This window comes from Trachurus japonicus, chromosome 8 (genome assembly GCF_045865225.1).
Source record: "Trachurus japonicus isolate A0001 chromosome 8, Traja_1.0".
Classification (NCBI taxonomy): Eukaryota; Metazoa; Chordata; class Actinopteri; order Carangiformes; family Carangidae; genus Trachurus; species Trachurus japonicus.
Genome location: NC_140914.1, coordinates 7,442,909 through 7,512,250, shown reverse-complemented (window position 1 = coordinate 7,512,250; position 69,342 = coordinate 7,442,909). Strand labels below are relative to the sequence as shown.

The following is a 69,342-nucleotide window of genomic DNA, read 5'->3' as shown; positions in this document are numbered from 1 at the left end:
AAGTTGAAACGCTGTGACGCTCAGAGTCAGCTCACTTCTTTAATATCACCAGCTTCCCTAAAGCGATAAAGTGTCATTATGAAATCCCAGCAAACAGTTCATTACAGTAAATGACTTCCCCTTTTTTCCCTAAAGGGATACTTCACCCAAAATCAATAATTCACCAATCATCTACTCACCGTCATGCCAAGGAAGGGTTTGGAGAATCAAAATTAACTTTTTCCAAACAACTTTTTCATGTGGCGGCTTCAGGACACTTGGGTCAGTACAGACGAGCAGTATGGAGGTATCTGGATGTTTCATAGTGTGTGTTTTGGACGATTCAAAAGTGAACTCTATCCACCACCATTATATGAAAATCTGTTGCCAGCCGGACCCCCCCTGGAACCCCTAAAGCGTTTTGATGACTCTGAAAGTTCTCCAAACCCTTCCTTGGCATGACGGTGAGTAGATGATTGGTGTATTATTGATTTTGGGTGAAGTATCCCTTTAACTAAAGAAACATTTCTCTGCAACACTCTTAAGTTTAGTTTCTCCTCAGCTGAGTGAGCGAAGTAGAAAACATGAGGAGTTTGTTTGTGCAGCCTCAAGGTCACGAGTCTGACCGGACCGGTTCTGTGGCATGAGGGTCATGTGTGTTGTAGGAATACTACTGTATACAGAGTGTGTTTGTGTGTGTGCGTGTGTGTGTGTTTGTGTAGTACACGCCGTCCCTCTGCTGTGGCGTCACAGAGTCTTGAGACGTGTTATTGTTCATAACGTACATACAGATCCGACCTGGACACCAGCGCTCCCCGGGGAGCCGAGCAGGAACAGGCCAGAGAGACACATGTTTACGTTTTATCCTCAGTACAATGAGTCAAATGTTAATGTGTGTGTGTGTGTGTGTGTGTGTGTGAGTGTGTAGGGTAAAGTGCAGCGAGAGCATGACAAACAGTCTGACGATGCAAACACAGGCGTTCACAAGTCGAACAGCTGAGATGTGAGGTTGAATTATAGTTGTTTTGGTCTCTGTGTGTGTGTGTGTGTATGCACATGCCAAAGTGTGTGTGTGAGCCTGAGAGCAACATTTCTTTTCTAAAAACATCGACCCCCCCTCCTCCCTCCAGCCTCCTGCTGCACAGCTGAGACGACCCCTCCTCTATTTCTGGCTGCTACCTGATCTGTGTGTGTGTGTGTGTGTGTGCGATCTGTGTGTGTATGTGTGTGTTTTCCCTTTGCTTTGGCTACCAGCACCACACCAGGTTTCAAATAAAGTTCTCACTGAGGATTCTTGGCCTTTAGCAGCAGGTCACATGACCACGGTGCAGCTGAACTGGGACTGCACTGTTTCCTATTAAACACACGCAGACACACACACACACACTAGTGTTGCTCACTGTGTTGGGGCGTCTCCGTCCTGCTCGGTGTGTGGACCTGTGGGTCGTCTGCTCCCTGAGTTTGTCCTTCAGGCGTGTAACAGAGTAGTGAGGCTCAGCCTGAGAGACTAAACTGAGGGCGTGAGCGTCTCCGTGTTACTGTATCACAGGGTATCCGCAGGGTCTTGAAAAGTATTAAAAGGTGATAAATCAATTTTGCGAAAATTAAGACCCTTAAAAAGTATTTTCACAACTTTATAAAGTCTTACATTTTGAAGGTATTTTTTCTGAAATAGCTGTCCAAGAGTTTGAGTCCTAAAAAACATTGTGAAAGTGTGTGAATTTATTCGTTTTATTAAAAAACAAAGATGAACCGTTCGTAAATTATCTCTGAGAGCAACCAGAGCGCACTCGGCGGAAATTCAGAGGCAAAAGTTCAACGCTCTGGCACTCCCAGTGCATATTATCCGAGTAGTGTAATGGCACTCGGATGCCGCCCAAGTCGAGCGAGTACTCGAGTACTCGGACAACCTTCCTGGAAACTAAATCTAACGAGCTGAGGCACATGTCATGAGAGTGAGAGTGGAGCAATGTTTTTTTGTTTTTTTGTTTTTTTTTTGATAAACTTTGCCTTTTGATTTTTTTTTTATCCCAGCCTATTTTGAATTCTGGTGTATCGTAGTGGTCAGTCTTAAACACAAACTAAAACTGTCACGTTAAAAGCGTCACTGATGTAAATTGTTACAGCTTTAAGTGGCGGTGAGGTATTAAAAAATATTGAGAAGGTCTTGAAAAAGTCTTAAAAAGGTATTAAAATTAACGTAAAGATTCCTGTATTTACCCTGCAACGCATTGATCCGTGTCTGTAGCTGTTGTTACAGTAGGGCACAGTTACAGTTACAGTAAATCCCTCCCCAGACGTGAGTAACACTGATCTGCAGCTGCTGCACTCAACAAACAAACAGTAAATACATAAAGAGCTTCAGTTCAGTCTGTGATGAATGAACAAGGTGTCAAACGTGTTCAGACTGCTCCTCCGTGCTGCTCCTTCACGGCTCGTCGTCTTTCTCCGATGCTCCTGGAAACCAAACCAGAGTAAAAGTGTGATTCATGTCTCCACCCACTCTGTTGGTGTCGGTGAGTCACAGGTGGAGCAGCAGCTTCAGCATGAAAAACCCTCGGCCGCAGCAGAACATGTGTTAGAAAACATCTGGTTCTGAGGAAGTCCACGACACAGGAAGTCTGTGTTCGTCTCGGCAGCAGCAGCAGCAGCAGCTGAGGCTCATGGGTGTTGTAGTTTATAGAGTCCAGGAGACTGATTCATTTATATAATCTAAACCAGTGATGTCAAACATACGGCCCGCGGGCTAAAACCGGCCCGCCAGAGGGTCCGATCCGGCCCACGGGATGAATTTGTTAGAAGAGGCAAAATATTGTTGATATTGCATGTTTTGCGGAGTCCTTTAGCTCAGTTGGTAGAGCAGGCGCCCCATATACATAGGCTACAGTCCTCGCTGCAGCCGGCCCAGTATCGAATCCCGACTCGGCCCTTCTGTCTGTCTCAACTGTACTATCAAATAAAGGCAAAAAGGCCAAAAATATACTTAAAAAATAAAAATAAATTGTATTTTTCAAGAAATCTGAAATTAATGAATGAATTTGTTTCGAACGAACGTGTCTAAAATGAAGAAAAATATTTAAAAAACAAAAAAATAAACACATAAGCATCATCACATCATAATATGCACATGGTTGAAAAAGGAGTAGGAAGAAGTATGCACAAAAATTCCCACCCCTTTCTACTCATGATGGTTTAAATTTCTTAATATATAAAATATATAAAATATCTACTACATAAATATCCATATCATCTTACAATATTGCATATTCATTTACATTTCATTTATACCTATTTATACCTTATGTTTGTGCTATTTCAGGCTGTTCATGACATGTTTTGTAAAAGGAGGATGTATTTGTGTATTTGCACAATACACAAAGGGAATATTATTCAGAGTTCTTGTTATTTAAAGGTTATTACGTCATTATTTCACTGGTCCGATCCACTTGGGATCAGATTGTTTCTGTTTGTGGCCCCTGGACTAAAATGAGTTCGACACCGCTAGATCTTAACTTGACCTTGTGACTCCTCCCACGTCTCCGCGGCGATGAACTGATGGTTTCTCTCTCCTCTTGTTTCCCCCTCCCACAGATGTGTACGCCCAGAAACACTCCGGCCACGCCCCCCAACTTCCCCGACGCCATCACCATGTTCTCCAAACTGCGGGCGACCGAGTGCAGCTCCGGCGCCGGCGGCGGCTCGTCGTCCCAGGTGTCCATGGCGTGCTCGCCGCCCGTCCCCTCCTCCACGTCGGGCTTCGGCTCCTTCTGGGCGTCCTCGCCGCCCAGCCACCAGCCGGCCTGGCTGCCGCCGTCGTCGCCCACCGGCCACCACCACATGCACCACCACCACTACCACATGCAACAGACGCCCATGATGTGGCCGCCCGTGTCCCAGCCCAGCGGCGCCCAGCAGCCGCCCGTCGTGTCGGCGCTGCACGGCCAGAGATGAGACTGTGTGAGGGGCGAGGGGGGGAGGGAGGGGGGAGGGGCTGGGCCGCAGGTTCACGTGTAGCCAAATGAATCTGTTTCTGGGGGCGAGGGCGGATTGGGAGGGGGGAGGGGGAAGGGGGTATGAGGAAAGAGAGGAGGAGCCCCGATGGAGAAAGACACTGCTGTTTTCCTTCTCTTGTTTTTCTACACTGAAGACGAGCAGCTTTTCCTCTGCGTCTTCGTCACGTCATCATCCAAGCCGAGGAAGAACCCGCAGGTCGCCGCCACCGACGACGACAACGCCGACGACAAAACTCGACGCCGGACTCTCTGAACCCTTAAAATTTTCCTTTCATCATCGATGCAACGAGGCCCCAGGAGCCGTGGGAGCACTTACCTACCGAGGACAGGAGCCATGAGATCTGCTGAAGCGCTGCGTGATTCTTCTCATTTTGTAGAAACTCTTTTCTTTTTTGTTTTACGTTTGTTTGTCCGTAGGGTTCAGAAATCACCAGACAGGACGTCGGCAATAACCAGCAGACATGTACAGTGTGTGTGTGTGTGTGTGTGTGTGTGTAGGTCGCGGGTGTGTATTCAGTTCACAGTGCGGAGGCGGACGGCTCCGGTCGACTTCACGTCTGAATCACAGAGTCAAGAAAACAGATGTTTTCTAACCATCAGGAACCAAAATATTCTGCACAACAAAAAACAAATGTGTCACTAATTTAAACAAAGATGCAGGAAATGAAACGCCACGCTCAGTTTGTACAACGTTTAACAAATGTTGTTAGTTATTTAGTTCCTAGAGTTAAAGGGATAGTTTTGGCAAATTGGCCCCAAGACTATAGGGATTATGGCAATGGGCCAGTCTGCCAAAATGTTGAACTATCCCTTTGATAAGGCGTTTCCATGACACTGCTAGTATATGTTTTTTAAATAATCCACATTATGAGATAAATATCTTCAAAACGCTGCAAGTGTTAAAAGTCCCACAGACCCTGAACGCCTCTTCTGATTGACCAACTGTTCTTCAGGTTAAAAAAAACAACAACAGAAAAACCTCAAGTGTTGGATGGTTCGGTCCAGGTGGGCGGGGCTTAGCGCCTGCTTTGTTGTGACATCACAAAGTCACAGGAAGTCCGCACGGCTGGTTTCTATTCTGGTCATTTCTCTTTTGATTTGAAGCTGCTCTCTGTGATTCAGATGCGACGCTGACATTTCTTTTTTTACTGTGGTTAGTTTGAGTTAAAGGAAAAAAAACAACACATACACACACACAAAAAAAAAAAAACGGGATGAATGAGAAGAGAAGAGACGGGTTGTAAAAAATAGTGATTGATGAGTTTGGTAGAAGGGCACAGTTTGCAATAATCCGATCATCAGGGGACGGAGAGCTGCCACGTTTCTAACGTTCTCCTCTCTGATCGTTTCAGAGAGACTGTTTTAGTTTTGTTGGGTTTTTTTTTTTGTCTTTTTGTAGCTGCAGATTCAGCAGGACGCTCGTTTTTTAATTCTCCTGAGTGCTGCTGGTGTGGAGGCCGCAGCCAGAAACCTCGTCAATCGATTTCCTCTTCAGTTTGATAATGAGAGGCAGTTGTAAATAATAATAATAATAATAATAATAATAATAAAAAAAAAAAACTCGTACACATACACACACACGCACGTAAAGAGTAAATGAGAATATTTTGACGTAGATGGCTGACGAGCTGCTGGAGCCTCCGCCATGTTGTGTGCGTGTCTCTCTCTGTGTGTGTGTGTGTGTGTGTGTGTGTGTGTGTGGAGGGTTCAGAGGCCGACTCAGTGATTTTCCACACAACCTTTCAGACGCTCAACCACTCCTACCTCTGTCTGTCTGAACGGGAGAGGCCCCACATGTTGCTCTGAATGTATTCACAGACGGGAGCAGAGGGTTTAGACAAGTAGAGACCGAACCGACGACTGTTCGCTCACACCACAGCTGGATCTGCATCTGTGTCTCCTCAGACCCACAAGAGTCCACAACAATCCCTGAATGATTGTTCGGATCCACAAAATAACCTCAACGACGAGACTCTTAATTTCCTTTTTTTTTTTTTTTTTGGTTCCCGTTTATGACACATAATTTAAAAAAGAAAAAGAAAAAAAATCGCCTGTAGATTATTAGTCTTAAGTTTTAATTGTGAAAAATGAAAACATCAACTTCACCTCACGATCACGAGAGATAAGAGGAGGAGGAGTCGACATCAGGGAGGGACGGGACGGGACGCAGACACAAAGACAGAAATCTTTTCTTTTTTTTTTGATATATTTTTTATTTTATTTTTAAAACAGGTTTTGTTGTTCGGCTTCACACAGACAATCAAACGTTTCCTGTGTTTCTCTCTGGTTTTCTGTGGCTGTCGTCCTGCAGTTTGTGCCTGCTCACTTTTTAGTTCGCCACCAAGTGACCACTGTCTTGTGTCGAGGGCTGTGGCGTCATCAGAGCTGTTTTTTGTTTTGTTTTTTTTGTTTCCCTTCATGACGTTGCTCCATGATGAGATTATATTTTATATTTCATTGTCTGAAAAGAATCAAATTATCTGTGGCGTTTAACAAAAAAAAAAAAAAAAAAAGGAAAACTCTGCCCTGAAACAGTCGGAGAACCAGACCTCTGATGTCGCTTTGTTTACTTCTTCATGTTCACGTCAGAGCGTCTCTCTCTGACGGAGGCGACTTCACCTCTGTTTTTAAACTTAATAATACAGTATGTCAACTTTTTACATTTTTATTGACCATTCTGAACACAAACAAGACCCGTTTTGTATTTTCAGATAATTTTTCTGGAAGCAGCAGCAGCAGACACGCAAGCATTAGGCTGCAGCTGCTGATTAACTTTATTATTGATAAATCTATGAAGTGGAAAAAGGACGCGTTTAATTAAAAGTTTGGTTTGATTATGACTCGGATGCTTGATTTAAAATCTGATAAATGATGATGATGATGATGATGAGGTTCACTGTGAACTGAAAAAGAAATCAGAGTGGTTATAAAAATGTTGAGCCGATTTGTGTTAAAAGGCTGAAGTTTTGGTGCTCTGTGACTTTAGGGCGGATTTTTCCTTTGAATCAAACTTCAGTGGTTTGTGGACAAGTCGAGGCAACAACAACAAAAGAAAAAAAAGAAGTGTGGAGCCTGTGAAATCCTCCCGACTGGTTTGTTGTTGGTGACGGGATGTGTTGTCGCTGTGACTCAGGCCTCGCTGCAGGTCTGGGGGGGGTTGGGGGGTTGGGGGGTTGGGGAGGGGGTTTCTCTTTGTCTGAGCTTCCTGCTGCGTGTGTGGATTACTGGTTCAGCTCTGTGCATGTGGAGGCTGATCACTGTTTCTCATGGACTTTCTCACAGAACAACACAACTGATGTGTCCCAGCCGCCCCTGAAGGCTTCACAAAGCGGGCAATGATTTTCTTTTTTTAAGACAGTTTACCTCCCGTTTGAGATTTTTTCTTTTTTTCACTTGGATGATGGTGTTATTATTGTTTTTTTGTTTGTTTGTTTTTCTCATGGACCCTCAGAAACTCACTCTGTTCTAATCCATGGCTCTTTTCTAGAGATTTCTCTCAACTACTTTGTTCATTTTCCTCTGTTGAAATTTGTATTTATATGTTTAATAAAACAAGGTATGATCTGCTACTTCTCTGGCGTCACGCGTCTCTACACATTTGTTTGGGTTTTTTTTTTTTTACGGTAAGAGCCAACGGACGGACGAGAAAAGGGAAATCTGTGGTTTCTTGAACTGAACTCCCTTTTCTCTGCATCAGAGAGTTTGAGGACAGAGGAAGGAAGTGGTCGAGGTGTCAAACTGATCTGATGTCAGTTTCTCACCTCCCGGCGTTGGCGCCACCACGGCTCTTAGGAGACGTTCAAGGACGGGAGAAGTAAAGAGCAGATGAAGGAGCATCATGTACTGCAGGTCTGTCAGTGGTGGAGAGTAACTGAGTACATTTACTCCAGTACTGTACTTGGAGAAACTTCACTTCCTATTTTTGCTCCTGTTACTGAGCTCATCATCTCAGTGACAATAATTGCACTAAAATGTGGTTTTCAGCAGAGATTGTCTTTATTTATAACTCTGCTGTATAAACAGATATTTAATGATAACATCAAATATCTTTATGTCAACAAATTTGAATTCTACAATGAACTATAATCCTTATTTTCAATATAATAAAAACAAAAAAACCTTTATAAATGTATTTATTAACCACCATCAGCCCTCAAGTATTAAAAAACTAAAAGTTCAATGAGAAAAAACAACCTGTACATTAATAAATTACATGTATGTATGTATGTATATACGTATATATATAGCAACAGAAAAACTTACATTAAAATGTTTTCACACTACTATTTATTGATTAAGATCTATCTACAGTATTTTACCTATTAAATACAACACATTAATGAATGGACGTCTTGATTTTTACATCTCACTGAAACAGAAACTCTCTCTTGTGTTTCCTCATCAGATTTCACAGATGAGATCAGTGACTGAGGATCAATAATCTGATCGTGTGTCAGCTCAGGCTCATTTTGTTCCGTATTTCTATGAAGTGAGTTTTCAACGACACCGGTGCCTTTAAACATGAACAGATCAATGTGGTAAAGAATATTATTTTATTATTCAAACAGTCTGTTTACATGAAAACTGTTTTTATCCAAACTCATTTTGAACCTTTTTCATTAAGAATATTTAATACACAAATAAAGTTAAGTTCATTTAAATAAAGACTGATTTTACAGCTGATATCTTGCGACGCTGTTTTGAATATTGGACTTTTTCACACTTTGTTCTGCCACTTTCACTGAAAACTGACAGGTTTCTTTTTTTGGATGAGGTCACAAGCCAGTGGTTTATTCAGAAAGGAAACTTAAAGTTGCTCTGGCTGTCGGATGAATGTAGTCGAGTAAATTCCCCCTGAGATGAAGTAGAAAGTGATGTTGTACAACAGCAGAGATCCAGTAAAGAGCTCTTCAGTAAAAAACTTCCCACCAGTGAAAACTTTCCTGCCTCAGTCTGTCAGATATTAGAGGAGAGGCGTCTCAGACACACCGACCACAGACTGAAAAAGTCGCTCCACAATAAAAACCAAATTCTTCAAAGACAGGAAATGACTCGCAGCGAGTTCTGACCGCACTTCAAACTCTGCTCGCCCCTCCCTCCCCCTCCTCCCTCCTCTGTGACAACATCTGCTCTCATCTTTACTCACTAACCCGTCCTTCCTGCTCGGCCTCTGTGTTTCTCTGAACAGGATGTTCACTTCCGCCCGTAGTAGTGATGCGTTTCCTGTCGTGATGTAACACTGAGGGGTACAGAGGAGCAGTGTGATGGCTGTGTGTCTGTGTGTGTGCACTGTAAACACTCAACACAGTGTTTGTTACTTTACTACTACTACTTAATGTGTCATTTTCTGTCATCAACAACATGTTGTGTGTCACTGATTGGAAAAATCCTCTGGTGCTGCAGATGGAGATCGCTTTTATACTGATATTATTATTATTATCAATAATAACAACTAACTAATATTCAAAGTGGCCGATCACAGACTGCAACAATATATCTAAGTTTCACAGTGAAGTGTTTTGTGGGAGGTGCAGTGCAAAAGAAACATTTCATGAACGAGCAGTGACTCAGTCAGAAATCAGAAACAGATTTAATGACTTATCATCAGACTGAGTGTGGAGCTCGGTGTCGCCCCCTACAGGCCGGCGCCGGCCGCATGGCTCTCCTGAGGCTCCGCGGCGCTCTGAGTGATGGAGCTCTGAGACGTGCAGCCCAGAGCCGACACCGGCCAGTCCCGACCCGAGCTGCTGGAGGCTGGACACACGGAGGAGGAGGAGGAGGAGGAGGAGGAGGAGGAGGAAGAGATCGTTAAATGACCAGAACCAAACCAACACACTGTTGTTTAGCTTGCAACACACAGAGGAGAGGAGAGAAATCAGTGATGTTTGTACTGTTTCGTCAGACTCTTTTTACCACGAGCACAGTGGCCTCTAACTTAAAGGAGACATATTATGGAAATATCACTTTTTGAAGGCTCTTTAACATATATCTGGGTGTTTGTTTTGCCTTCCAGCCCCCAAAATGTGAGAATTGACAAAAAAAAATCAGTAATTTTCAGGCTCCTGAGGTTGAAATCCATGTGGTTTTATGAGCTGTTTCCTCAGTTGTCTGACAATGATGTAATTAGTTTTCGAATTTGCATAATCCCACCCCTACCTGGTAGCAGTAGAAGGGGCGGGGCAAGCAGTGGTTCATTTGCATTTAAAGGGACAGGCACTGAAACCAGCCGTTCTGAACAGGGCTGTTTAGAGAGGATGAAAAGAGCTGTGATGTTTGATCCTTGGGGTATTTTGACCGAAGCATGTCACAGACATGTCTTTAAGACACCTGGGAACTATTTTAATTTGTGGAAAAGGGGCAGAATATGTCTCCTTTAAAATTTTAGGAGTGCAAGCAGAACATTTCGGGGTGCACACTGTAAATCCTCTTGCAAAGCAAATATTCACATTTCCTTTTCCTACATAATCTTCACACACACATTGACCTGACGTCTGTGATGACATATTCCAGATCCTTTGAGTCGCCCCTTCCATATTTCCCCAGTGTTAAAAAGAAACAGAAAATTTACTTTCACTGTCTCATATTTTAGGGGCAAAATGCTCTTATTTATGAGCAGTCTGGAGCCCTACATGGACTTGAGAACGGATAAAAAAACAAAAGTTGAAATAAGTATAAAAGCATCTCCTCCAAGTTGTTTGATGTGTTTATATATATATATATATATATATAAAAATAAAAAGTAAGTAAAAAAATGCTCAATTTCTTGTACATTCAGATTTATATTTGAATAAAAAAACGGTTACTGGCTGCACATGTGCAAATAGATGAAAAATTAACTTGCACTGTCTCAAATTTTAGGGGCAAAAGTCTGGAGCCTTGAAATGTGACATCTTTTACTGTATTTTTGTAAATGCACCAATCTGTGTGGACATCATCACTCGACCTGAACATAAACACAATGCCCTCCGACTTTGAGAGGAGACTCAGGTCTGGGTCCACCTGTGTGTGTGTGTGTGTGTGTGTGTGATAGTAACTCACCTGAGCGGCTGCACTGGCCGCTCTTGGCGCTGAGGGGGGGGTGGAGCGGCGCGCTGAGCCCCAGCTCTGGGGAGGCGGCAGGTTTGTGTGATGGGGAACATTTGGATTTGTCTTTAAGTTTGCTGGACGTCACTGCAGCACAGACACAGTTCAACATGTGAGCAGAGGTTTCACACAAACAACGACTGAACTTTACCTTGACATTTCTAACTGTCGGCCAAAATACACCGCAGGACATTTGTCGTCATGAATCATGTTTAACAGCAACTCAGAGCCTCGACAGGTGTGACTTCTTCATGTTTCACATAGACATTCAGACGTCCACGCCCACATGAGGAAAACATTTATAGAGAAGAATTGAAACTGTGGAAGCTGCTGCTGTGTTCACAAAGCTGTTCTTCTAAATCATTTATTATGGTTATTTGCAGTTTGATTTTTTTTTTATCAGTTTTTATCTTCTGCTCATGTTTTATATGGCATGTCATGCTCCATCTGTCTTATTTCATCCTTTTTATTCTGTGTTTTGTGAACCTTGATTGTTCTCTTCATATTTTTTCTAATTGTCAGTGTGTGTGTGTGTGTGTGTGTGTGTGTGTGTGTGTGTGTGTGTGTGTGAGTTTTAATGTCACTAAACTGAACACTTCCAGGTTTAATAAAGATGAACATTTATTTTCTGTAACAATAAAGTCTGATGAGCTCAGGTTTACTGAAGCTGCATCGGCTCATTCAGGAGGCACCACAGCAGACGTTCAGGCGGTAACTTCACCGTCTTTGGTGCAGATTGTAGGTAGTTTGGTTTCTGTGGTTCTGATGGCCGGTGGGTTCAGGCGACCTCGGTAAATGTGCCCGTCCAGTCCGACAATATCGACCTCCTCCGACTGACCAGACGACACACACACACAAAGACACAAACACACACACACACACACAAAGACACAAACACACACACACACACAGTGATACGTAAGTGATGCAGTAGAAGAAGCTACAATTTGAGATGGAGTTAATTTTAACAAGTCATTGATGTTTCATCTATAACCATCGTACTGGTAAATGTTCCCTGTCAAGGTCAAGGTCAGGTTTATTTATATAGCACCTTGAACCAAAGTGCTTTACAAGTAAAACAATTTCAATTACAGTTTTAACATCAGATAAAAACACAATAATAAAAGCACAATAAAATAAAATAAACATCGGATAAAACATTGGATAAAAGCGCAACATACAATAAAACTGTAATGATAAAACAATCGGTCAAGGGTTAAAAGCCAGGGAGAAGAGGTGGGTTTTCAATAGAGATTTAAAATGTACTAAATTTGGAGCTGTTCTGATTGGGAATGGCAGGCTATTCCAAAGTTTAGGATCGGCGACCGCAAAAGCTCGATCGCCTCTTGTTTTTAGTCTTGACTTCGGTATGCTGAGGAGGAAGTGGTCAGCTGACCGTGATGTTCTACATAGAGTGTGGGGAACAAGCAGGTCACTTAAATAAAGGGGAGCCAAGCCATTCATGGCTTTAAAGGTCAACAATAACATTTTAAAACTTCACTACACACCTGTGTGTATATATATATTTATATGTATATAAACTCTATGTAAACGTGTCCGTCCCACCTGGATGACGCCGTCCGCCTCCGGCTGGTTGTGGTGCTTCATGTGCTGCAGGCCGGTGCGACGCTGGCTGGACGACGTGACCGTGTGACTCCCGCCGCAGCTCCGCGACACGGCCAGGTGGCTGTAGTCCGCCAGCTCGGCGATGCGTTCACTGCACAGACAACATCAAAGCATGGTGCCAAGAGAAAGTGGGTCTGCAGTTGTTGTTCATCTCAAACTAAAGTGTCTTTAGAGCCTCACACGTGGAGGGGACTAGACTTTCTGTTTTGCATCCCAGAGATTAACATGTAAATCCAAATTGTTCATTCAAAACTAACAAAATTAGGTTTATTTATTTATGTTACCGGTGTTTATGTTGTTTTTGGTGCTCATGCACATTCACAGTCTTCTTTCATGTAACCTGCTGCACTAACTCACTTTGCATTAAAGTGTCTTCAACCTAACCCTCTGAGCTCTGCTACCTAGTAACAGTGAAAGAGGACGTCCACCCCTGATTTAACCTCCTGTCCTGTCCCTGACTCACTGCTGGATTTCCGTCTGGTTCTGCTTCTGGTTCTGGTTCTGGTTCTGCTCCTCCTTCTGCTTCTCCTTCTGCTTGTCCCTCGTGGTGTCCAGGCAGTTGTCTCCATCACAGAATGTCTCTACCTGCCTGTCCGCCCCGTCCCGGTTCCTCTGAAGCTGCAGCCTTCTCCTGCGTGCCTTAGCTAGCTGGTAGTTGTAGCGGTTGCTCCCTGGCCTCAGGCTGAGATGTTGAGATCAGCTTAGAGTGACTGGATTTACCTCATATAGATTATATGTATGGACAACATGAGGACACTGTCTCTCTTACTGCATGGTGGCAACACAGTAAAATACTATTTGATGAGAACAAACCAAAGAAAAAGTTTCTTGTGCCTCTTGTGCCACCTGCTGGCGAACAGAGGACTCGGCTGCTCTCACCTCCTGTAGTGCTGCCGGAACTGCTCCAGAGTGTAGACGGTGAACGGCCTGATGGACTTGTGTGAGGGGAACCCGGGGGTGGTGGGGAGCGTCATCAGCTGCCTGTCATTCACCAAAACAAACACACAGACACATCAGAGCAGAGTTCAGACAGGTTTCTAACAGAAGACACTGGAAATGACATGGCATGCAAAAGTTTGGGCCCCACTGGTCAAAGTTTCTGTTAATGTGAACAATTGAGCCTTGAGTTGACCTTTTGCAATATTTAAGCAACATCGGTGTATTATTTTAGTTTTCTAGAGTTTTAGAGTGAAAAAGGGAAACAAAGCAACAGCCTGCAAAAGAACGGGAAACCCAGGAGACTTTGACCAAGGTATCAGACAAGATATTTACACGCTGTGATAGTTTCCAAAGGGGGGGCTACTAGGTACTGACTATGCAGGGGAGCCCAAACCTTTTCTGTCATTTTGAAAATGTAAAACATGAAAATGACAACAACAAAAAAAAGTTTTTAAGTGTATTGTAAAGTGAATGTGTCCTCTGTAACTCTATTTCTTTTGGAGATCATTTCATCTTCCACTTGCTGAACTGTTCACAGCAACAAAGAAACCTTTGCATGATGCCACTGTAGGTGAAATATTCTTTCCTCTGTACCACAAGAGTGGAAAACAAACAAATAAATAAATAAATAAAGCCAGTGCTCTTGGTGCTGACTCACGGTCCTGGCGTCGGCTTGACGATAGGTCGGTCACAGCAGAGGCAGTGAAACCTCTCCACCAGTTGTCTGGAAGGAAACAGAGACACATCACAACACTGAGTTTTTCAACAGCGAAGTGCAGGTGTGAAGCCAACACGGCGGCGGAGGACGACGTACTTCCTGATGGCGGCGGCGTCGTCGTGCTCCCCAGCCCCCTGGTTCTGCAGCTTGTCCTGGATGCTCTTCTTGCAGTCGTCCAGCTGCTTCTTCACAGAGTCCAACTCCGTCCTGAGCAGCTGTGGCGACATCACAGGTCAACAGGTCAAACCCACCGGGACGGCACAGGTAGAAACTCAGAACAGCCATGGTGTGACCTCTCCTCACCTTACAGTCCGTCTCCGTGGAGAGCTTCTCCTTGACCTTGTGCCAGTCCTGCGTCTGGTCCGTCACTCTGCTCTGCAGCTCCTGGTACATGACGTTGAGCTGCTCCGTCATGGAGTCAAAGTGCACTCGGCTCACTTTGCCCTCCAGAGCAGATTTATCCGCTTTCTACAGACATGGAGAGAAAATGAGACGTTTAAAGGAATAGTTCACCAAAAAATGAAATTTCTCCCTCATGCTGATGAATACTTATATATATATATAATAGTTTTTTATTCCTCAAAGTGCATCTGGAGACCCGGGAGGCCGGTTCGTAGTCCAATGGAAACTTTATATGAGAGTAATAGGAACTGACACAAAAACGTCCATAAAACTACACAAAAAAAACACAATATTCCTCCACACTGCTCGTCCACTGCAATCCAAGTGTCCTTAAGGGATATAGTCCAGAGTTTACTCGAAACAACGTCATTTAGGACATTTTTACAGCCTAAACAGTCCTGTATTGTGCTCTGACGTTCACACGACCCAAGACTGTTTAGGCTGTAAAAATGTCCTAAATGACTAGACTATCTCCCTTCAGGACACTTGGATTTCAGCAGACGAGCAGTAAGGAGGAACATTACAGGGTTTTTGTGTAGTTTTATGGACTTTTTGTCTCTGGTGTTTTTGACCCTCCCGGGTCTCCAGATGCACTTTGAGGAATAAAAAACTACTCTGGAGTATTTATCAGCATGAGGGTGAGTCAATAATGACTGAATTTCATTTTTTGGTGAACTATTCCTTTAAGATCCACACAGAACAAAGACACATGTCGAGGATCAGCAGTTTAGAGCACAGCAAACATGTTTACATAAAACCAATAACATGATCATCTCTCCTTGTAACTGTTGGGCTAATGTGAGTGTTTTTTCAGGCCTGTCCGGTGCTGCCTGCAGTTTTTTAACCTTCAACTGGAGCAACTTACGATTTCAATCTTCACCATCTGCTTGTCGGCCTTCTTCTCATCCAGCTGCTCCGTCGTCTTGAACAGCTCCTGAGTTCAACAGGAACATGGAGCAGTAATTAACCGGAGGGAGGACAAAGAGTTAAAATACTTTATCAGATTTTCCTCTTTCTGTCTTTTCCGTATCATAATGTATGAAAAACCTCCGTTGTTGTCTGTGCTACATGCAGCTTGTTTGAGTGTGTGGTTGTGTGGTGTGTATTTCTAGTACGTGTGTTGTCAGAATAATGGAGATGTGTTTTGAATAAGTTTGTGTTTTCTTTAATGTGTTGGGCTCTCTGGGCCACCGTAGAAACCCAGTGGAAGTTGTTGCTTTACCTCTATGTGGGTTTGTGTGCGTCTGTTGTCGCCTTGAAGACACACGGTCGTTTCATGCAGCTTTTCACATTCGGCTTGAAGCTGCAGGATCATCACCCGCACGTCGTTCACCACCTGCACGCTCTGAGAAACACACACACAAACAGTTAAAGGGTAAAAAGAATATTATTAAAATATTATTCCATCAGTTCTTGAACCAACTTTTAGATGTTTTTTCTTGTGAAATTCAAACATGTCAGCTCTTTTCACTCGTTTTAACACACTAGAAAACCTGTCTGTCTGTCTGTCTGTACTGGTTTGTCTTGCCTCTCTGTCCACCTGCGTCCCTGCTCTGTCTCCTGTCTGCTGTTGGACGAGGTTGTCCATCGCCTCCTGCATGAGCTCGTTCTGCTTGAACAGACGGCTGAGCTTCCTCTGGATCTCTACCGACTCCTCTCTGCTCACTTCAGCCTGGCCGTCGCTCTCGTCCTGCGCAGGCTCAGGCTTCATGTTCTCCAGCCGGCCCCGCAGGTCGTTGAGCTGAGGTCAGAGGGCAGAACTGAGCTCACACTGAGCTTCTGTATGTTGGACTCATAATGGACCCTACTTTACACATATTGAAACACTTCATACAGCTGTTTCTGTTTCTGTCTCATGTTTGTCTCTGTCAGACAGGTTCAATCTACACCAGATATCACACAGGAACAGGAAGTAACAGCAGCAGCAGTTCTGACCCGCAGGTGGATGTGGTTTCTCACAGGAAGAAAAAGATTTCTGTTTTAATGTCCAAGCCACCTGCAACTAACCATTATTTCCGCTTTCATGACTGACTGACAGACACACACACACTGAAGAACCTGGAACCATCAAAAAAACCTGCAGTTTATAGAAAGATGGCTACAATTAATGAGGTGGTGGGGGGAAATGGATTGATTTTTTTTGTTTTCAAGAATTGAGCTGGATACCCAGAGGTGATTGATGAAGATACGTATGTGCTGATGAATTGATTAAGTGTATTTATGCAAAGGGAATTTATAACTCATGATTAGCTTTATATTCGATATAGTTTTTTTTTTCTTCTTTCTTTGTCTGTTTGATGTTTTTGTTGTTCTTTTTGGGGTTTTTTTGTTTTGTCTTTCTTAAATATTCCACATTTTTGATTTTCTGACATGTATATATAAACAAACTAATGCTGAATGTTTGTCTACTAAGACCACTTGTAAAATTAATTGTTCTAATAGGTGTTGAATTACTGTTGCAAAAGTGGATGTGAGGAAATAATAATAAAAAAACCTGCAGTTTAAAAGTTGTGAAGCGACTTGTACCTGCAGGACCGACCTGCTGCTGCTGTTTCTGTGTGTTGGACTAAAACTATCAGTGACCCTGTGTCCTGTCTGACCTGATCCTGGAGGCTGTGGTCTCTCAGTCTGTCCTCGTGAGAAGCCTGTCTGGCCTTCAGCTGCTTCACGTCCTCTTCCACTTTCTGCACTGACCTCCTGGACACGATGGGGTGAAAACACACACCAACGTCTCAGCTGATTCTCTCTAAAGCCTGTTCATGTTTTTACATGTAGCTCCAGTGTTTTGCCCTGTGTGCTGCCGACTGTCTTTACCTGAGGAGGGAGATTTTCTGTCTGAGCTCACGAGCGATGTCGCTGTCTGAGTCCACACTCCCTGAACCTGCGTCTGCCTCTGAGCTGCTCTCGTTTTGTTGGCTTGTGAAGATTTGCAACATTTCCTCACAATAGTTCAGCTTTGGACAGACACGTTAAACGGTCAGAAGCAGAGCAGACACTGTGTGAGACGGAGGAGTCACTCTGGTCGTTTGCTCTCACTCACCTTCTCCCGGTCGCTCAGCAGGCCGTCGATCAGAGCTCTCTGCTCCTGCAGCTGACCCGCCAGGTTGTTAGTCACATCCTGAGAACCTGAGCCTACAATAAAACATCGAGCTGTCAGTGGATGTAGAACAAAAAAAACATAACAAAACAAAAGGTGTAGTTACCCTGCTCAGTGACGACTTTTCGGAGCTGATCCAGCTGTTTCCAGTTCACCTTTCCCTCTCCCAGCTCCGCCACACGAGACTCCAGCTCGTTGAACCTTTGCTTCAGTTTGCTGATGCTCCTGAGAGCCTCTGAGTAACGCTCCGAGCCGCTGAATGACGCAGCAGCACCAGCAGCAGCACCAGCAGCAGCACCAGCACCACCAGCAGCAGCAGCAGCAGCAGGATGAGTCTGTGGAAGTGGATCTGACAGCACCAAGGACGTCTCTGTGGCTGGATGATGTGGATGGTTGATCTCTGCAGACGTCACAGAGGGAGTCGCAGCTGCCGTCATGGCAGAATCCTCCACAGGGTGGGGGGAGGACTCTACAAGCTCCTGTAAGAAAAGGTGGACACGCTGAAGACAAACCACTGGTTCATCTTAGACTGGTGTTGTGTCAAACTTTTGGAAAGACCGTGACAACAATTTGCAATGACAAGAGTTTCTGCAGTGTTCATTAAACTTGGGATAGTTCAACAGGAAAATGCAGAAACTGCTTGCCGAAAACTCCCCCTGACAGGAACACGCATCAGCTGTTTTACGTGAATTTCTTGATAAATCATAAAATATTCTTTAATTGTATTATTGCCATAATATGAGACAATAACAGAACGCTACGAGAGTTGTTTTCTAGGTAAATTCATGCAAAACCGCTGATGCTCATAGCGTGGTGAATGTGCAGGTCACAACTTGTCTACCAGAGTGTTTTGGAGTTGTTGGATTGTGTATTTGATGAGTTTGATGAGGGAAACCAAGAAATCCCATGAGCCTCCGTAGCGTAGCTCTGAGCAGCTCACAGCTCTGCTCCGCCGTTCTAAAAATAGCTTGCACTGACAATTAAAGGTAACGAACCTACTGCTATGACTATAGGGATTATGGCAAAGGGCCAATTTGCCAAAATGTTGAACTATCCCTTTAAACTTTGCAGATTTTTTCCCAGTACATGATGTAATAAAAGACACACAGAGCTCAGTTAAATATAAAGGTAGATAAACTTTGTCCTGTTTCAGTGTTTTTAGTTTCTTTTTAAAGACCAAGTGGCAGCATTTTATATAATATATTCTGTAGATGTGGAAGCAGCAGTTAAGTCTCGTGATGAGAACTTTCTGATTCTTTCTTTTGTCACTAAATTGCCGGTTGGCTGCTGTGTCTCACTGTGATGGAGAATCATAGTGATTATTGTGATGGATTTCTCCTGAATGTAAATGTTGACCTCACGTGGCCCTGAACACACAGCAGAGGCCTCAGTGTTAAAGCATCTATCAAGTTTCAGCTGAGTATGAGGATGAAACAGTTCGTGAGAGGAGCAGGGCTGAGGTCTGAACCTGTGGCTGTGTGACCAGATTGGGTTTCTGCCTCTCCCTCCAATCAGTTCTCTGATCTCACCTTGTGGTTTTCTCCCTCGGGGAGCAGAGCTGACTGCAGGAAGTCCCAGGTCACGCAGCGACTCAGCACCTCAGAGTTTGGACTCTTCTGAACTGCGACCATCAGAGAACTCTGTCATAGTGAGAACAGAGTAGGTGACAAGAGACAAATTATTAATTATTATCTAATCATCATCACTGTGGAGACAAAATCATTTCAGCATGAACATCACAGACTCACTCACCACTGCCTCCTCCAGGACGTCCATGCGCCGGCAGCACGTCTCCACTGTAGTGACCGACTTTGGAGCATCGACCGCCTGCACACAGAGGGAACACGCCCACAGTGAGGTCCAAACACAAACAACTACATACATCATAAATAATAACAACAATAAATACATAATAATGTGATATGTTCTAGATTTACACAAGGTTAAATAATAAACTTTGTTTCTAGAGCATGAGCTGTTTTGCTTTAAATATGGAAAGATGGAGTTGTGAATGAGATGTGGGAACTGAAAAACTCGACTTCCTCCTGCTCCCTTTCAAGCACACGTTGTTTACTGATTTCAATATTGGTCTTGTTTTTTGGGACACTATAACACGTGTTACATGTGTAACACGTCTTTTCTTTTCTCTTTTTTTAATATTTACAAAATAAACAATAATCAATCAATCCAAAAAAAATAAACATGAGATGAATTGCAACATAAAGAGAAAACAGAAAACAAAATAGAGAAAAGAATCAATAATAAATCGCAATGATGAATAGAAACAATAACACAATTATTAAAATCATGAAGTTAAGGATAAGGAGATAAAAAAAATCATGAAAGACAGAATCAACCAGGGAAACAATCAATTAAAAGCAACGTCATGAAAGTAAGTGTTGAGTTGCTTCTTTAAAACGTCTCCTGTGGCCGCCTGCCTGGTTTAACTTATCTGCATCATTTACTGTCTTATTATTTCACCTTCTGCTTGCGGTGCAGCTCCTTCTCATCCTTCATCTCATCCGTCATCTCATCCGTCTCTCCATCCCTCTGGTTGTGCAGCTCCTGTATGAGCGTCATGGCCTGTAAACAACAACAGGGACATAAAACAGGTTAAATCACCACTTTCTTCCACATCTATATAATCTGAGGACATTGATCTGAGAGTGAATAGGAGACATTAACACTCCCCGACAGCTTTAATTAAAAGCGTCTCAGGACTCTGACTCATATCTCCCTGACCGCGGTGAAACGACGCAGGAATTCGCCGGGAGCTGACAAAGAGGATGAGGAACAATCGGAGCGTCGGAGATGAGACAAATCAAGCTGTGACTCTGTTTTCCTGCGCGGCGCTTCAGGCTGATAATCTGCTCTGTAACCAGGTTATTTAAACTTCCTGTGAGGCTGCCAGGGCTTGTTGGCAGAGTCAACAGTTACATTTCATTTGTGTGTGTGTGTGTTTGTGTGTGTGCTTTCGCATGTGTGTGTGTGTAACAAAGGAAATTCCTGAGCTGCATGTGAGGTGCTGTTTAACGTGTGTCACATTCGCCCCACAGGACCTGATGCATGGCGACCCCACACAGCTCTGCAGCCTGAATGACTAACAGCTGGTTAATAAGTGCGGTCACACTCGACGACACACACAGCGCCTGTTGTGTTTGAGCCATTTCCCTCAACTATTTAATTCATCTGAAACTTTACAACACATCCATGTTAACTTCTGCCTCAAGCAAGATTAACCAATTAACTAATTCTTCGATTGTAGATCAGGTCTGTGACAACATCCCAATTTGTTCTGACATTTTATACGGAATAAACTCTAAATATTAGAAATTGAGCTGTTTTTATTTTTATTAATGTCATCCACCCTGTTATTGCCTCGTGTACTTGTACAATTTCTATTTTTACTTCCACTATACATGGATGAGAGAAGGCACAGTATGTGTATAGGGTGACTTGGGAGTGGTGGTGGGACTCTGTTTCTTTTCTTTTCTGATGTCTTTTTTACTTTTTGTGGTGAGGACAGTTGTGAGCTACATCATTTTGGTTTGGATGGTGGTTTGTTTTCCTTCCTGTTTTGATATCTTTGTGAATACAGAGAGCACTTGTATGTTGTTTATGTTTTGTTTTGATAAAAATCAATAAAATCTTTTTTTAAAAAAGAAAAAATTTAGCGTTTTTAAAAGAGTTGCTGATTCATTTTCTGTTACGCAATGAAACTAATTGATCAAATCCACCCAAAGTATTTCCTGCAGACATTGAGACATGTGTGGAATGAACGACCTCCTGGACAGGTAATAATTCAGTGACAGAAACAGAGGAAGCCTCTGTTACTCTTTAAGCTGTCGCCTCTACAAGAATAGCTCAGCCATTACCTGGATCTGACCGTTGTTGCACTTTGAACGAGACGCGTCACTCAAACGTTCTCACAGACTCCGATCCGGCATCACCGGGGGGGTTTCCACAGACAAACACACTTTCCAATAAAAACAATTCATCTGACAGCTTAATGGCCGCAGCCTGGCGCGCTGCCTGACGCCCATGACATGCTGCCGAGTACCCACGCTGCGGTCGTCCTGGAGACGGAGGCCAAAGCACCTGCGTTTGAAAAGGGGGCGGTGGGGCGTTTTCAGGGGAGGAGGGCACGCCGGGTCACCTCGTCACGGGTAAAGTCAGCGGATACACCGGCTGACCCCAGATATGCCCACGGAGGACATGAATGATTCAGACGGGCTCCTGAAAGACACAGCATCACCTGCACCTGCCCGATGTCCTGCTTTTCACCTGAGAGCTATTCATCCCCTGACAACCAGGATCATCTCAGCGGGGGACTAATTACCCCCCATCACACAGGGAGAGGGGGAGAGGGGGAGTGGGATAGCGGAGGAGGAGATGATCGCAAAAAAACCTCCATCTCTCTAACGTACTCTCCTCTGATCAAACTCTGGTTCTGGCTTTTGTCTTTTGGAGATAAAAGCCGACGGTCGTGTTGCGTAACGCTGACGTGAACGTCTTCGGCTGCGTCCGCCTCTCTTTGGAGGCGGCACGGCAGAAACCTGAACAGAGACACGCAGAGGTCATTTGAGATGTCAGGGTGGCGCCCGGCTCCTATTGTGCTCTGCTCTGTCACCAACAGCTTAATACTCCACTGAAATGTTGAGCGCAGCCCGCCAGAGATGGAAGAGAAGAAGAAGAAGATGTATTCTGCTGGCTCGGGCGCAAACTCGGTCTGTGTGGGTCCTAAATCCTCAAAGAAAACCTCAACGATAAAGAAGATCAGTTACAACTCAACACTAATTAACAACTTCTCCTGAACTACTTCATCTCTGCTGCCCACATCAGCCAGGTGTTTTCCATCAGCTGACAGAGGAACAGCACCTGTGTGACATCACTGCCTGCAGTGTAGTTACCGTGGCAACTTACCAGAAGTGAAGGACAACTAGCATAGTCAAAATATCTATTTTAGTGCTGTATGTTGTCAATAATGATCCAGTGTTTCTTTAAACGTTAAACAGCAGTATCCTAACTTTATTATTTTACACTTTCTGTGGTTTGTGTTTTATTTCAAGTGTTTATCCATGAGATAATCAGTTTTTCCTGTGTGTGTGTGTGTGATAATGTTTTTTTTTTTGTTTGTTTGGGTTTTTTTTTCCATGTCTGGTGGTATGCATTGTGTGACTGAATGTGAGAAAGAATTTCCCCTTCTGTTTTGTTGAAATTGTGATTTCACATGACAAAGTCAAACAGTGCAAATATTTTAACATACCCCTCCCTCCCCCTGGCATCTATCTATCTATCTATCTAGTCATTTCAAGTAACAAAAACCTCAGGGTACTTTCAATTAAGTACTTTTGTTGACACTTATTCAAATATGAATCTGAGTGTATGAGAAACAGAGCAATTTTTATACGTATATATACAGTATCAGACGCTTATATAGCCTACTTTTTTTAACTTGTGTTTTATATGTGTTCCCAACTCCATGGTATGTTTTTTTCATTATTATTCAGAATTCATAATTGCTTACATCTTATCATCATAATAGCTAGAATTTATCCGGTATCATACCACTTCTACTGCTCTTATTATAATACTCTTATTCGTATACAGTAAAGTTAAGTTACTACATTGCAGTAGGTAAGCAGGTACCAAAGTGCTTATGATTTTCCACACTATTTAAGTAGCTAAAGTACTCAAAATATTAAACAAAAACAACATGGAAAATCAAAGAAATGTGTGACTTCTGTTTCATTAGTTGACATTAGCTGAGTTATTTCGTTGCTCTGACCTTGGACACACCATCCTCGCAGCTCTGGATGCGGCACCGGAGCTTTGACTCCAGCTCTGCCACGGTACGGGGAGGGGGGCTCTGCTGTCCCTCCCCCGGCACCGAGTCCTCCGGTCCCTCGGAGCCGTCGACATCCACCGGGCCGTCCGTGCGCGTTTCGCCGGCGGTCGAGTCGCTCCACCGGACCTTCACCTCCCCGAGGCTGAGCTGCTTCAGCACGGCGTGAAGCAGCGCGTTGAGGGCGCTGAAGTTGACAGTCGCCTGCTGAGGAACCCCGAAGGAGATGTTCAACAGCTCATGCAGCGTGATGTTGTCCTCCGACATGTTTGTTTGTTTGTGAACGGGAACACAACCGTTACTTAAAGTTAAGCTAACGTTAGCTCGCGGATTAAACTATATTTTAGCAAAAGAATTGCCGCTTGTAACGACACATAAACATAGTGGATAACATTTAAAAAATAAACATTAAAAAAGAAAGAAAAAAAAGTATATTTGGTCTTTCTATGAGGTTACTAAATCTTGTCCAGCATCCCCCGGTCACCGTTAATCTCGGACGTTTGTTGAATGTGAAAATGTTCAAGAGAAAACGGTATCACAGCGACGTCAAGCGTGACACATTCACCGGAAACAGTTAGAAGCCCTTCAACGTAAAGCAACAAACTCAAACGACAACGGAATAAAACGTATATTTTCAACACAACCATGCTTATCCCATCTTTTTAGTCCATATATTTATTCATATCTATTATCTTTTCGACCCATTTATGAGCTAAAATTATGAAAACGAAAAGAAATGTATGGAAAAACAAATTCACTAGTGCTTTTATTTTTAAACTTCTGACCGGATATAGTATTTAGCTGCTTCTCACTTGACGTCACGGATTCCCACGTTGGAGTCAACTCGGAGCGTTACCGGTTGCTAGGCAACAACAGGCAAATCAGGCTGCGTTCACGGAATGGGAAAAATATGACACTCGGATCTTTTACTAAAGTAAAACTACAAAAGTGTCAGAAGTAAAATACACTCAAAAAGGCAGATTTATATGATTTATATGAAGTCATTCGACTGAATAGTCAGTTATAGAATGACCATTTACTAACTGTAACAGTGTGAATTGCATTATGACATTTAAAGGGACAGTGTGTAATATTTGTCTGTTTGAATATACTACCAATGAATATATTTGTATAATGTATAATGTATAATGTATAATATATATCCATCCAACCAGAGAGCACGTTCGTAAATAAACAATAGAATGATTTAATAGATAAATAATAGAATCATGCTAGATTGTTTTCCCCTCATTTTACACACCGGACCTTTAACTTTTGAATGTAAGTGTATCCACCTCTTTATGGGAACAATGTTTTTTTTTTTAATCATTAAATATGAGAAAATAAAGACTTTCATATTTAAGCTCCCGTTCATCCCTGTTACTACTGCCCTTTTAACTAATAGCTTGTTTTGGTTTATTTCAATGACGCATGGAACTAATGTTCAAAATAACATTTTATTGATAATAAAAACAAGCAAGCAAAGGTTCAGGTGCCAGTCTTAATTACTACATTCAAGTATAAAATCATCTTCAAAGTACACATGCATTTCCCTTAATATCCTCGAGATTGATTGCATCCACTTCAGTCGCAATATGAAACAAAACTTGAGTAAACCCGCCCCCTTATGTTATGTTATATTTGGCAATAAATTACCCAACATATGTACTGTAATTCATGAATTGACAATTATACAAAAAAGAGGAAAAAAAGACTACAGCATGTACGACGCAGCTCCGTGTTGCCCGTTCCCACCACAACATTACATAAAGCTGTGACATGTCTAAAAGGCCCATGTTTAGCACTGTGATGGTTTGGGAATCAGTTTGAAATGGATTGAGGGGAATGGCTCCATCAGTGCTGGTAATTAAAAAGAAATGAACAAGACTGAGCGACTGCAGCTACGTTAGCAGCTCTGTGACGCTGTAATTCTCATTTGTAATGAAACTAAACCGCAAGACACAAAAGTGAAGGTCCATAGTATGTTCTGAAGTAAATGTAAAAACTGAGTAAAGGTCTTTGGTAACTTATTTCTGAAAGGGTTTATCATGTTGGAAGCATGAAGGTGTTTATATACGAGTGTGGCAGTTTCCATATTTTACACATCCTTCCCAAGGTTATGAAAATTCAACCTATGAGAAATGAGAATGTTTTTGCCAAATCTCTGGGAAAACCATTCAATAGTTTATGAGATATTTCAGTCACACAGATATAGTAGCTGAAATAAAAACTCCAGTGCTGTTACATATGTTGAAATAACATAAAATTCCTCATTCATCATTTTGTTATTTCACAATTCTCCTTGAAAAATCTTCCCATTAGTTAAAATATCAGAGAAAACGACTTGTTTTATCTTTCTTTTTGTAACGGCCCCCCCATTCGTTTCATCTGAACTAAATGCAGTCACCCACTTGTAATTATGAGAATTTTCTTGGAGTCACGGGGTCATCCTCAAGACGATCTGGGTCTTATTACAGCTAAATCAATTATGTCGTATTAAATGTTGGATGAGCATGTGTCTCAAGAAGAAGAACAGCTTAGCTGATGTGCAAGGGTGAAAATGGATTTCACACTCAAACAAAAGTGAAGAGAAAAGAGTTCAGTTTCTTGATAATGTTTCCCTTTAAGCTGCTCCACTCCCAGGTTGTGTAATATCTTAAATCTAAAGTCAGCGTCAGGAGGTCGGAGGCTGCTAAATAACTCCAGATTGCAGAGTGTCTGTCATAAAAGTTAATTTTGAGGCTGTGATCACCTCGTGACAGGGGAGTAAAGCAGTAGACACACAACCTGGCTGCATCACAGCCGGGTTGTGTGTGTGTGTAGCGTTTTCTTTCCTTTTGCAATTCAGGGAGTGCAGACACATGGAGCCCAGGAGTGGCCGTTCTGTCAGTGTTTCAGAGTTGATTTAGTGCCAAGTGAAGAAGTCTCACAGCAGAGCAGAGGGATCAGTCTGGTATTATCCTACTTTAAAATGGCTTAAAACCACATGAAAAGACAAAACAGAATCAATGATGTGTCTCTGAGTTAAATGGTGTAGTGAGGATTATGAACCGCTTCATGTTGTACAAGGTGTGGCTGCAGGACAGTGTGTGAAAATGCATGTGTGTTTGTGTTCATGGTGATGAATGTCACCCAGTGCAACAGTGGCAACAAGGCTGTTGGTTTTGGTCTTTTCATGGGGTTTGCTGAAAAAAAAATAGAATAATACCAGATTTCTAGAAGAAAACATTCTCCATGTTTTTGGGTGTCAATGAATTGATAAGGACTAAATCAGGTGCAGGCATCCGCAAATAGCTGCTGACCGGTTCAGATTGATTTCCTACAGGGATGGACTTTTATTTTTAAGAGCAAGAGCCTTCGTTTTTTAACCAGAAATAGCCGTTATATTACAATGTTCAAATCCAGACTCCACAAAAAGACATTTCACCTCGCAGAAGTTGCTGCTCTGCCGCTTCCACCATCTGTTCATTTCTTTGTGTTATTGACAGAAAGTCACAGAGTCTGGTGGCTTTTAACATAGCAACGCAACAGCTGTTTCTGGTTAAAAGAAAAAAATGAATGACTGTGTGGCACCATCAATCAGTTTCACTCAAAAACATGTGAAATAAGGCCCAGATTCACAAATGCTGGAGTCGTCCTTTAAGAGACTAAATGTGCAGCCAGAGCAGCTGCAAATGTTAAAACCTGCAGCGGATTTTCAGTGTTGTTAGTGTAACTCCTCAGGAGCTCCTCAGGCACTAGCAGTGGGCCCATTAACATTATTTTATATCAATGCTGACAGGCCGTCAATCAAAAGTGCTTGATACATGATTTAGACATTTCTACCCATCATGCGAGTATATTTTCATTTTCAGTTTAGATTGATGACAATAGTGTGTGCACAACAAGATGAAACAGAGGCCAGGAATGAAGCTGAATGAGGTATATCTGCTGTGCACACACTAATCCCCCCTCCCCCCGATGCCTTTAGATTTAGTACAGAAAAATATTGAGTGTTTGCAGCCACTGCCGGGCTCCGTACCGACCGGGTGGCTCCGTAAAATCTAAACATACCACAGTGTCAGTCTCTGTTGGCAGAGCCCGGGATACCTTCATCATCCCTGGCTGATTCTTCCAGCTGTGGAGAGCGAAACATATCCAGCTGTGCCCTCCACGTCCTCACCAGCAACCAGAAATCAGATGCTGTCGTAGTCCGATTCCCGCCGCGTGGACTCGGCCCACCACTCGGCCACGAAGAAGGTCATCGAGCCCAGAAAACCGGCCAGAACCAGGATGAGCAGCTGCCAGTGCAGCAGCAGGTAGTTACTGTAGAAGAAGGCCAGAGCCGCCATGATGGACTGCAGGAGGAACAGCAAGACGTTACGATTAATTAGTGACACTGAATGTAGTTAAAACACACATCAACATGTTATATATATGCAACAACTGTGCCAATGTTTGATGTAAAGTCACCTGGATGAACTTGAAGACGGCGAAGGCGGGAGCGCTGTTTTCGCGGAACGTGAAGCCAATGATGCTGAGCAGCTGAGTGTTGAAGCAGCTGTCGCCCAGACCAAGCAGGAAGCTGCAGAGCAACGCCACGCCGATACTGGACCACAACACAGAGACGTTCAGGTGAGCAGGAGGCACTTACACTGGCTGATGTGACACAATGACCATATAATATATATATTTTTCACCGGCCAAATGAAAAAAATCATGCCTTGTTTGACGAAAAGTAATCGCCTTAACGTTTTTAGTATAAAAATCCAACTTAAGCAACATTTAAAAAGCTGCACATCCTGGCAGCTGAGAGTATTACTGTCAGGTTTTGTCCCTCCTCTGTTAAATATAAAAGGAGGCTGAAAATCACAGGAGCTGTGCACCGCCGACATGCACCAAAAAACAAGCACGGCGCATCAAATGTGCGCCGCTACGGCGTCGTGTTGGGTTGTTAGCGTGTATGAAGTGCATAAAACTTTTTCATCGCCGGTGAACAGATGTGGCAGATTTAGGCTTGTTCAACCACTGCCGGCAGATTTTTTCAGAGGCAATTTATAATTAGCGGGATGATGAGCAATAAACTCTTCACATCTGGGTTTTGTTCCTGTTGCATCCCTATAGGGGCGAGCTATAGAAATAAACTCTGTGGTGTGTGTTTTTGTTTTACACACCAAACTCATTTTCTACCCGCCATTGGCACTTGGCGGGTGTTCATTTTACACCCTGCCTCCACAGCATAACAACAACTGAGTTGAGCGTTTTATATAAACAAACAGTGCCACCAAACAGCAGCTCACACTGTTCTTCCTCCTCCTCTGCTGTGACTCTGTCATGATGGTTTCACTTCCAGTTTGAATTAAAGCAGTACTAAAGAACTTTCAGTTTTGGTTGAGTTTGGCGGTGCCTGTGGACCAAAGCGGTAGTGTTTTGCCTGAAGGAAGACTCCATTTCCCATGAACACTAGCGTGAAGCCCTGTAAATATCCTGCATTAAAATTAACAGAAGACATCAAAACTAAGTTTCTGTTTCTAGTGGATCATTTCAAAGTGAAAACACAAACATAATCCATTGCTAAAGTACTGTTTTGCCTGTTCCCTCCTTGTTGTGACTCGCAAAAGTGAAAGTGAAACTTAAGTGAGAGCAGGGTTCCTACCATGCTCCTCAAAGCTGCTTAGTGCCAGTGAAGGTGATACAGACCCCCTCAGGCCATGACAGAGGTGTCATTCAACTTGTTGTAAGTCGATGTATCATCACAAAAGTTATGAAAATATTTTATGAAGGTTGAAAAGTTCCTTAGTGCTGGTTTAAGATTTTCAAGACACATACTAAAAAAATAAAGTCCACTCTGCTGTGTGTGTGTCTGTTTCTTTTATTTTACTTTTTACAGCCTCACATAAAACCTCTGTGATAAAGTGCTGACGTTCACAGTGTGACAGCTGAGTCATGTTTGCCATGCAGCAGAAAAGAGGAACTGCGGATTGAGACCAAGAGTTTCAGTGGTCAAACCCGAGTTCAACTTTCAGTTAACATTTCCTCCACGATGGACAGAAATCGACCAAACAGACATCCGATTGAATGTGTTTCTGGTTGCTAGGCGACGCTCGTCCTACCTGGGGTTGATGTAGGCCTGCAGATCTGTCCCCGCCTCCGGGGCCAGGGGAGCGTCGCTGGCGATGTTCAGGAAAATCAGGTAGAAGGCGACAAAGTGCGTGATGAGCCCCAGCAGCACCACCGGGTTCCTCCCAAACCGGTTGCACTTGTTCAGCATCCCGAACACGCCCCCTCCTGGCAGGACAGCACACACAGAGGAAGGAAAAGTCAACGACTCGACTCGCAGCCTCGTGACTCTTCCTCAGGTCGTGTCCTCGTTGCCTCTGCAGCTGCGCCGTCATGTGACCGAGTGAAAGTGACGACGACTCACCTAAGATCTCGCCGATGCCGATGCAGATCCCAGAGATGCCGATGAGACTCTTTGCATCTTTGCCGAAGCGGGTCATGGCTCCGATGCACGTCCCGTACACGCCACTGTAGAAGGTGAGCTCCAGACCTGGTCGAACACAAACAGCAGCGTGTTGTTGAGACCTCAGACTCAATTATTATTTATTACCTTGAATTTATTTTATTCTTAATTATCCTTCTATTCTCTATGCACTAATTTTATGAACTGGTCTGTTGTCTTGTTGTTGAATGATGATGTTTTTTATTGTGCAGCTGAGAAACTGAATTTCCCTCAGGATAAATAAATTATCTATCTATCTATCTATCTATCTATCTATCTATCTATCTATCTATCTATCTATCTATCAATCATCACACACCTCAACACGTCTGGTCGTGTTTTCACCCACCTGTGTATCCGATGGAGACGCTCAGCAGCAGCATCTCTTTGGTGACAAATATTTTACACGACTGGACTGTAAAACAACAAAAAGATGGGAGTTAGTTCTGTTTGTTACTGAGGGTTGAAGCCTGATGGAGACGACGTTTATTCCTGTGAACTCACCAAAAGCGTCTAGAGCCTGGGAGCAGAGGCTCGCTTGAGGCGTGCTGAGGAGGAGGAGGAAAAAAAACAACACACATCAGCTGCAAAATGAGACACGGACACCGATACAGCTGGAGCTCAGTCTCCACATTTCACAGACTCATTTTCTTTTGGACATTTTCACCTTTTGACTCATCCCTGAACTGGACTTGGTTGCTGCGGCGACCAGCAGGACAAGACAAATGTAGGAAAGACAACAAAAGGATAGCATTTACAGTTAAAGGTCACCTGTCTCATCCTGTACTGTAATATTGTTCCTGCTCCAGGAGGGATGACCCATCTGTCCTTAAAAAATATGTTTTCCGGGAAGTTTCAAGGCAACTTTCCAGAATCTATGTGGGTTTTTTTGGGCTAATCTTATTTAAAATATGTCAAGAGGCTCAAGAGGACCGCTGCCAAAAGTTTTGTGTCCCCTAACAACAGATATCAATAAGCATCAAGGGGCGGATCCGGGGCCCCTGCAGCCCCCTGCAGTCAATTAAGTTTAAAAATGTGTTTTTATGTCAGAGTTGCATTATTGCTGTGATGTTATTCAGGCTGCAAATTACAAGTGTCTTCATTTCAGATCAGGCTGTCATCAATTTCTTGATAAATCATAAAATATTCTTTTTTGGGGGCATTTTTTTTGCCTTTATTTGATAGTGCATAGTGAGATAGACAGGAAAGGGGGAGGCAGAGAGAGGGGGAATGACATGCAGGAAAGGTCTGCCCGACGCGGGATTCGAACCGGGGACGCCTGCGTTGAGGACTGTTTGCAAACTTTGCAGATTTTTTCCCAGTACATGTTACATAGAGTTACACCACAGGCTGGCTGTTGCTCTTTCAAAACAATCTTGTTATAACATAATCAGGGGCTGTTCACAGCTGACAACTTACGTCAGTGCTCTTATTGTGTAGCGGTGTCTGACTGTTCAACCCTGTGCTCACTGAATTTCACGCATATTGTGATATAATATTTGTGCTGTTGTTTGTGTTGTGGATGTTTTGTCTGTGCTCAGGCGCGGCAGATTAAATCAGCCTTGTGGCTACTCTGTCATATCTTCAGAAATGTAATTAATGTGCGTCGCCCCTGGCAACAGCATGGATAAAGTGAACTCACCTGACTGTGGAGCTCTCTGTGGACTCGGCCTGCAGCAGCGCCTCCGCCGCCTCAGAGGAAGAGGACTCGGGGTCGGGCTTCCGGATCAGAAAGAAGAGGAAGCATCCGACCAGGCTGATCACGGTCAGAGAGATGAACACCGTCTGACGGTCTTTGTCTGAGACAAACCACATGAGTCACACTCTTAAAATGACACTTCCCACCAGAAGTCACTACAGGAACTACTAACATATGAACAGAAATAAATAACACACACTGTGTGTTGTGCATGTGAGGCAGAGACAGAACTGACCTGTTATATGAACGTGTCCATGCCAGACACAGTATATGTAGAGATTTCCAAAGAACAAGCTGCAGAGAGATAAAGAATCGTCAACAGAGCTCAAGACTTACAGATAAAGGGAAAGGTCAGATTAATGGAAGGGCCGACTCGGCACAGGAAGTCAATGGCCCCAGGACAATTTATTTATCAAATCGGTTTGTTTCATTCCTCCCCTCGGGTTTGTTGTGTTTGTCTGTTTCCTGTGCTTAAGTGGTTTTACCTGAACTGCAGCAGAGCCCAGAATATGCCGCTGTTTCTTCCTATGGTGGAGTCAGTGGAGTTGATGGTGAGCACATTTCCCTGAGCCGTCCACAGCACTAGAGCACAGGGTGGAAAATAAATATAAATACATGTACACACAAAGGAAAGTAAAACATTTAAAAGGTTTTTGGTTACTGTCTCGTTACCTGCTGCTCCTATTCCAACCAACACTGACGCTGTGTAGAAGCTCCATGTGTACGGGTAAATAAACATGGCGATGTAGCCGCTGCAGAAATTTAAAAAAACAAACAATATTAAGACGTGTGAAGTCTGATCTAGCATGAGAAGGGGGAGGCTGGAAAAGTGTTTGTTTACCTGTACAAAAGGCCACTAAAAAACATGGACAGCTGTGGTCCAATGACGGCCACCACCGACGGAGCGATCAGGTTGGATGCAGAGAAAACTCCATAGATGATGGCCATGCTGCGGAGAGGAGGAGTCGACGACAACAAATGCAAATTAAAACAAAATAAAAAAATACATGTGAGAAAGCATTGAAATACATGAGACATACAAACGAGGAAATGGTTTACATGAGCAGCACGGATGCTGACATATTTTTATTTCCATGAAATTTTCCATCAAGTATTTATAGATCTCAGCAATTTCAGCATTTGCGTAAACTAAAGAATGAATTTACTCTCAAAGATTTCTCTTGTTTATGTGACAAGATTAAGGGTCTTGTAGGATGTTTGGTGAAATCCTGACTAATTAACTCATTTCGGTTCCTAGAAGTGGTTTACCTAAGATTCAGTTATCCCTCAGCGATTAGTGAGTGAGACAGATTTGATTATACTAGAAGGTGCCGTTAGGTCTGTATGAATGCTGGTCAAGTTTTCAAGTCCATGAAACCATAGCCTGACATCTGTACGAATACTGTGCGCTGCAGCGTGAGGGAAATATAATGTAACACAGTAAGTGCATGAGTGTGAATGGATACCAGCAGTTTACCTCGTGTATCCGCTCCCATGGAACTCGGTGCTATTGAAGCTCTTGATAACCGTTTGCTGTAGAGACAAAAAAGATGTGAGTAAAGTCTGACTTTGACATGTGATCAGTCTTGTAATGTAATATGCATCAATAAACCCATCATACCTCTATATTGCCACATGTTTGAAATGCTGTGAACATGAACATAAAGCCAAATCCTAGGATAATGATGTTTAAAAGCCTCTTTCCCTCCGGACTCATTTTGGCAGCTATTGGTCAGTTCCTGGAGGAGATGAATACCCAGAAAAAATATCTACAGGAGTGAACAGCACATCTGTGAATAAAAAAGAACAAGGAAGTGAAACATTTAAGAAACAATCCATGGTGAAAATTGTATAAAATATACTTTCTCTCTTACAACCAAACTCCAATCAATAATCTGCTGTTTTTCTTGTTTGTTTTTTATCAATGAAAAAACCTTAAATATTGCTACGAATCATATCAACCCAATTTTAATTTGAAGATGCAAAATTATTATTATTTATTTATTTATTTTTTGGCATAAAGCAGATCAGAGGGTAACAACTTAATTCCCCTGAATAACATCTTTGGGGTCAACCATCTCTAATAAGGTTTGTTTCAACGACCCTTCCTGCAACGACAGTCAAAGTCATAAACTTAAAGCTATGTATGTTTGACATAGTTATCATCTAGCAGATGTTTTGTCTGATAATTACAAGAAAATGAGAATTCACTTGACATGTTTTTGTCTTGGTGTTCAAATCTTAGGATAAAGAGTGAAGAGTCGAGACAGAGCCAGCTGTTTCCTGGAGACATAAGTGTCTTTTCCTATCTGTAATGTCAAGCTAAAGGAAACAAACAACTTACCAACAGTGCTGAAGCCGCGTAGCTAACCCTGGCTGCTCCTCTTTGTGTTGCTCTCAGTGTGTTATTATTAGCATAGTTAGCTGTTTGCGGACCGTCCGGTGTCCTCAGTCCTCCGTTTTCTCCGTGTTGTCCCACGAAACTTAGTTCAGTAACACGGTTTTCCTTCGTCGGGGAAACGATTCTCAATCTCCACCAGAGCACTTACACTTACACAGCACCGGCGGCGGCACACGGGAGTGGAGCTACAGAGGTTTTGTCATGTGAGTGAATCAGCTGACCGACCTTAGCTGTAGCTGTTAGCCTGTTAGCATCAGGCCGCAGATCTACAAAAGCCCCGCGCGGGCGAAACGTCACCAACGGCGAATCCGCGTGGACCGATCCAGCGGTGTTATTAGTTTGTGGAAAAAGTTTTCAACGTCAGAGTGCTTATTTAAGTGATTGGACAATATAAAAATGAAATAACATCAAGCCTCAACCTCAAAAACAAAGTATCTTGTTTTAAACCACATACGGTAGTTTTATCTTTTAAAGTAAGGCTAAATGGGGGAAAAAAAACAAATATATTTGCATACTTCCGGTCAAAAATAATGCTACAAAGTGGAAATACCCCTATGGAAAAAATAGTTTTTTTTTTAGGTAGCTGATATCAAGAGAAACGAGGTATTCGAGTAGGCTATTTCAACTCTTGGATATGTCTAATCGTAAGTATGATCAGATTGATCAGTTAGGACTAAATGTACGTACATTTTCACCCACATTAAAAGATTGTTTTGTTTTGTTTTGTTTTGTTTATTTATATAGCACTTTTCGCAGACAAGTGTCACAAAGTGCTTTACACAGAGTCAGAAAACAGTTGTGTGTTCACGAAATGGACACATGAATAGAGACAGTATGCATACATACACTTTATACAAAAGCACTATCACAAAATAACACAGTACTAAATGTGCGTTTGTTTGTTTGTTTTTACCCACATTAAACGTATATAACTTAATTAAGATACGACCATAATAAATCGTTTAACGTTGTTTGTTTGTTAGTGTTTTTATTTTTGAAAAAATGAAATCGACTTCTTTCCGCTTTCCGTAGGAGGGCGCCATTTCCGGGTTGCGCTGCATTTGTTCAGTAGAGGAAGAAGAAGTTCACCTCGCGGGATCACGGCAGCAGACTGGCGGAGCGACCGAGCTGCCCTGGAAACAGTTGATCGTTTCGCGATCGTGTGGCCTCAAATATCCCAACAGAACGAGGTATTTAGGATTACACACTGCACTGTGTGTGTTTGGACTTCTCACGGCCGTCGAGATATAACGTAAACAACAGTTACCGAGGAAAAGCTGCCGCCAGGTTGCTAAGGAGCGTCACCATGAGTTACGGTAGGCCTCCGCCGGACGTCGACGGCATGACTTCCCTGAAAGTAGACAACCTCACCTACCGCACATCTCCGGAGACACTCAGGCGTGTTTTCGAGAAGTACGGCCGAGTCGGCGACGTCTACATCCCCCGAGACCGCTACACGAAAGAGAGCCGCGGCTTCGCCTTTGTGCGGTTCCACGACAAGCGCGACGCGGAAGACGCGATGGACGCCATGGACGGCGCGCTGCTGGACGGCCGGGAGCTGCGGGTCCAGATGGCCCGCTACGGAAGACCCCCGGACTCCCACTACGGCGGCGGTGGAGGTGGAGGAGGCGGCGGCGGCGGAGGAGGAGGAGGTCGGCGTGGTGGTGGTGGAGGAGCGACACGGAGATACGGAGGAGGAGGAGGATATGGTGGTGGTGGTGGTGGTGGTGGTCGCCGAAGCAGAAGGTAAGAAGAACAAGGAGTAGCATTTGAATAGCAACTTTTTATAGATGGACACCCACACCGAGACTCCCATGCAAGATCGAAAGTGGCCTTGGCCTACTAGATAGCACACTTACATTTTTTGAAAGGGAAACTCTCCAATTATAGTCATAGAGCTCATCAAATTAATCAAAAAAGGGTAATTATTTCCCTGTTTCCCAAGTGTGATTGTGTTGGATTAAATACAGTAGATAGGTAGGCATCCAAAGGTAAGAACAAGGAGTAACCTTTGAATAGCAACTTTTTATAGATGGACACCCACACTGAGACTCCCATGCAAGATCGAAAGTGGCCTAGGCCTACTAGATAGCACACTTACATTTTTTGAAAGGGAAACTGTCCAATTATAGTGATAGATCTTATCACATTAATCAAAAATAGGGTAATTATTTCCCTGTTTCCATTGGTTTCTACCATAATATAATCACAGCTAATCTGCTACTGTACTTTAATCCAGATTTAACATTTAGCAACTTTTTATAAATGGACACCCACACCAAGACTCCCATGCAAGATCCAAAGTGGCCTTGGCCTACTACTATAGATAGTACACCTAAATGTTTTGATAGTTAGTTAGGGAAACTCTCCAATTAAAGTCATAGATCTCATCAAATTAATCAAAAATAGGGTAATTATTATCCTGTTTCCAAAGTGTGATTGTGTTGGATCAAATACATAGATTTTTTTAGGAGAATCTAATGATTTATTAGCACACAGTTATGTTCTGATTGGTTTCAACAATAATAGAATCACATCTAATCTGCTACTGTACTTTAATCCAGGTTTTCTGACAGAAATACAACAGACTTATACCTGATCATATTGATATAAGTGAAAAACAATTCTTTGCAAAAGGGCGGGAAAAAAACATCCATCTAATACAAATGTGACTATTGAGACACCAAGTATACTGAGTCTAAAAAACTAATCTACAATAGCTTAACACAATATATGGCAGGTCTCCAGACTGCTCCTAAATTGAAACATTTTGCGCCTAAAATTTGACACGGTGCAAGTAAATTTTTCATCTACTTGCACATGTGCAACCAGTGAATTTGCAGTGTTTATTTTTAACACTGGTGAAATGTGGAAGTAGCGACTCAAACTATCAGATATCTGTCATGAATGAAAAGGAAATGTGAATATTTGCTTTGCAAGTCAAATTCACAGTGTGCGCTCCTAGTAAGAAAAGTTAGTCTAGAGCTCTGGTTGGTGGAGGAAGTCCACATAAAGTCTGTACGAGGTGTCTCTGTGGCTCCATTTAGGATTTCTCTATGTCACAGTGTGTTCAGTGCCAGATGTTTTCACACCCCAGATAACTCAACCCACTGAATGCATTCAGCTCTTCCCCCAGCCCGAGACACAGAAGACGCAGCAGATCTCGCAGCAGGAGCCGCTCTCGTTCCCGGAGCCGATCCCGCTCCAGCAGATCCAGGTCCAGGTCCTACTCCAGATCCAAGTCCCACTCGCCCAGGAGCAAGAAGGCCAAGGCCAAGTCCAACTCTCGCTCCAGATCCAGGTCCAGGTCCCGGTCGAAGTCCAAGTCCAGGTCCAGAAGCCGTTCCCAGTCCTCCAAAAGGGCGTCCAGGTCCAGGTCTAAGAGCCCGCCCAAGTCAGCAGCAGAAAACGGAGGTGAATCCCCATAGAGCTCAGCCCCAACAGCAGCAGGTGAGTCTTGACCAGATGTTGCATTTACCCCAGCAATAAAACAGGTTAAAGGGATACTACACCCTAAATCGATATTCACCAATCATCTACTCACCGGTATGCAGTCATCAAAACGCTTTAGGAGTTCCAGGGGGGGTCCGGCTGGCAACAGATCATTTGGCAGCAGATTGAGTTCACTTTTGAATCGTCCAAAACACTATGAAACATCCAGATACCTCCATACTGCTCGTCTGTACTGACCCAAGTGTCCTGAAGCCGCCACATGAAAAAGTTGTTGTAGTAGTAGCTCCCAGTGGCTGCACGAGATTTGCAAATCTTGAGCATGCACACAAACATCAACAGAGCCACTGGGAGCTACTACTACAACAAGGCTAAAAACAGAGATCAAACAACTTTTTCATGTGGCAGCTTCAGGACACTTGGGTCAGTACAGACGAGCAGTATGGAGGTATCTGGATGTTTCATAGTGTGTGTTTTGGACGATTCAAAAGTGAACTCTATCCGCCGCCATTATATGAAAATCCATTGTCAGCCGGACCCCCCCCTGGAACTCCTAAAGAGTTTTGATGACTCTGAAAGTTCTCCAAACCCTTCCTTGGCATGACAGTGAGTGGAAAATTGGTGAATTATCGATTTTGGGTGAAGTATCCCTTTAATTTTTTCCCCGTGCCTGTTTTATCATTAGTTGTTAGCACCAGGGCTGCAGGTGGTCCAGTTAGAAACCTGAATGCAGCTGGTAAGTTTCTCCTCTTTAACAGCTCAGCAGAACCAAGACCAGGTTGAATCTAGTTGTTTTTTTTTTACATATGAAAAATTAAATATCTAAAAATCTGGAGCAAAGATTGTGTGGTGGTTATTTTGTTATTTTTTTCCTCCAGACTTTCTGTAACACAAGTTCTTGTACACACTCATAGCTCTGAGTGTGTTTTTTTTTTTCTTCTTTTGATAAACAAATCTGGACTTCTCTATTTCCCAAGCTGCGGCATCCTGTTTGCTAAAGTGGAGTTTGAGCAGAGCTGAGCTGAGCTGAGGCAGAGTGAGTTAGGTGGGCGGTGAGCTGCTGCCCGCAGGCCGCCTGCTGCTGGTGAGGGATTCTGTGCAGATTCAGTTGGGGTTTGGTGTCGAGGTACGTCTTGTCTCTCGGCCCTCGGGCTGAAACTGTCTGTCCCTCTGGCCCTGTCCCCAGCCTGGTGGGAGGGGAGGTGGGGGCGCCGGTGCTTGAGCAGCACTGAGGTTTGTCCATCTCTCCACCTCTGTCACTCCCATTTGGTTTCATTTCACCTCCATTTTGTTGATCACTTTTTATTGTTAGACTCAATTTTAAGTGACTGTAGCTGCATCAGAAGGCTTTAACGAAACAGGCAAACATTTCAGAAACTTAAAGAGTTAATTGTTATAATGGTTGCTGGTTAATTTGCTGTTGATCAGCTAAGCAGTAACTCGGCTGATCATTGCAGCTCTACGAGGTCCCTGGTCTGGGCTTTGAGGTGAAGATCTTTGTTCACACGTCTCCCCACCACCGCCATCTTCCCACTGTTCACTCTGTGAAGGCATACAATTATCACACACAGAAATGAAGGCAGTAAATTGGAAAAAAAAAAAAAAAAAAGAAAGAAATTAACACGTGGTTTGTGATCATGGACAGAGGGTAAAGTAGAAAATGAATCCAGACCTTTGGGTTAAAGTCGAGATGATGAGTCACCTCCATGAATGAAAACATCGTCCTAACTCTGTGTCGTTGTTGTGTCTCAGTTTCAGGTGACGACGTGAGAACTCCTCAGACAGGATCCCAGACAAGCAACAGTGTCCAGCTGTGAAAGGTTATTGTGTGTTCCATGGTTTGGTCTCTTTTATTCATTTGGCGTTAGGAAGATGTTTTTTCATGACATTGATGTGCTATGGTTTAATTTCCGTTTTATGTTTCTTTTTCCCGTTTGATTTTTTTTTAATGTGGGGGAGAGTTTGTGTTCAGTTCTTCCCTCTGCAGCCTGTAGCATGAAGCAAGTTTACCTTAGTCTAGTTTTCTTTGGGTTTTCATTGCCTTGCTAAGCCTGACATTCCTCATCCTGGGTAACTGGTGTCATAATTACAACCCAGTCGCATCACAGAATATTATTATCATTCTGACAAAAGATTCACAATAATACCTAGAAAAAATATTATTACACTTCTATTACACCTCATTACTTTATTATATTTCCCTGAAAAATGTTGCGTTATGGGTTCTGATTATTCTATCTTTAAAGTATAGAATAATTTGAGTTCAGTGTCACATGCGAGAAAGTAGTTAAAGTGCTCAATACAACTCGAGGTGACATCTCCAAGTCTCTTGTCTTGTTAAACCAATAATCCAGAATCCAAAGATTTAGTCCACACTGATGTAAAATAGAAGAAAACCGTAAAAAGTTCATTTTTATTTCTTAACATGTAAACATTTCAGTGTTACCTTGTTATTACTTACATCCATCCCTATCCAGATATTGTAGACATGTTGCATTTTTATTTTAGTCATTGAAATCTACTGTATTGTGGTCATTCATGTGAGTTAGATGGCGAGCAGGAGTTCGTTTAATTTGGTTTTACAGGCATACAGAGATATCACATCCAAAGTGGCATAAACCATAATAAACATGGAGACATTTTGCTTTTTATTTACATTTATCTTCATCTAAATGCTTCCTCATAATCTGTAACCGCCGCAGCTCAGCATGTGTTCATCAAGCTGGACCGCAGCATGTTTTAGCTACGATGTTAAATATGTTTCACATGACACACAGGGGATATAATTCATCAGTTTGAGGAATGTGTCGGGGCAGCAAAGGGTCTTCAGGTTTTTTAACGTATAACTCATCTCCATATATCATTTAATTTTACAGGACATGATTTACTGGACTCAGAGTCTTTGTTTCCTTTTTTTTCATTTTTTGATCCTAATCCTGCTTGTATGTTTTTTTTTTGTGCACTAGGCGCAGTTGTGTAGCAGTTGAGTATTGCTGGTTAGCTGTTAAGGTGCCGTGTTGCTCTGCTGAGTGCTTGGATGTGTCCAGTATTCTCCAGAAAGCTCCTGTGACTACCAGTGGTACGGTCGCTACAGTCTCACCCTTTGTACAATGAAATGTTTTTCCCCATGTGTCCATTGTAGATAAATGTGACTTTGATTAAAGCTCTGGTGTTTTCACTATCCTGGTCTCCTCTTGTATTATTGAGAGTATGTTGGTGTAAATAGTTGATAAAAAAAATTAAAGGGCTGATCACATTCGTCAAAACCTCTTTTAAAACTATAATTGTGTGCAAAACCCTGTGTGGACACCTGGGTAAATGACATCATAGCAAGAAAGAAAGAAATTCAACCCCTGTGTCAGACACTGTACTGCTGATTTTCATATTAAATGTAAACATTGAAAAGTAATTGTGGCATATGCAAACATTTAAACACTTGGTGAAATCATTGCTTAACTGTAAGGTGGGGAGAAGAGCAACACCAGGTTTTCTGACAGAAATACAACAGACTTATACCTAATCATATCGAAACAAAGTGAAAAACATAATTCTTTGCTAAAGGGGACATCTGATACAAATGTTGGTCTAAAGTCCCATCTACAATAGGGAAACACAAGTATTTTTTTCATCTACTTGCACATTTGAAACCAGTAAATTTAACTTTTTTTTTTAACATTGGTGAAATATGGAAGGGGCGACTCAAAGAATCTGTCATCTCACTACAGGTGTCAGGCCAATGTGTGTGAGGATTATGAATGAAAAGGAAATGTGAATATTTGCTTCACAAGTGGATTTACAGTGTGTGCCCCTAGATTTTTTACTTGCACTTGTAAGATTTTAAGTTAGGGGCCACTGTGCTCCTAGTAATAAAAGAAAAAGTTAGTCTGGAGCCCTGTATGGTAAGAAGATTTATTGATTTTATTCAATCATTTTCTCGTGGTCTATCATTATTCCACGCCAGTCGGTGGCAGTAATGCACCATTCCTTTGTTTTCCAACCCTACCACACAAACAAGGAAGTGAAGTGAGCTGGAGACTGCAGGACAACCTGAGCATCTCTCTGAATATCAGGACTTGACCAGTGAACTGGAGAGGAGAGCAGCTGCTGGTGAGTGGTTATAACTGAGCAGTGAGGGGAGGACGAGAGATAAAACAACATTTTCCATCTTCATTCCCTGTGTTTACAGTTCATGTTTTCCCCTTCCTTGGATGATACTCATAAGTTTTCATATTAAAATCCTCCCATTCGCTCCTGTACATTAATATCATGATGATTTCTCCACTTGGGACAGTCTGAATCGTAGCGTTAGCATCTTTAGCCCTAACTTAGCTTCCTCCCTGTGTGTAGGTGCTAACGCCAACTTTACGTCAGCGTCAGGTCGTGTCTGTCAACCTCCGACTGGTAACGATGCGTCCACACGAACAGATTCAGAGCAGCTGTAGTTTTCTGTGGGACTTGACCCGGCTGTAACTAATGGTGCGTTCCAGGCAACTCGTAACTCGTATTTTTCCGACCTGTTCCTATGGTTACCCGTTAGAACGTACAGTCAAACTCGTAACTTCCCACCTGTGAACTCGTACTAGATCGATCTACTCCCAGTTCCCAGTTCGTAACTCGTAACTTGCCTGGAACGCTACAAACTCGTAACTGGTGACTTGAAGTCGTGACTTACGGGTTAAAAAGCCTGCCTGGAACGCACCATAAGCCAACACACCAGCCCTTCGGCGGCGCCTGGTGTGTTTTTGTACCAAACCAGTTTCGGTGAAACCACGCCCACTTCCGTATTGACCGAGGGCTCTGATTGGTCAAACGAATGTCGAGGCTTTCCTCGACACGGAAGCGGGTATGGTTTCATCTTGGATCAATTGGTTTCATCCAGACTGTGTATATAAAAAGTTTCATCGTTATTGCGGATTTTATAACAAGATCTAATTAACAAATATGAATAATTATACTATAATAACTATTTGAGTTCCAATAATACAGTCATGACAGTAACTGGGATGTTTTCACTGCTTAAATGTCTGTGCAAGTATCTCATTTATCCAGGTCAAAGGCATCTCTAGGCAACTGAATCAAATCAACTTGACTTAGTTTTTGTCTTGCTAGTCTACACCAGTCAGACTATAGCCAGTCTAGTCGACACAAACTGATGAGGCTACTTGGATAAGGGGTGAAATGTCTTCAAAACAAAAACTAAATCCAGTTGACTTGATTCAATTGCCTAGAGTTTATTTTTGAGGATCCCCATGTGCTCTGGAGCTAGTCTTACTGGGGTCCACATTTTAAAACAGTACATTTAAATTTATATTTACAATCACGACATGAATAAGACAAGTCAACAAAAACTTACATTAAATCTTTACAATATATGAATCGTCATCCTAAAACAAAGAACATATAAGACACTCCAATACCCAGTGGTTATAGAATAAAATAAAGAGGCAAAACAAATCAGTGACAACAACAAGAAAATCTACATAAGCCTACATAAAACTGCGTGTGTGCATGTGTATGTGCGCGTATGTTATATGAAATTCATAGATGTTTTTTTTATTTGCTTTTCAAATATTGATTTCTGTGTGAGTCTGGTTATTGGCTAGAGACACTGATTAAATGTCTTGATTCTTGTTTGCAGATTAACCCAGCCAGTCAACCCACCTCCAACCATGGGCTCCTCTATTGAACTGAGCGAGGATCTGAAAATGAAGTTGATTGATGCCTACAAATCAGGGAAAGGCTATAAAAAGATATCGAATCACTTTGGGTTCTCGGTTTCCACCATAAGGAATGTCATCAAGAAGTGGAAATTAAGAGGAACTGTGGAAGTCAAGCCGAGATCTGGAAGACCAAGAAAAATTACAGAAAAAACTGCAAATCTTCTGGGCAGAAAGGCAAAAGAAAACCCCCATATGACCGTAAAGGACCTGCAGGAAGGTTTAGCCGACACAGGGGTCATGGTGCATCTGTCCACTGTGCAGCGGTGTTTAAAAAAACAGGGTGTATGTAGACGTCGAAAACCTGAGGAGACTTCATCAGACAAGTCAACAGCTGAAGTCTCCAAAGCAACAAATGGATAAGAGCAGTTTTTGAAACAACTGCTGTGGACAGATGGAGTTCAAGTTGAGCTCTTTGGAGGACCTCTGGTTTGATGATATAAACAGTGAATTCCTAATGATTAACCCCTTCATGTCTGGAGAACTAGAACGGGAATTTTGTTGACGCCAACAGGAGCAAGTTGCTAATGACAGAATTGGACAAACACCAAACAAATCTTAAATAAGATACAATATCACCGATTCAAAACTCTGCAGTATTAAATAAAACTTCAGTACATTCAGGATCCATGTTAACTGATGCAGGGGAAGATGTAGAAATGGCTTACAGTGATGAGGAATACAATGTCAAAGTCAGTCAGACTGTCTTTATTTGAGCACTGAACTGAGCTCCTGTCCAACAAAACAAGTAACGGCTCTGAGATGCTGATGACAACAACAAGGCCATTGTCTTGTTTTATTTATTGGTCTGACAAACCCAATGTCTATGCATGCAGAGCATGTTACTTCATCATAGAATGATTTATTTATAGTTGTTCTACTGTATTTACATTCCATTGTATGCAGGAAAATATTTTATCCGGTATCTGCTGCGTGATTATATTATTGTATTAGTCATTTATTTATGTTGACATTGAATGTATGGATATTTATCATCTCAAAATCCATCATCCATCCAAATCTGCCAAAGGGAAGTTTACAAAGTACAGACGGTAGTTTTGCACATGCTATTTTGAATGTTTTTGAGGGGATAACAGTGTTAACATATGAGGAAAAGCTCATAGGCTGAGGAAGTTGTTTATTTATTTTTGCTTCATAAATCAGAATATGCAATTTTCCAGAGGATGCTGTGGTGATTTGAAATGAAATGGCATAGCATGCTATGTTGTTTAATTTTACAGAACACTGTTTACTGGACTGCAGCATCTTTGCACTTTGATTGTGATCCTGCCAGTATCTTGTTCTGTGTACAAGGTGCAGTCGTGTAGCTGTTGTACGGTCGCTGCAGTCTCTTCGTATGATAAAATGTCTCTCCACGTGGTCATCGAACATAAATGTGACTTTGATTTGAAGATCTGTTCAGATTCTTTCACTATCAAGGACTGTCCATTTATCCACCCATATAGGCTATGATTATTATGATTAGACAAACAGAGTCGCTCCTATTCACAATAAAAATGACACAATGAATATTCTGATTGATTAATTACCCTTTATATTTAAAAAAAAAAAAAAAAAATAGAATTATATTTAAAGAATAATTGTAACTAAATACTATGAAAGAACATTAATATACGTTGGTAATTTTCCTTTTACTATATTCTGATAGGGTGACATCACTTTTCCAGTAAAGTTGACAAATATTTAGGCGTGTCTGCTCTCGACGTGCCGTTCGTGCGTCAGCGACGTAGTGACGTAGCTTTCGGGGCGGGGCTATAAAGCCTTGTTTTCCAGACGTTCAAGCTCGACGATCTCCATTTTGTGTGAGCTGTTGAAAGCTGAGCCAAGCGTCGTCCCCGCGAAAAGGCGAAACCCCAGAATCGACATCGAAGTCAAAGTTAGCCGACGAACCGCTCGCTAACCAAGTTATTATCCGAAAGGAAAGCAAATCTTATCGTATGTCCGCTATCCAGAACCTCCAAACTTTTGGTAAGTCGTTTTTGTCGAGGCGAACGGAGACACAAGGTGGGGGAAGGGCGAGAGCTAACGTTAGTGAAGCTAATGCTAATGCTTTTAACTTGCGTCGAAGTTTTATTTGTTATGTGTCGTATTTGACTATGAAATACAGAGCTTGTTTATCAGGGCGACGAGCTTAACAGAAATACCCAACCCACGATTCAATATTTTATGATCATATTTAACGATTTGTACTCCCTCACTGGTCAGTTAGCTGATCTTTGCTACCATTGAAACGGCCGCCATTAGGCCTCCCTTTTTTCTGCTGCTGCTGCTGCTGCTGCTAATGAGTTAGCTTATTCTTCAGATATCTTGCACTTGAGAAGACGGTAACATTGGTTATTATTATCCTGAATCAAAACAACTCATTGATCTTTTTCGTTGAGTTAATCTCAATTTTAGGTTGTAATCCACGTTGTGAAAATGAAAGTTACCGTGTCATGACTGTGCTGTTCCCCGGCTAAAAGGGAGCCGCTTAGCAGTGGCGAGCAAACGCTGCCAGACTTCAGTAAGCTGTTAAGCTGTATATATAGCTGGTACGTCTGCGCAGTTCTCATCTGAAATATGACACTTCTAGAGACATCTGCCAGAGGAAAACGGGGGGGGGAGATGTACAACTGACCGGTTGCATTGTCTAATAAACAAGAGGGACGTCGGCATTTTTAAATTATATCAATGCAATCTGGTGAAAATAAAATATATGGCTACGTTTGAGAAGTTATGTGAAATGCACGATTATCGTAGCTTGATCTTAAAAATGTACTGTGTTGTTTCTGACAATGCTGTTGTTCTTCCCCCTCCCCCCAGACCCCTTTGCTGATGCAACTAAGGGTGATGACCGCCTCCCAGCCGGGACAGAGGACTACATCCACATAAGAATCCAACAGCGGAACGGCAGGAAGACCCTCACTACTGTCCAGGGCATTGCCACCGACTATGACAAGAAGAAGCTAGTCAAGGCCTTCAAGAAGGTACCGCCTTAGAGTCTGGCATGGAAGTGCTTCCTGTGTATATATTTCTTGACTGCTGTCGTCTCACTTTGAGAGACTGGCGTTAATTTCCTTGGCAAATAGTTAGCATTTTTTATTATTGCATATTATAAATATCATTATTGCTCATCGTGGCACACTGCCAGATTTTACCAACTAATAATGCACGTAGCTGTGTCCACGTGTGACTCACTGTTTTTGTCTCTCTTTTTTGACCCCAACAGAAGTTTGCCTGCAATGGGACAGTGATTGAGCACCCAGAGTATGGTGAAGTGATCCAGCTGCAGGGAGACCAGCGCAAGAATATCTGCCAGTTCCTCATTGAGGTGGGTGTTCAGTATAAATCTGGATTCTGGATTCTTCCTGCTCTGTAGGTGGAACCGTGCAGACAGCGCAGACTGGAGGTCAAGGGTCATTTAATTTATCGAGTGTCTTGTTTTTCTTTTTGCAGATTGACCTGGCCAAGGAGGAGCAGCTCAAAGTCCACGGCTTCTAGAAGCTGCAAACCAGCCCTCTCCCATCTCTCCTGGAAGGCCATTAAACCCCCTCCCCCTCTCCTCCCCTCCTCCTATGTGCTGCTGTTGCTCTTCCTCCCCCCTTGCAGCCCCACCAGCTCCTATTAGCTAACACGTGAATTACCTCTGACAAACATGGGACTCTGTAACACCACCGCCCCCGTACAACACCAGGGGGCAGGCTCGCTCTCACAAAGACACACCACTGCAGCTCCACACAACATCAGGGATGAGTGGTGATGACCCTCCCACACACACTTCCTCCTTCCTTACCCCCCCTTTGTTTATTTCCTTTTTAATTTTTTTCTTTTTAGGTCTTGTGCCACAATAAGGAGGCACCGTTTCATGTAACTTTTTTGTTTTGTACTTCAAGGTGTTTCAATAAAACGATGAGTCTCCATATGCTGGGAGTGGAGTGGTGTCATGGGGAACGGGGCGGGGGCTGGGTGTGTACAGGAGGGTCGTAGGTTTTCTAAGTGGGATGAAGTGGGTTAGAACAAGGTCTGCAGGTGGGAGGACAAAGGGGGGGTGGGCTTGTCAACAAAGGCGAGTCCCCTCTTCTCAGTCTGGTTCAACATCCTACTGGTGTTTACGTGTTGCGCTGCTCGCTCTGCGTTTACAGAGCAGAGTTTGTGTTGAGCAGAGATCGGTTTCCACCATCCCACCCTGAAAATGGTTTTTATTTTTTGCTTTTATTTAATGGCACATTTTTTCTAATTGCTTTTTTTTGGTTGTCTTCATTTGATGCCAATGCAAGTTTCCAAACTAAATGGGTGTTCTGGTCTTATTTTGGTCAAAGCGCGAGGCCTATGACGTGGAAGGTCTGTCCACTATTGTGATCAGATGAACCCTCTAGAGTGGGAAATTAAAATCAATTTCTGGTAATATTTAACTCAAGTGTAGTTGATTTATAGGTGGTAAATAAATAAAGTGACTTATGAATTACTGGTAAATGAGGTTAATTTCCCACTCTGGCGTTTGACCGGCCTCCTGGTTTGGACTAACAACAAATCTGGTACCAAACCTTTGGTTATACACACACACACTTGAATCTTTAATTTCCTATAATGCAATAATTTATAAATACAAGTTAAAATGTAGTGATGCTGAAGTAATACAGTACAAATTGAAGCCATGGCCAGGTCACACTGTGCTCCCGTGACTGAAGGTGAGAGCAAATCTGTTTTGCAAAATCCACATTTGGTTCAATAAAATTTCTGCAGTTGATGAACCTGTCGTGTTATTTGTACTTGTGTGGGCGTCTTTAGTTTGCTTTATTTGAATATAAGATCAAACATACATACCATAGGTATGAATCAAAGGAAAAGGTCAGGATTATACTTCATACTCTTGTGGAATATTTATGGACTATACTAGAAGTATACAACCTATAGTCCTTATATTTAAATTACTATACAGTGAGACCCACATGGTACTGTTGAAAGGGCCTTTTGCACAGGAGAGTCATTAACACAGTAAAATGCAGGGAGGTCCTTGCAGGGATGTGTTCATGTTTGAGCTTGACAATAACCTGAAGTAAACAATCAAAAATAACACTGAAAGGTTTGAGGTAAGGTCTGATTGTCCCTAAGAGCCTCTAGTCCCCTGTGGAGACCTGAAGATAACACTTGGAAGACACTTCTATCCCATCTGAAGGGGCTTTAGATGATCTTCCAAGAAGAATAGGGGGGAAAAACTGCCCATATCCAGATGTGAGAAGCTTGTGAAGACTTTTTATCCAAGAAAACTGGAAACTGCAACTGGTCCTAATGGAGGTTTTACACAGTAATGAATTAAAAGGCTGAATACCTATGTAAATTAGAGATTTTTGGCTTTTAATATATTTTCATAAACTTAAAAAACTAGTTGCACTTTGTCATTGTGAATTCTTGGGTGTAGATGAATGGGCAAACTACAACACAATAAGACGTGGAAAAAGTCTGTTGGGGATACTGAACAATATCCCAAGGCAGTATATACATATATTAAACATATCTTACAAATCACCATGATATTATCATATTCGTATCTTTAACTTTTGTTGTTTATTCTGACAAATAGATTTAATCACATCAGCCGGTTTGTTTTTGTTTTCGCCTTCGCGTTGCTGGCGCCTATTTTGTCCCTAGCTGTGATCCGTCTGACTCCATGGTAACGCTGTTGCCGCCATCAGCTAATCCTGGTTTGTTTTCCTGGTCAGCGGCAAAAGAAATACATCTTTTCTACTCTTATTATCATCACACACACAAAAAAAACTTACGTTACGTGACTTGTCTTTAAATCTGCCAACGTGGACAACAACAAAGACACCGCGAGGAGACGACGGGAGCAGAGAGAGAGAGCGGTGAGACAGTTAGCAGCGTGTTGTTTGTTCCGTTTCACCAAACTACAGCTTCATAACTTCACTACTATTATAATATAATATTTAAACTTTCATGAGCATGTAACTCAGCACTGTTAGAAGTAAAGCTGACACAAGTAAAGCACTTACAGCTGCTTGTGCATGCACTCTCCTACTCTACTAATATGAATCAACTAGGTTTTAACGCCCTCTGTTTCTCTCCCTGTCAGAAGCCCAGAGATGTGAGCCCTGACACCGTCAAAGATGTCTTCTCAGGAGGAGACAGTGCAAGTGAGAAATACAAACCCATTCACTGATGTTATCCAGGGCTCCAGACTGCTGCAAAATGGAGGCACTTTGTCCCTAAAATTTGTGGCAGTGCAAGTAAAATTCTCATCTACTTGTGCGTGTACAACCAAAAAATATGCCTGTTTTTTAACACTGGTGAAACGTGGAAGGGGCGACTAAAATAATCTGTCACCACAGGTGTCAGGCCAATGTGTGAGGATCATGAATGAAAAGGAAATGTGAATATTTGCTTTGCAAGAGGATTTACAGTGTGCCCCCCTAAATTTTCTGTTAGGGGCCATTGTGCTTCTAGTAAGAAAAGTTAGTCTGGAGCCCTGAAATCACTCACATGATTTTACTCTGTTATAGTACAGTTATATACTGTTCATACTGTTATGCAGTTACATATTTCTTTTCTCAGGTGCTGCCAATCTGGGATCTTGCCATCCCTCTCCCAGCAGTGCTGATGATTGCTGTGAGTTTCTACTTGATCATCATGATGATTGGGCTGTGGATCCGATTCTGCCTTAAGGTTGGTGCTGGTCACACGGTCACGGCTAAAAATGATAAATTGTGCTGTTTTTACTACAGCCTGGTCTTTGCTTAGAAAACCAATACGAAAACCCTCCAAGAATTTCAATATTTTGCACATTAATGCCACTTTTCAGTGTTAGAACAGACCCTTCTTTCTATATAATCAACAACTAATGGTAAGGATGGGATGGACAGTCATTGTCTTAGTAGGACGTTATAACTTTCAGCCTCTGCACATCGCTTACTACTTTAAATTGGATGAAAATAAAGTTGTATGTCCCACTGTCTCACTATTTGTCACTACACACAAATAAAACATTGCAGAAATATCTGTGTCTCTGTTTTCTGTCTCCCAAAGGACCAGTGTTCTCCAGACTGTGGCGATTGCTGTCCAAACCTTTCTCTATCGGAGCAGTGCTTCAGACTGGCTGAAATGTGTAACTGTAAACTGCCAACCCTGCGTTCGTGTGTGTCCGATATGTGCCCCTCTCCTTCTGTAAGTGAACCCCACACACTCTCCATCCATCAAGAAATAGTTCACCACATAAAAACCACCAATCAGATCATGTCTATTTCCTAAAATACTGTCAGCTTATCTTCTACACTTTTTATCTTATTTAAGTAGATGTCATTTTGGCCAAACCAAGAGCATCAGTTACAATAATTACAGGAGGTTTTATTGTTTTATCGGCCATTCGTTTTCCTGCTCAGTGAATTTCCTGATACATTTTCCCACAGTGTGTCAAATGGGACTGTGCCTGCACCTGTCAGCCTCCCGAGTGCGAGTCCTGCAACTGTCTCTGCTTCGAGATCAGGATCAAGTAGAAGACCAGGATGGACGTACGCCACTGATGCCGAACCATTTTTTACAGCCTTTGAAGAGACGGTGGGGAGAGCGAAAGACGGAGATAGAGATGGGAATGACTTGCAGTGAATGTTTCAGTTCCTGCATGCCTTAAACCAGGCTGACTACTACTCTATATGACTGTTTCATTTGAAGAGCAGGACTGTGTTACTGCCCTCAGGTGGTGTCAGTCAGTGCTTACATGCTGAGGACTGAACCAGATGCTGCTAGCAGGTAACTACTGCTGTTTTTAGTTTGATTGTTTCATAGAAAGCATTCAATAGAACTGGTTCATATCAAAAAACACTAAGTGTGTAATTTTAAAACAGTTCTGTTCATTGATTCCCACTAAGGTCTAACACACTAGGAGATATTAAAGCATTAGACACCACGGCGCTGTTCTCTGTTCTTGATGATAACTGGGCTTGAAACATCTGTAAGTGCCTTTCGTGTTGTGTTTTGTTTGAGAATGGTTTCTTGCGTTAAGCTTAAAGCTGGTGTTACTCAGTGCAGCTCTCACTGACAACAAAATCCCAGTGAAAAAGACTCAAACCAACAGTGTGGTATTTTGTCTTTCAAAAGAAGACCTAAATCTCATACAGTTTCATCTACAAAAAGCTGTTCGCGGGAGGTTTTGGTCTTTTTGTGGATTTTTGTATCACCAGACTTAAACTTGCAATGTGTACGTTTACAAATGACTTGTTGTGTTGAGTGTGCTGTTTTTTATACGCTATGGTTATTGAAAGAATAAAACTCTTAAATGTTTTAAAATGGATTCATCACTGTGGGTTTAACTTAACTAGTTTCGACTACTCACCCCCTACACTGATTACCTTTAAATTCTCATTGACACAAAATATGTTGAAGAATTGTAAATAATCGTATACCTATTTTTATATTGTCATATCTATGAAGGCTGGCTAGATAACAGAAACACCTCATCCGACATCACATAGCTACTACATTCTTCAAAAATGAAACCGTTACAAATACAAATGTCACTGAATCAAAAAGACCGACATGGACACTCTCCAGTGCTTTTGCTTCAAAAGTTTTATTTCAAATCAAATCATTTTCAACTCAAAGTGCAAGTGAAGTATTTTAGAAAAAAAAATACCATTTGTGTGAATCAAGTGTATTAGATCAGACTTTACGTTATGGCACAGTGACCTCCTGGTAATATGAGGTAGTTGATGGGACAAACTCGTCACTACGCTCCTCTAACCTCCAAAATAGACCTCAGGACTGCGACACATTCAAAGAGGAAAAGTCAAGCTTTCTGGAACAACTACGTACTTCCAGCTTGGAGATGAGGATAAAATCACAGTACTAAAATAAACTTATTCTGTATAGGTCAAGTACGAGTTTTCACCCCTGCAAGAAATCAACAGTTAATCAATAATTTTAAAAGATCATTTCAGTGCATTACTGTGATGTCTTATGGTGCGTTCCAGGCAACCCGTAACTCGTTAGAACGTACAGTCAAACTCGTAACTTCCCACCTGTGAACTCGTACTAGATCGATCTGCTCCCAGTTCCCAGTTCGTAACTCGTAACTTGCCTGGAACGCTACAAACTCGTAACTGGTGACTTGAAGTCGTGACTTACGGGTTAAAAAGCCTGCCTGGAACGCACCATAAATCTAACTTTTTGAACAGTTGAAATCTTCATTACATACAAATTATATATTAACAGATTTCACATTTATCATTATATTGTACTGAAAAATAATATATATATATTTTTAAAAAAAAACATGAAATGCTGGGTGCTAGGCCACATGCAATTCACATTTTTAAACTTTAACATTTCTTCATTGTATACCCATGTTTTACACTGTTCACTTAAACATCCAAAGTTTTACAATGGTGTTTCATTTTGAAGAGTTGACAAAGACTTTTTTTGGGGGGGTGGGGGGTGGTCTTGGGGCCTCTCATTGATAATGGTAACAACAGAACTTTTTTAGTGCAATGTCTCTGATCAACAGAGTCAAGTCATAGATAAATTAATGGTGCTTTTAAGATGACAGCATCTCTCAGTTAATGGGTGTAACATTCATTTGTGCTGCTCACATCATGTATAACACGATTTGCAGAAAGAAAGACTCAGAGGTTTCTATGAGAAGAGGAAGAGACACATAAAGAGGATGAGGAGATGGCAGGAGAAGAAGAGGGATGGGGAATGGGTAAGAACGCCCCCGCTGGTGGTCATGGTGGGGGCAGCTGTGGTGGCGTTGGTGGTGGAGGCTGGAGACAAGAACGTCCCGACTGTCCGAGACAGGAAGCTCTGGAACTCGCTCAGTTTGGTGAAGACCATCACTTCAGCTCGTGTTTGACGTGCGGTGGAGTTGCTGGTGGAGTTGCTGGTAGAGTTGTGTTCAAATGATAGCACGGCCGCCTGGAACCAGGAGTTTCCCTGCTTACACATGAGCGGGCCACCAGAGTCACCCTAAACAGAGATGGAAATGTTCAAGTCCAACACACTTAGGATTCTGTATTAACACGTAACCTAGAAAGACATAGCCTATATAAAGAAAAACACATGATCTAACTTTCATGACGTTTGCTCTTGTTAGGACAAACTTAACATCATAAACTGAAATTTTAAAATGCAAGCTGTTGATTGATTTTATGGAAACCTGACCTTTGTTCCCTTTCAGAAAAAAAAGGCTTTAAATCTCTAATGTTAAAGGACCTACAAAACATCTAGACAAGACAAAGACATACTGTATATCAACATGAATGAAAACTCAGACTAATGATAATAGTCACCTGTTCCAGTGTAAACACTCCGGTACAAATGCTGCCGTCTGCGGTTGTGTTCCCACAGTCAACAACTGAGGTTTGGAACTCCTGCAGAACTTGTTCCTCTAGAGTTGGAAAAAAAAAAGGAAATGGATCAGAGACGGATCAAAACCCAGACAACTCCTTTGTGGTGACATGATGCGGTGTGTTGGAAATACTGTGTCAAACTGTGTGTTATGGACTCACCGCCTCCTCGCTCTTCGTTCCAGCCGGCCGCCCAGCACGTAGTGCCAACGCTGAAGGTTTGCCCGTTGTCCAGGCAGATGGGCTGGATGTAGTCGGACAGGGTGGGTTTGGTTTCCAGGTGCAGCACTGCGACGTTAGACCCGTTCAGGCTGCTCAGAGTGATATTCGTCACATTGAAAGTCATCTCGAAGGAATTGGATCCGTTCTGTCTCAGTCGGCCCAGGATGACAGTCCAGTTGGATGGTGAAGGTGAACTGAGGTAGATGAGGTGAACACAACACTTTAAAACATTGTGTTGCTTTAAGACAAAGACTGAACTTCTACATCTGTCTGGTATTATACTTATTGTCAAAGGTTTCCATGTGCCAACTCAACCCAAACCAATCCTGATCTCCCTCACAGCCCATTGGTTCCTACTGAAGATGCAAATCTCTAAAAGTGTCTCACCTGGAGAAACAGTTGGCGTTGGACAGCACAGCGTCCTCGGACACCAGTGTCCCACCACACATGTGAGTTCCATTCATCTGTACGCTCGCCATCCATGGCCAAATGCCAGCCGAGGCCACGGAGCTTCCCCCCAAAATGCGTGAGTTTAACGGGGCCCGGCCACAGACCACAGCTGGAGAGAGGAAACAACAGAGAGACAGTGGAGGTGTAAAGTTTTGTAAAATCAAACTCAAAATGACTGGGACAAAGCTTCTGTAAAGGTCAGGTAGGACATTGGGGAAGTTAACACACAAAACATCCGGGATATCTTATTTTTCCAAAAAGGGTCCTATGTTCCCTGGTCCTAATACATACTGGGGAACATTGGGGAATACTATGTTCCCCGCTGTTGCTGATCGACTCTCTACTTATCTGGACTTTCTCTATCTATCTGGTCTGTCTAGCCTCTACCTAGTCTTTTTACTAAACTTAACAAACCTCTTTCTTCATTGCCTAAACCCAACCAACGGGACAATTCGACTTCTCACTCAAAAATAGTCAAAAATCTGCAAAGTCACAACTTCACTTCCAGGTATGGGACCAAAAATTGCATGTCCCCCGGGTCCTTTTGGGGAAAAGCAGGGAACATTGGACCTTTTTGGGGAAAAGCGGGGAACGTAGGGCCCTTTTTTTTTTTTAAAGAAAAAGGGTCCTGTTCCCCTGTCACATACTAAAGCGGGAACACAGGACCCGGGGAACATAGGGATGACCCCATTGTGGTTTATTTACTAGTCGTGGCAAGAGTTGAGGTAAGAATACATCATTAACGCCATCAGGTAACAACGTAGTCTCTGCAATGTGGGAAGGGATCTGTAGCTGTTTTCCAAGGTCTACCTCAACCTCCAGTCCTGTGCACTGAAGAATAACCCAGTTGGCTTCTGGTGTTGTCTTGTTGGTTCTTCTGCTTCTTTTTCCTTCTTCCTGAACATCCCTATCATCCGGCAGATGTTACTGGTAATGCAGATGGTCTCAGCAATTGTCCAGTGGACCTGGTCATGCTGCTACCAGTAGCGGCCATTGTCCCTCCGCACTTTGAGGCAGAGTTGTGCCTCAACTCCTCCCACTGCAGCTTCTGCTCTCCACTCTCTACCCATTCTCACTTGCCACTCTTGTTCCAGCAACCTTTGGGTCTAACGATTCCTGGTATTGCAGCACTTCTCTAATGCGCATAACCATGAACTCCTCTTCTTCAGGTTTTCAGATTTCAGGGTGAGCCTCAGTTTGTAGCTGCAGAGCAATGTGGTTGATGTTCCTTGGTAATCCTGGTAGATCCAAGCCTTGAAAGGGCCTGGGAGGCCAGTCTTGTCTTGCAACCATTGGTCACACTCCCCACACGTGTTTCTTATTGCCACCTTGTCTCTGAGTGACATGTCAGATATCTTCCCAAGCCTTTTAATGGGGTTTTTTGAGATGGCTGAAATTTGAATGTCCTCTCTTGAGAATTCTTCAACACTTCGCAAAGATATTATCGTAAACTGGCTGATGTTCCCTGAGTTTTCTTCTTTTGGAATCCATGTTCCGTTCACGTACCTCCATTGCTTCGGCACTTAGCCACAGCTGCCAGTGAGGTTGAGGGCAGCATTTGTAGATGCTGTAGGTAGTACCACTTGGACCAGGAACTACTGTGGGGGGCTTCCTGACCCTGCCTGCCCCCCACCCCCCACCCCCCTCCAAAAAAAGTCTGGATACTCACGTGCAGGTGTAGGAGGGACCATGGTTGTAGGTGCCGGCAGGCCTGGACAGGTGACACTCTGGTCGCTGTCAGTCCCAGTGGACGTGAATGTGACAAAGCCCGGCTGGTTGCTGGCGATTTGGCTGTTGATCCAGGCCTGATAGCGAGACACTCTGGCGTAGACTCCTGGGATATTAGGCTGGGCACAACCAATTCCAAAACTGACGACTCCTGACTGGACCCAGCGGTTGTTCTGCTTACTCATCATCGGCCCGCCAGAGTCGCCCTGAGACGAGAGGAACATTTAGGAGCTGGGAATCTTTGCATGAACTTAAATCTGAGATTAACACTGATGGTAAAATGATCACCTGGCAGGAGTCCCTCCCTCCTTCACTTAAGCCGGCACATATCATGTTCTCTGTGATTGTACCCACTCCGTAGTTACAGTTGCACTGTCTGTTCCCCACAACTGGCACCTCCACCTCCATCAGGTCCTGTGGTGACGGAAGTGGCACTAAGGAGACACAGACACAGGTTAAATACTGTAAATGTGGTGAAATACACTCTCTCACAAAATGAGTCAACAGTCACATTACTACACAGCCAAGATACCCTAGATAAAAATAAAAACAGCTATTAATCTTCTGCTGTTGAAGTTGTTCACATTGAGGTTGGTATGTTGATCAATGAAAATATTGCAGAAATGAAGCAACAAAAGCAACTGCTAGTAACCAAACATAGACTTTGTGACTCACCACCAGATCCAATGCTGCCCCAACCAGTGACCCACGAGTCAGTGCCTGCAAAGAAGTTGCTGTCTGACGCTGCCAGGCAGATGGGCCGGATGAAGTTGTTGAAAGTGACCGTTGAGGAGAGCCTCAGGAGGGCGACATCATTGTCACTAGTTGATGGATTGTAATCAGGATGGAGAATGGTCTGTGACACTGAGAGAGAAACCTCGTTGGGGTTGGAGCCCTCTTGACTTTGGCGTCCCAGAATCACAGTCGGTGGTGAAGAGCTGAGGTGACGAGAAGAGTTGTTGCATGTTAGTAAGACACAAGGATTGCATGGAGCTTAGGAAGACATGTTCATTGTATCCTCAAAACAGTTATATGAACTGAAACATATGAATTTAAATATAAAAGTTATTTTGTTTTCTCTAAAAGTAAAGTAAAGTAAAACAATTTCTCATAGTACATATGTGCTAAAGAAACGTCAAGGATGCCGAATTGTGTACAGATAAAACCCGATGTTTACCCATCGTCATTTTTTGAGCTGATAGACACATGTAGTTCAAACATTTCACATCCAGCAGTTACAGAGAAAAATAATGATTCATGTGGAACGATGTTGTCTCCAGTGGTCACACACTTTTTGCTCAGTGTTTGTTCTCCACCAACTCCTGAAGGAAACATCTGCAGCTAAAATTTTTCTCTGAACCGCTCAGACAGTTAGAGGCCTGAACAAAGAACTGAGTAGTACACCAATATTTTTCTTCTTGAACGCCCTTGATCCCCCTGATCTATCCTGTGTTGGAGACATGTTGTGTTTCATTGCCGCTCTACCCTCAGTTCTCTCACCTTGAGACGCAGTGAGCAGCCGTCAGCACCCATGCGTTGTTGATGAGGGATCCTCCACAGAAGTGAGAAGACGAACGCTGCAGACTGGCCTGCCAGGGCCAACTGCCCACAGGGGCCGCCTGTCCTCCAACAATCCTGGTGTTGAGTGGAGCCATACCACAGACTGAGGATAGACATAATAATAATGAAACTATAAACAAACAACATGTTCATAATGCCAAAGCAAAGTATGTGTGTATATAAAAACTTTAACTTACCATCAAGTTGGGAGTGAGATTCTGAAAAGAAGAGAAGAGAAAGCCTTGAAACAACAATACTGAAATTTCTTGTGTTATATGACACACACACACACACACACACACACACACACACACACACACACACACACACACACACACACACACACACATCAAACCAAAATCAGGGGTTTAAACCACAGTTTATGGTTTAAACACAATTACTAAATTGATTGTTTTGAGCACAAACTGACAACTGGCAATAACTGTTTATATTAAAGCTCCATATAGTATAATGGTAGATGGCAAGGCAAGGCAATTTTATTTCTATAGCCCATTTTTACAAACAATTTGTCTCAAAGGGCTTTACATAGCATCATAACAACATAACAACCCTCACATCGGCTGAGGATTACGTAATGTCCATGTGTAGTGTGATTATAAAGCAGCTCTAGGTTCTATATTAATACTGTGAAAGTATCGAAGCCTCAGTCCACAGAGAAATGCACACAGCCTGTATTCAGAAACTGAGCCTTGAAACCAGCCGTCAGGACTTCCTGTCACTTTGTGATGTCACAAAAAACTCATCACAAACATACCTTCTTCCTTATGGTCAACAATTCAAATAAAAGCCAGGAGTAGAGGAAAATATGTTTGGTTGTATAATTTTTGCAACCAGATACGAATCACCATGAAGAAACAGGACTCTGATACAAGTGTCAATGATTTAAGGATAAAAAAACAGGTTTACATGTTTGTAATACCTCTTTGGCGTGACAACACCTGTTGTGACATGTACCGTGAATGGGTGTTGTGTGTCGTGTTGTTTTAACGGATCATTCCATTGTGAAGCGACACGGCGTCTGGTCCCCCCCCCAGACTGGTTTTACTGCCCCGTCTTAGAGGACTTTCAACATTCCTTCCACCCCACATTGTCCACACTGGGAATTTTTTTTTGCTGAAACAAGAAACACTGGGTACATATTTGTGTTTCTTCAGTTACCGTCATGTGTGATGACGTACACGGACCGTAATGTCAGCAGACCGAGAGGAGATGTTCAATGACCCGTGACCGGACAAACACTGATCACTGACTGTTTAAATCTCTCTCACATGATCCTCACCATTAAAGTGCACGTCAGTCTTACATCAGTTTTGATTTTGGATTATAAAGCAGCTCTAGGTTCTATATTAATACTGTGGAAGTATCAAAGCCTCAGTCAACAGAGAAATGCACACAGCCTGTATTCAGAAACTGAGCCTTAAAACCAGCCGTCAGGACTTCCTGTCACTCTGTGATGTCACAACAAAGCAGGCACCAAGCCCCACCCCCTCACCACCTGGACCTACATTTCCAACATGGCAGCAAGTGTTTTACCTTAAATCCGCTCTATTTTTTATTAAATTACTCATCGACTGAGCTCCAGAGGGAAGACTGAAATGTAACTTCAGGCAAAACACAGTAAAAAAAAAAAAACCATACACAAAAAGAAAGGCAAATATGGAGTTTTAACTAATATGTTTCCCTTGTGTAATGCAGATATTTCCCTCAAAACACATTTACTGTCATTTACTGTTGAATGAGTTGAATATTTAAAGGGATAGTTCAACTTTTTGGAAAATTGGCCCATTATTATTATTATTAATTGTCGGTGCAAGCTATTTTTAGAGCGGCGGGGTAGAGCCGTGAGCTGCTCAGAGCTATATGCAACGGAGGCTAATGGGATTTCTTGGTTTCCCTCATCAAACTCATCAAATACACAATCCAACAACTCCAAAACGCTCTGGTGGACAAGTTGTGACCTGCACATTCACCACGCTATGAGATAATAACAGAACGTTACAAGACGGAGTTGTTTTAGAGGCAAATGCAGGGACTGTTCGCTGAAAAACTGCCCTCGACAGGAACGCACAGCGGTTTTGCATGAATTTACCTCTAAAACAACTCTGTCTGGTAACGTTCTGTTATTATCTCATAGCGTGGTGAATATGCAGGTCACAACTTGTCCACCAGAGCGTTTTGGAGTTGTTGGATTGTGTATTTGATGAGTTTGATGAGGGAAACCAAGAAATCCCATCAGCCTCCGTAGCGTAGCTCTGAGCAGCTCGCGGCTCTGCTCCGCCGTTCTAAAAATAGCTTGCACCGACAATTAAAGGTAACAAACCTACTGCTAAGACTATAGCGATTAAGTCGATCATGGAACTTGATTATTATGACCATTTGGCCCCTGAAAATGTTTGCATGCGTCAAAATATAATTGTTTTTTCACCCTGTAGTCCTAACGATCCATATTTTCCTACTCATATCAATAAAAATGTAAAGATTTATTGTACACGTGTGAGACACCTCCCACTGCTGCTGGATCACTGTTCAGTCAAGAGCAGGTGATTGTTTTGTCAGTAAATCATTAGCACTTTTGCAATCTGGGACTTAACGAGGAGTGACCGACCCACCCAGTGTAAATATGATGGAGAAAAGCATCAAGACAATTCAGGTTAAAGCTGCTCGTACTGATCCACACACACCCCAGCTGTGATCAAAGCAACAGCAAAACTGCACACTCATATCCAGTAAAACTTCCCCTTTAGATAGATAGATAGACTTCATTTTGTCATTGCGCAAGCACAACGAAATTGGTCGCAATCCCAGGTGCAAAAGTATAAATACAGCAGCAATAGACAATAAATTAAAAACTCTAAAATATTTATCCCACACACCATACATATTGCAAACTTGTGACTTATTTCATATTGGTGTAAAATTAAAGTGGAAAATATGACTGTAATTGTTTATCTCAATGAATTCCATATTAAATATTAATATTAAACCTCCTTACATATCCGAGCATCCAACTTTTATTTCTTTATCACACACTGTATTTACTGTATAATCTGCAGACTCAGATTCATTATTGTTTCAGTATTTGCCCAGCATTATTTTTCCTCTTTTAAATCCTCATTAATTCTCTTAATACATCTTCTAATTCACACTCTCAGCGTGACACAGCCGCTATAACTTATTCACAGATTTGACTTCCTCCTCCTGTGTTTCTCGTCTCTGTCAGCAGATCTCTAATATGATTGGTTCAGGTGTACGGGTGTGAGGAGGCTCCTTACCTGGCGTCAGGAGAGTCAGCAGAGTCGCCACACAGATCACTTTGTAGAGAGCCATGACTGAAAGTCCATTTGTTCTCATCTCCACTGGTATAAATAAACTTATTCTCTCCTCCCTCCGTCCTTCTCCCTCCCTCTCTCTCTCTCTCTACTTGGTGGAGGTAAGTTGTTACCTGTCTAAGACACACCCACACCTGACCACAAACCACAAACCACAGACAGTCTCTACCAAACACAGCGGTAGACAAATCCAACGACTAAACTCTCAAGGTATAGCTTGAGAACATTTGGGAAGCTTCAGATATCTGATTTGTTCTCAGACGTTTTTCTCTGCGTTTCATTTTAAACCAACAAGGTGAACTGATACAGAATAATTTTTGAAAAGCAAACATTAAAATCCAAATGTTGAAAACTGACTGATAAATCTGAGCTTTTGTTTTCTCCTCTTTTTTCTCACATGAGTCATGTGACGACCCCTCAGATTTATCTGGTGACCCTTTAGAGGGGTCCGAACCCTGGTTTGGGAACCACTGGACTGATCTACTACTACTACTTTTACTTTTGATCCTTGTGTACTTTGGTTGGACTAAGACTTTTAATATGAAGTGCTTCTACATAATGACACTGCTTTATTTTGAAGGCTTCTTCCGTTGTGTTGAAACCAAACTGATTTAATCTGTTTTCCAGTTTATTTATCTAAAGACTGATCTTGACAGACATGTTGTTTCTGTTTTCATTTAAGTAAACATCAGATCAAAAGGTGGAACAACACTGACCGACTGCTGTCTGGCAGCATTCCTCCACCTCCGTCCTCCGCAAGTTTTAATGTGTCTGACACAGGCAACTGGACCCCGGCCAGAGTTTTTCCAAACCATACAGGTGTTACATGTTTTTCTGCTCATTAATCATTAATCACTGTGACTCTTAATTTCCAGTTAATTGCTGTAAATGACTAATCACAGCTTTGCTTTCGTTCAGTTGCAGGTAGGCCATAGGTCAAGTATTGCACATTACCGTAAGGGGGTCATCCCTATGTTCCCACAGCCCTATGTTCCCTCAGCCCTATGTTCCCTCATTTCTAACTTTTGTTGTCACTGAAAATTAGGCCCTATTCCCACAGCCCTTTGGTCCCACCATTGGTTGGGTTTAGGCAATGAAGAAAGGAGTTGGTTAAGTTTAGTAAAAAGACCAGGTAGAGGCTAGACAGGCCAGATAGATAGAGTCCAGATAGGTAGAGAGAGTCCAGAGGGAACATAGGGCTGAGGGAACATGTAAGTATCCTATAATATTGTGTTCATTTTCTTATTTGTTGTTGCTGTTATATCTGTCTGGGTAGTTTAATTTACAACAATCAGTTGTAAAATGGGCTAGGCTAATTGTAGTGAGAATAAAGTTAGGTTATAGGCTACATTTGTTTGTTTGTTTGTTTTTTTTTTTAAAAAAGGTATATTTATTTGGGGCTTTTTTCGCCCTTAATGGACAGGAGAGTTAGCCTGGCTCTCGCCAGACCCTTGTAGTTCCGCAAAGCTCCACCAGAGGCGCTACGCTCAGCTTCGCACAAGGGTCTGGACTCGAGGCCAATGCAAACTTCTTCCCCGGAGCAAAAAATAATGAACCAATCAGGATCGCCGGGCGGGACTTTCTGAGGTGTGACGTAGCGCTGAAGCAACTGTTTGAGTCAAACAACAATGGCGGCTCGCAGTGAGTGGCTGAAGTGGCACGTCATTCAAGATAACGGACAAGTGGTTTATCCAATCACATACAAGATTTTTTTACAAGGCCCCGCCTTCTGAAATGAATCGCCTATGGAGCAGTCCCAGACCCTTGTGCGGAGCTCAGCGTAGCTTTGCGGAACTACAAGGGTCTGGCGAGAGCCAGGCTACAGGAGAGTTGCGAGAGAGACAGGAAATGGGAAGCAGAGGGGGGCGGGGGTGGGGGGGCTGACGCGCAGGATAGGGCCGCTCGTCACGGGATTTGAACCGGAGCCGCCTGCAGTGAGGACTATAGCCTCAACACATGGGGAGGGAGGGGGGGGCTCTACCAACTGAGCTAAACACCGTCCCTGTCCCGTATAGGTATACAGTATATTTTGTCCACAGTGTTGGTTCAGTGAAATGTTCTTCAAAGCAAAACCAAACCACAGATGTGATGGTTTGTAAAACTGTGTGAATAGGTGAACATGCTGGTTCGTTCAACATTGTATCACGAGACAAAGGACCAGGAAATAGGCTATAATAGGATAACATGCAACATAGTAAATCAACAGGACAGGAGACAATCTGACTGACAGGTCTGTGAATAGAACTGACATGTTGGATGAAGTTTTTGTTGTCAATAGAGTCACCGATCAATAAAGGATACAAAATTCATATTTGAAAAATCCCATCTAGCAGTCACTTCTGGGTCTTCATCCTTCGGAGGACACATTTGAAGGCCGATTATGTCACAGCGAGGCCTGTCCCATTCATAGGCCCCTGTCCCGCCTGACGTCAGAGGTGTCTCTCCGAAGCTGCTGCCTCCAAGCACGTAGGCTGTGTCCTTTGAAGGATGCAACCACAGGATTTTACCCGGGTCATGTTTCAGGTATTTTGTGATAGACGATGAGGGTGTCAAAGTGTAGCCTATGATGAAGCAAAAAGTTTTAAGAGTCAACTGTTAGCTACCTGTCTCAGCTCTTTATGCAGACTTGCTAGCACTATAAGCTAATTAATTAGCCTTTAATTTAGCCGTTCAATTTCACCCCCTAGATTGTAGGCTAACTTTTAGTTTATTTTTTTATTAGGATTTTGCTGTTTCCTTTATTATTAAATCCATGGTTTCATCGTCATTTTGTGATGACACTTTCCTTACAGAAGTGGCAGCGGGATCATCCCTATGTTCCCCGGGTCCTATGTTACCCACTTTGTATGGGACAGGGGAACATAGGACCCTTTTTCTAAAAAAGGGTCCAATGTTCCCCACTTTTCCCCAAAAGGACCCGGGGAACATACAATTTTTGTACCCATACCTGGAATTGGAGTTGTGAGTGACTTGGCATATTTTTGCCTATTTTTGAGTGAGAAGTTGAGTTGTGACTTTGAGTGAGAAGTGTAATTGTCCCATTGGTTGGGTTTAGGCAATGAAGAAAGGAGTTGGTTAAGTTTAGTAAAAAGACCAGGTAGAGGCTAGACAGGCCAGATAGATAGAGAGAGTCCATCGACCAGCAACAGTGGGGAACATAGGACCCTTTTTTTTTTTTTTTTTAAAGTCCTATGTTCCCCAGTAGCAGCGGGGAACATAGGACCCTTTTTCAGAAAAAGGGTCCTATGTTCCCCGGTATGTAGGCTACTGCGACTGGGGAACATAGGACCCTTTTTGGTAAAAACGGGGAACATAGGACTCGGGGAATATAGGTACGCTCCCGTGGCAGCCATCTTGAATTTTCAAGCATGGCGTAATATCCATAGACTGTAGCCTATATAAAAAGGTAATACCAGTATCCACATTTGAAAGATCGTTTTGAATTACTCAGTTACCTGCTGCATTAGTCTGGACGTACAGGACCACAGGAGAGCTACACAACAGCCAGTTTCTCATGTGATGTGTCAAAACATGAAATAGCTTATGTAAAAATGTCTTTTCAAAGAAATGTTGCTGAAACAGGCCAACATGTCAGACAATGATCAGTTAAGGGTGGGTTGTGCGTCATGGAAGCTTGTTTTAAAGAAAGAAACAGGTTTACATTTACATTTTGTCACATAGCAGATGCCTTTTTTCTGACATCATTCATCATGAAGTCATGAAGGAAACAAACGGCACAGAATGAGCTCCATCCATCTCCTGTGACGGCTGAATGGAGACAGTGACGGCGAATGAACTGGTTAAACTGCACCTGGATGCCAGTTCACTAATCAACTAGTCATCGTCAGTTCCAGAAGATTGTAATCTTTGAACAAGTAAAACTAGAGAAAGCCTGAGGATCAGAGGCATGGTGTACATGAGTACAGGCAGGCACTGACTGTGTGACATCACAGTCATATGGAAAATATTCACCTCCATGGAAAGTTTCGTACTTTGTCATGTTTCAGTGTTGAATCAAAATGAGCTTAATGTGGCACTGATGAGCAGAGAAAGATGTTTTTATTCTGCTGGTTATTTATACCAAAACAAATTTGAAAGCATTTGGTTTTGATTGAATTCTCTATGTTAATGTTGGAGTTGCTTTAGCTACTGTTAGTTCTGGTCCAAAAAGTTTGCAATTAGGGATCCAGGGTCTTCTAGATATCACAATATAGGCCTACCAGTTTGTTTTTAATAATACATATAATTCTATTTTACTTAAGCATTTTTTTTCTAAATATGGCATAATTTCCAAGCTATGGGGATAAATAAAATACCTCTTATCTTATCTTATCTTATCTTATCTTATCATTATAGTAATGTAATTTATGTTTGAGATAAGTGATGTTGCAGTTCAGTTCAGCAGTACAGAGAGTTTTATTTGTCACATGTTGTATGCTTATTTGCCAAAACTGCAATAAAATATAAATGACAAATCTCTAATATGAAAAATATCGCATATAGCGAAAATATTAGTGATTGCGTAATATCAAATACCAGCCAAACCTTAGAAACACTGGTTTATTCATTAGCAATTTATTGATCAATTGATGAAATTTAAACTAAAAATTATGTTACATAGCCTAAGTTAAATGACACTTATCTTAAAGCAGAAGTAAGCGATCCGGTCGTTTTGGCTGGCTTCTTGTCAGCCGATGGAGTTAGCAGTCCCCGCCCTCGTCATGGATCTATTGGTCCTCGTCCCTACGTCACCACATTCACGCGCATCCCTTGGCTGCACACACAGCCCTGCATGCCGTTCTCTCTCCTCATTGGATAAAGGTTGTAGGATACAAGGAAAGTTTTCTCCTCGGCTTACAGCAGAGCAGAGTGACTGACAGACCCGTGTTTCAGACCAAACACTCTATATAAGTGATTGCTGTCGGAAGATATAACTATTTAAGACTTATATTAACACAAATATTCCGCTTACTCCTGCTTTAAGTGATTAATAACAAAGTCCTTATAGATAATACAATATAGAACGTCTCTGTCAATAATAAATAAATATTTTAAAAGCTTAAGGATTCAGGTGAAGCAGTGACTGGTACTGATGGGTTTGGTAACACTTTACAATAAGGGTCCCTTAATTAACATTAGTTAGTACATTATTAAGCATTAATTAACTGTTTACATGATATATTAACAATCATTATTATGTATTACTTAGGATTAGGAAACACATTAATTAATGTAGCCTAAGCAGTTAATTAATGTTTACTACTCAAAGTTAGTTAATAAATTTAGTTGAATAATGTAATTAGTTATCATTATGTATGCATTACTCAGCATTAATTAACACATTAGTTTAATGCTTAATAATGTACTAACTTACGTTAATTAAGGGACTTATTGTAAAGTGTTACCATAGGTTTTATTTATTTATTTGTCTTTGTCAACACACCCTCTGTTGCAGCAGTGATGAATGTTTATGTAAATTGTATTTTTTGCTTAAACATGTTGTTTAAACATTGAAGCTCAGTTGATTTGTATGAAAAACCCGCAGAACCCTCAGACCCTGTATTTATATTTTCTCAGTATGAATGTGATTGTGTGTGTGATTAAGGAAATGCAAGTCATTCCCAGTTTCTGTAGCATGTCTTAAAGGCAAACCGGCTCGGCCAGTTAGTCTATAAACATTCAGATATCCCGAGCTGAACAAGGAAGTGAGGAGAAACAACGGGTGTCGACTGCCAGTAAGCAAAAGTGCAAAGTCATAATTGAAACTTTGACACAATTACGCTAAACGATTAATATAAATAGGCTACGGGCTCATTCATCCAGGTGACAAAACAGCTGAGACGCAATTTAATCAGTTCCCATCCCTGTATAAACTGGTTAATCAGTAGTCAGGGATTGATTCATCTTTCTGTACTAATGTGATTTTTGTTTGAGATATAAGTGATGTTGCAGTTACAGCAGTTTTATTTGTCACATGCTGTATGCTTAGTAAAATGAGGGTCACATCTGGTAGACTGTGCAAAACTGCAATAAAATATAAATTAAGAATCTGTGTTATAAAACATATCGCATATATCAGAAAATATTAAATACCAGCCAAACCTTAGAAACACTGGTTTACTCATAAGAAATAAGAAATGTATTTATCATGTAATTTTAAACAAAAAATGGTGTTACATAAGTTAAATGACACGTAAAGTGATTAATAAAAAATAAATAGTTTAAAAACTTAAAGATTAAGATGAAGCAGTGACTTGTTTTTTGTCTTTGTTGTCAACACACCCTCTGTTGCAGCAGTGATGAATGTTTATGTAAATTGTATTTTTTGCTTTATATTTCTCTTTGTTTAAACATTAAAACTCAGTTGATTTCAAGGTCAAGGTCACGTTTATTTATAGAGCACCTTATGACAACCTAGGTTGACCAAGGTGCTTTACATAAACCTTGGGTTTGTATGAAAAACCCACAGTGAACCTCAGCAGGTATATAAGACCCTATATTTATATTTTCTCAGTATGAATGTGATTATAATGTGTGTGATTAGGCTTAAGGAAATGTGAGTCATTCCCAGTTTCTGCAGCATGTGTTATTAGTTGTAATGTGAAAGCAAACCGGCTCTGCCAGTTAGTCTATAAACAACAAGGAAGTCAGCTTCACTGAGGGGAAACAACAGGTGTCGACCGCCAAAACAGCTGAGATGCAATTTAACAAGTTCCCATCCCTGTAAACTGGTTAATCAGTAGTCAGCGTTGGGGCAACATACAAATCCTGTGTGCAGCTTGATGCATGTTTTCCCACAGGTTAATGTTGTTTCCTGCAGCAGCTGATGTTTCTGGTTCGGTGACATCACATATGTTTTAAAATCACTGCATTGGCTCCCTGTGATTGTTTTTAAGGATCTCTTAATGGTTTTTAAATGTCTTATAAGGGTGTTGGACCTTCTTATCTTTAAAGGTACATTGTGTAGGAATTACTCCCATCTAGCGTTGCGGTTGTATATCGCAAGCAACTCAATCGTATTTTTCATGCTGCATTCACGTGATATTGGGCAGACGGCAGACGGACGACAGCCGCTGCACGTAACGGCATAAACAAGCCTCTATGTAAACAAGTGGTCCATCAGCACGAGGCAAAACAATACACGTGACAATATGTTGTCATGGCGATGTCGTATTGTTTACCTGACCCACGTTTTACCGGCTTTCTCTCGACTTCTGTGACTAAAATGACATCTGGTTCGTTACCGACGGCCGTCTGCCCGACTGCACGTGAATGCAGCATCAGTGTAACGCTCCGTTCCTCCTCACTGCGTTACCGCGGTGACTTTTCACAGACGCCACCTCGACCTGAGCCGACAGCTCCGGTGTCTCCGCTGAGTTTCCGTGGTTTCCTACCGTCACGCTGCCACTGAACGTAAAAACATGGCGACACCACATGGCAGCAGCACCGAGCTTACCCGCTCCATGTAGATATGAATGATATGAACGGCTCATTCAGAGCTGAAAGAAACACTTCAATTTGTTGATGGGGGGATTACTGAGTAATGAATAACATACTTTTGAACTAAATAGTCGATTTTCGTGAATAGATAACAAGAGAAGTTACACAATGTCCCTTTAAGAATTGCTCTTACCATATGAACCCTCGCAGACCCTGAGATCCTCTGGCACTGGCCTTTTATCCCCACAGCTAAAACACAAATTTACGGTGAGGCATCTTTCCATTATGGCCGCCGTCTGTGGAATAGCCTGCCGGAGGACCTGAGGGTCGCAGAGAATGTTAATATTTTAAAAGCAGGCTTAAAGCAGAAGTAAGCGATATTTTTGTGTTAATATAAGTCTTAAATAGTTATATCTTCCGACAGCAATCACTTACATAGAGTGTTTGGTCTGAAACACGGGTCTGTCAGTCACTCTGCTCTGCTCTGAGCCGAGGAGAAAACTTTTCTTGTATCCTACAAGTTTTATCCAATGAGGAGAGAGAACGGCATGCAGGGCTGTGTGTGCAGCCATGGGATGCGCGTGAATGTGGTGACGCAGGGACGAGGACTGTTATGGTGCGTTCAAGGCAACCCGTAACTCGACCCGACCTGTGAAGTGGTACCAGTTCGATCTGGTACGACTTCACGGGTCGGAAGTTACGAGTGGCCGTTATAGTGACTTTCACAGGTAAAACAGGTCGGAAAAACACGAGTGGGTTGCCTGGAACGCTACAAAGTCGTAAGTTG

At 42.4% G+C, this 69,342-nt stretch overlaps 7 protein-coding genes across 9 annotated transcripts in view; 4 read left to right on the top strand and 3 right to left on the bottom strand.

The window, feature by feature from the left end:
* The window catches only part of ubald2 (UBA-like domain containing 2), a 15,941-nt gene extending 11,977 nt beyond the window's left edge, over positions 1-3,964 (top strand). The window contains exon 3 of the mRNA XM_085783513.1: positions 3,571-3,964. Coding sequence (XP_085639639.1) covers positions 3,571-3,930 — 360 coding nt within the window. The 3' untranslated portion in view covers positions 3,931-3,964. The remainder of the gene's footprint in view (positions 1-3,570) is intronic.
* Positions 3,965-9,563: 5,599 nt separating this feature from the next.
* On the bottom strand, positions 9,564-24,178 carry LOC146982504 (uncharacterized). The gene is made up of 20 exons (XM_085785585.1): positions 23,646-24,178; positions 20,350-20,440; positions 19,610-19,731; positions 19,387-19,497; positions 17,964-18,336; positions 17,801-17,892; positions 17,575-17,714; positions 17,361-17,457; positions 16,289-16,501; positions 15,983-16,105; positions 15,626-15,694; positions 14,662-14,826; positions 14,455-14,573; positions 14,299-14,364; positions 13,581-13,682; positions 13,165-13,383; positions 12,642-12,792; positions 11,797-11,908; positions 11,031-11,162; positions 9,564-9,746 (listed from the first exon to the last, which is right to left on the bottom strand). Exons 1-20 carry the CDS (start codon positions 23,967-23,969, stop codon positions 9,628-9,630), a joined length of 2,940 nt encoding a protein of 979 aa, XP_085641711.1. The 5' UTR covers positions 23,970-24,178; the 3' UTR covers positions 9,564-9,627.
* Positions 24,179-25,140: 962 nt separating this feature from the next.
* On the bottom strand, positions 25,141-34,517 carry mfsd11 (major facilitator superfamily domain containing 11). The gene is made up of 14 exons (XM_085783508.1): positions 34,227-34,517; positions 33,504-33,672; positions 33,360-33,415; positions 32,724-32,831; positions 32,555-32,634; positions 32,368-32,464; positions 32,118-32,176; positions 31,826-31,982; positions 30,688-30,731; positions 30,533-30,598; positions 30,106-30,231; positions 29,795-29,969; positions 28,155-28,290; positions 25,141-28,039 (listed from the first exon to the last, which is right to left on the bottom strand). The coding sequence occupies exons 2-14, from the start codon at positions 33,597-33,599 to the stop codon at positions 27,878-27,880; spliced, it is 1,362 nt and encodes a 453-aa protein (XP_085639634.1). The 5' UTR covers positions 33,600-33,672; positions 34,227-34,517; the 3' UTR covers positions 25,141-27,877.
* An 848-nt stretch (positions 34,518-35,365) lies between these two features.
* Positions 35,366-39,737, top strand: srsf2b (serine and arginine rich splicing factor 2b). 3 transcript variants are annotated; one of them, XM_085783512.1, is made up of 3 exons: positions 35,366-36,029; positions 37,420-37,733; positions 39,486-39,737. In XM_085783512.1, the coding sequence occupies exons 1-2, from the start codon at positions 35,590-35,592 to the stop codon at positions 37,709-37,711; spliced, it is 732 nt and encodes a 243-aa protein (XP_085639638.1). In that variant the 5' UTR covers positions 35,366-35,589; the 3' UTR covers positions 37,712-37,733; positions 39,486-39,737. The 3 variants fall into 3 exon arrangements, with proteins under 3 accessions (XP_085639638.1, XP_085639635.1, XP_085639637.1); XM_085783509.1 differs by having other exon boundaries at positions 35,368-36,029; positions 37,408-37,733; positions 39,486-39,736; XM_085783511.1 differs by having other exon boundaries at positions 35,368-36,029; positions 37,408-37,733; positions 39,492-39,588.
* A 5,602-nt stretch (positions 39,738-45,339) lies between these two features.
* eif1 (eukaryotic translation initiation factor 1) lies at positions 45,340-47,370 on the top strand. The gene is made up of 4 exons (XM_085783507.1): positions 45,340-45,439; positions 46,274-46,437; positions 46,680-46,781; positions 46,907-47,370. Exons 1-4 carry the CDS (start codon positions 45,409-45,411, stop codon positions 46,949-46,951), a joined length of 342 nt encoding a protein of 113 aa, XP_085639633.1. The 5' UTR covers positions 45,340-45,408; the 3' UTR covers positions 46,952-47,370.
* A 2,154-nt stretch (positions 47,371-49,524) lies between these two features.
* Positions 49,525-51,161, top strand: LOC146982500 (uncharacterized). The gene is made up of 4 exons (XM_085785371.1): positions 49,525-49,602; positions 50,021-50,131; positions 50,492-50,629; positions 50,872-51,161. Exons 1-4 carry the CDS (start codon positions 49,576-49,578, stop codon positions 50,956-50,958), a joined length of 363 nt encoding a protein of 120 aa, XP_085641497.1. The 5' UTR covers positions 49,525-49,575; the 3' UTR covers positions 50,959-51,161.
* Positions 51,162-53,049: 1,888 nt separating this feature from the next.
* On the bottom strand, positions 53,050-61,151 carry LOC146982499 (polyserase-2-like). The gene is made up of 10 exons (XM_085783505.1): positions 61,059-61,151; positions 57,963-57,983; positions 57,706-57,868; positions 56,881-57,143; positions 56,494-56,639; positions 56,147-56,411; positions 54,415-54,586; positions 53,968-54,221; positions 53,749-53,846; positions 53,050-53,425 (listed from the first exon to the last, which is right to left on the bottom strand). The coding sequence occupies exons 1-10, from the start codon at positions 61,135-61,137 to the stop codon at positions 53,093-53,095; spliced, it is 1,794 nt and encodes a 597-aa protein (XP_085639631.1). The 5' UTR covers positions 61,138-61,151; the 3' UTR covers positions 53,050-53,092.
* Positions 61,152-69,342: the final 8,191 nt, after the last annotated feature.

What these genes read in the sequence shown, in the direction of transcription:
- LOC146982499 (XM_085783505.1), bottom strand. Translation starts at nt 61,137, where the DNA reads ATGAGAACAAATGGACTTTCAGTCATGGCTCTCTACAAAGTGATCTGT. An exon ending in GCTGACTCTCCTGACGCCAG is followed by an intron (nt 57,984 to 61,058) that starts GTAAGGAGCCTC and finishes TCTTCTTTTCAG; the next exon opens with AATCTCACTCCCAACTTGAT. An exon ending in GCTGCTCACTGCGTCTCAAG is followed by an intron (nt 57,144 to 57,705) that starts GTGAGAGAACTG and finishes TCGTCACCTCAG; the next exon opens with CTCTTCACCACCGACTGTGA.
- eif1 (XM_085783507.1), top strand. Translation starts at nt 45,409, where the DNA reads ATGTCCGCTATCCAGAACCTCCAAACTTTTG. An exon ending in CCAGAACCTCCAAACTTTTG is followed by an intron (nt 45,440 to 46,273) that starts GTAAGTCGTTTT and finishes CCCTCCCCCCAG; the next exon opens with ACCCCTTTGCTGATGCAACT. An exon ending in TCTGCCAGTTCCTCATTGAG is followed by an intron (nt 46,782 to 46,906) that starts GTGGGTGTTCAG and finishes TTCTTTTTGCAG; the next exon opens with ATTGACCTGGCCAAGGAGGA.
- srsf2b (XM_085783509.1), top strand. Translation starts at nt 35,590, where the DNA reads ATGAGTTACGGTAGGCCTCCGCCGGACGTCGACGGCATGACTTCCCTG. An exon ending in GGTGGTCGCCGAAGCAGAAG is followed by an intron (nt 36,030 to 37,407) that starts GTAAGAAGAACA and finishes GAATGCATTCAG; the next exon opens with CTCTTCCCCCAGCCCGAGAC.
- LOC146982504 (XM_085785585.1), bottom strand. Translation starts at nt 23,969, where the DNA reads ATGTCGGAGGACAACATCACGCTGCATGAGCTGTTGAACATCTCCTTC. An exon ending in CCGAGGGAGAAAACCACAAG is followed by an intron (nt 18,337 to 19,386) that starts GTGAGATCAGAG and finishes CTTTTCTTACAG; the next exon opens with GAGCTTGTAGAGTCCTCCCC. An exon ending in AACCAGACGGAAATCCAGCA is followed by an intron (nt 12,793 to 13,164) that starts GTGAGTCAGGGA and finishes TTGTCTGTGCAG; the next exon opens with TGAACGCATCGCCGAGCTGG.
- LOC146982500 (XM_085785371.1), top strand. Translation starts at nt 49,576, where the DNA reads ATGTCTTCTCAGGAGGAGACAGTGCAA. An exon ending in GGATCCGATTCTGCCTTAAG is followed by an intron (nt 50,132 to 50,491) that starts GTTGGTGCTGGT and finishes TGTCTCCCAAAG; the next exon opens with GACCAGTGTTCTCCAGACTG. An exon ending in ATATGTGCCCCTCTCCTTCT is followed by an intron (nt 50,630 to 50,871) that starts GTAAGTGAACCC and finishes ATTTTCCCACAG; the next exon opens with TGTGTCAAATGGGACTGTGC.
- mfsd11 (XM_085783508.1), bottom strand. Translation starts at nt 33,599, where the DNA reads ATGAGTCCGGAGGGAAAGAGGCTTTTAAACATCATTATCCTAGGATTT. An exon ending in TGGGCTCTGCTGCAGTTCAG is followed by an intron (nt 32,177 to 32,367) that starts GTAAAACCACTT and finishes ATCTCTCTGCAG; the next exon opens with CTTGTTCTTTGGAAATCTCT. An exon ending in CAGGCCTACATCAACCCCAG is followed by an intron (nt 28,291 to 29,794) that starts GTAGGACGAGCG and finishes GTTGTGGTCCAG; the next exon opens with TATCGGCGTGGCGTTGCTCT.